This window comes from Grammomys surdaster, unplaced genomic scaffold (genome assembly GCF_004785775.1).
Source record: "Grammomys surdaster isolate TR1022 unplaced genomic scaffold, NIH_TR_1.0 363, whole genome shotgun sequence".
Lineage (NCBI taxonomy): Eukaryota > Metazoa > Chordata > Mammalia > Rodentia > Muridae > Grammomys > Grammomys surdaster.
The window spans coordinates 9585433-9647105 of NW_021604782.1; the positions used below are offsets into that span (position 1 = coordinate 9585433).

Here is a 61673-nt window from a genome sequence, read left to right on the forward strand (position 1 = left end):
CAGCTGAAAAGATATTGGGACAAATGTCTTCATTATTGAAAGGAAAATAATTTCAGAATCCACAGTGAGGATACCTTTCAGAAGATGCATTAATGACTTTTGAGACATTCAGAGATGAGGAAATTCAGCAGCAGCAGACCCACACATGGAGAGACATTTGGCCTCCATCCAAAAGGGAGAGGCCATCTGGGAATGTGGTCCATCACAAAGGGGAGGGAAGTACTGGGGAGAAGGCTACTAGGGAAATACGAGGTGCTTTAAATCTTCCTATGGAATCTCATTGACTTTCTAAACAAAGCAGTAACAAGATAAAACGGAACAATAAGTAGTGAATTGATCCAGAAAAGAAGAAACTGGGCAAAACCAGCTCTGCATTAGCAAGTCTGCAAGACAGAAAAGAGATAAAATTCATAACTAGCTGAAAGAAACCTCCCACCTAAAATATTACACTGCCTCTCCTCTCTGCTCTCCTCCTGTCTTGTTCTTCCTCCCTACCCTCCTCCCTTCCTCCCCACTCTCCTCATTCTACCTTTCTCCCTGCCTCCTCTTCTTTCTCTCTGGGGGAAAAAACTAGCCAGGCAGAGATATCACACACCTTTAATCCCAGCACTCGGGAGGCAGAGGCAGTTGGATCTCCAGTCTGGTCTACAGAGTGAGTTCCAGAACAGCCAGGGTTGTTACACAGAGAAACTTTGTCTCAAAAACCAACCAACCGAGAAGTGGGGAGTGCACTGTATATAATAACTGCAAAGACATCAACAGCCATGGCAGTAGAGGAAGTCTCCTCATCCAAGAAAGAAGTTCTCGGTGACAGACTCTTGATTAGTATGTTGACATTTTAGTGTGTCCCTATCTGTAACAGAATTAAAGCACGTTAGTTCCAGATCACTAACTAAAAAGACCCTGATTCTGGGGAGTTATAAAATGACTTGCAGATCAAGAAAAAAACCACAAAGGAAATTATAATATATCATGAACCAAATGAAAATTACATCACAGTTTAGAATTTGTAGAATGTGACTCCTGCTGGGGAAGCTACCTGCAGATCTTCACCTCTCTCCCTGCTCCTCCCTAGTGCAAGTCCCTAGTCTCAGCCCCAGGTCTGCAGGAGACCACCTGTTGTAGCCTTCCTTCCGCCCTCCCCTCATCTCTAGTGGTTCACACAGATCTTCCCCCACCCCAGCCTCCCTCACCCCCCCATTGCTTTATCCCAACCCCCAACTTCAGCAGACACTCCTGGGGAACCCACAGCCACTCTGAGCAGGGGAGCTGTAGATCTTCACCTCTCCCTCCCCTCCTCCAGGTCCATTCTCTTAAGTATCAGCCCCAGCTCTGAAGCAGTGGCTTAGCCTCACTCCCTGATCCCATTCCCCGGGGACTAAGCAGATCCTGATTGAACCCCATTTTCCTACCTCCTGTGGACCCCCTCATCCTTTCCCCCAGCCATCTCCATTCCTAAGTGTCAGCTCCCAATATCCAGAAACAGATTTTACCTGGAAACCCAGTGGCCACACCTATCGGGATCCCTGAAGGATTTTCTACCAGACAACACACAGCCACCACACTCTCTTGAGAACCATGTTAGGGCAACAGAAACTAAGGAACAAAACAACCACCCCACAAAAACAAGACCAGACACCAGCACCTAGAATTATAATCTTCTTAATCCCAGATGCCTAGACACCAGCGTAAAAACACATAGCAGCCAGGACAGCATGTCTCTACTATAGCCCATCAGTCCTATCACAGCGTGCCCTGAGTACTGCAACATAGCTGAAGCACAAAAAAGACTGTAAAATAGTCTTTAAAAATATGGTAGAGCTCCTTAAAGAGGAAATTAATAATTCCCTTAAAGAAATCAATGAAAGCACAAACAGTGGAGGGAAATGAATCAAACAGTTCAAGACCTGAAAGTGGAAATAGAATCAATAAAGAAAACCCAAACCAAGGGAAATCTACAAGTGAAAAACTCAGAGACTAGAACAATAACATCAGAGGCAAGCCTCGTCAGCAGAATACAAGAGATGGAAGAGAGTCTCAGGCATTGAAGGCAAAATAGAAGAAATGGACACCCCATGCTGCAAAAAAAAAAAAAAAAAAAAAAAGTTACTTCTAAAAAACTTTCACAAAGCATCCAGGAAATCTGGGACACTTTGAAAAGACCAAATATAAGAATAATAGGAATAAAGGAAGGAGAAGATTCCCAGGTTAAAGGCACAGAAAGTATTTTCAACAAAATCCAAAAAGAAAGTTTGCCTAGCCTAAAGAAGGAGATGCTTATCATGGTACAAGGAGCATAGAGAACACCAGATAGATTGGACCAGAGAAGAGGATCCTATCAGCACATTAACAATCAAATCACTAAAGGTACAGGACAGAGAGTAGTAGGAGCTCCAAGGGAGACACAAGAAGGAATATATAAAGGCAGATTCTTAGAGTTACACCTGACTTCTCCAGGCCTGGGCAGATGTTCTACAGAGTCTAAGAGACCACATACCCAGCAAACTTTTCAATCACAATAGATGGATAAAACAGCAGTCTATGATAAAAAACAAACTTTAGCAATATCTGTCTAAGGATCCAGCCCTACAGAAGGTGCTAGAAGGAAGACTCTAACCTATAAAGGTAACTACACCCAAGAAAAAACAAGGAATAAATAATCCCACACCTGTAAATAAAAAGAGGGGAAGTGTACACACATATACACACACATACACACACACACACACCACCACCACCACCACCACCACCACTAACAATAACAACAATAACAACAACAACAAAGTAACAGGAAACAACAGTCATTGGTTATTGATATCTCTCAACATTGATGGTTTTAACCCCCCAGTAAAAAGACACAGACTAACTGAAATGATGTGAAACCAGGGCCTATTCTTCTGTTGCATCCAAGAAACACACCTTAATATGAAGGATAGACATCACTTCAAGATAAAAGGATGGAAAAAGATATTCTAAGCAAATGGGCCTAAGAAGCAATAGGATGTAGCCATTTTAACATCTGACAGAATAGACTTCAAACCAATACTAATCAACAGAGATAGGGAAGGACTCTACATACTCATCAAATAAAAATATCCAGCAAGAGACACCAAGACATTACAATGGGGCATAACATCTATGCCCCAAACAGAAGGGCAATCAAGTTTGTACAAGAAATACTACTATAGCTTAAATCACATACTGACCCTCATACATTAGATACTTCATCCAGACAAACACAAAGAAATGCTGGAGCTAACTGTTGTTATAAAGCAAATGGACTAACAGGTATTTACAGAACATTTCACCCAAACACAAAAGAATATGCCTTCTTTTCAGTTCCACACATAACTTTCTCCAAAACTGACCACATACTCAGACACAAAGCAATTCTCAACAAATACAAGGCAATGGAAACAATACCCTGCATCCTATCTGGCCACCACTTACAAAAGCTGGGTATCACCCACAGCAGAGACAGCAGATAGCTTACAAACGCATAGGAACCAAACAACTCGCTACTGAATGAAAACCGGGCCAAGACAGAAATCAAGAAGGAAATTAGTTTCTAGAATTGAATGAAAGCGAATACACACCACACCCAAACTTAGGGGACACAGTGGAAGTGGTTCCAAGAGGCAAGTTCAGGCACGAGGTGCCAACAGTAAGGAGAGATCTCATACTACTAACCTGACAGCACAACTGAAAGCTCTAGAACAAAATGAAGAAATCACACCCAAAAATAGTAGATGGCAAGCCAGGTGGTGGTGGCGCACACCTATAATCCCAGCACTTGGGAGGCAGAGGCAGGTGGATTTCTGAGTTCGAGGCCAGCCTGGTCTACAGAGTGAGTTCCAGGACAGCCAGGGCTACCCAGAGAAACCCTGTCTCGAAAAAAAAAAAAAAGTAGAAGGCAAGAAATAATGAAACTCAGGGCTGAAATCAATAAACGAAAAACAAATAAAAAGAATCAACGAGGCAAAGAATTGATCATTTGAGAAAACAAGATTGGCAAACTTTTATCCAAATTAACTAAAAGATGGAGAGAGAATATCCTAATAAAATTAGAAATGAAAAGAGGGGTATAACAGCTGATACCAAGGAAATCCAGAGAATCCATAAGTACGTATATTAAAAACCTGTATGCTGCTAAGTCGGGAAATTTGAGAGAAATGGATGAGGGAGGGAGTACAGGAAGAGACAGCTAAAATTAAGGACCATTTGAGGGGTAGTATGGAAACCTAATACAGTAGGCGCCCCCTAAAATACTTCTACATATATGAAGGCAATCTAAATGAAGTCACCAAATGAGGGAGACAGGGCCCCTGCTGGACATCTCTTGTCACCAAATGAAGCCTCTAGTACTGAAATGGTTTACATCTAATTGAATTTTTGTCCTGAAACAACCCAAGCTGTAGCCAAGACTATAGGTTGTTCTCCACTGTCAGCAAAGCCTCATTACTGAAGACAACACCTACACAACTCATTGAACATGAACATGGAGAAGTTGACCTAGTACATACACACACACACATACACACACACACCAAACTAGTCACAAACCCCTTAATCCATAATGGTGTCCTGCCTGCATGCTAGTGCAACGATGGTTCAAAGTTTGTGAAAGTGACCATCCACTATCTGATTTGACATAAGGCCCACTCCACAAGATGGAACCCTTACTGACACTGCTGAGATGACCAAGAATCAGAGACTAGATAGCCCAGGGACCTAGGGTAAGGCCAAATACTCCTGTTCTGAAAAAAAAAAAAAAACAACAACAAAGGTATCAATAAAATGATCCCTAATGATATTCTGCTATACACAGAGATAACTGCCTTGCTCAACCATCTGCCAAGAGGCTTTCTCCTACAGCAGATGGGAATAAATACAGAGACCTACACCCAGGCATTATGCAGAGAGTAAGAGACCTTGGAACACTCAGCCCTAGGGACGTCTCCATCAAATCTCTCCTCTCAGAGATCAGAGAACCCTGCAGAAGATGCTGAAAGAGTGTAAGAGCCAAAGGGGGTGGAGAACATCAAGAAAGCAAGGCCTCTAAATCAACATGAGCAAAGCTCACACAAAGACTGTGGCAGCACGCACAGGTCTGAACCAGGTGCCCTGCATATATGTTATGACTTCCAGTTTTGTGTTTGATGGGATTCCTGAGTGTGCAAGTGAGTGGGTCTCTGATTCTTGTGCCTTCTCCTGGGCTCTTTTCCTTCTGTTTGTCTTGTCCAACTCCAATGTGCTACTTTTTGTTTTATTATATTATATTTTATTATTAGCCCTTGGAAACCTGTTTGTTTTCTAAGGAGACAGAAAGCAGGTGGGTCTGGATGGGAGGGGAGGTGGGGAAGAATTGAGAGGAGTAGAGAGGGGAAATCATGATCAGATATATTATGTGAGGGAAAACTCTGTTCTAAATAAAAGGAATCAGCTCACGGTATGTAAGCAGTTTAATTGCATCTCTCGAACGTATGGCTAATGTTCAGTCAGGGTGAGCCTGTGGCTGGAGACTATGAAGAGAGCTGAGTATGGTCACTTGGACTCGCAGTGTTTTCTGAGTCTGTCGCCCACAGGCTCACTGAGAAGGAATATAAATCAGTTAAGCATCTACTTGAATTTTCAGCAAACTCTGAGCTTTGAGGTTACTCCTGATTTACATGTGAAAAATTACAAGTCTTGAGAAGACTTAATTTTGAGAAGAGTTCATAGCTGGGCGGTGGTGGCGCACGCCTTTAATCCCAGCACTTGGGAGGCAGAGGCAGGTGGATTTCTGAGTTTGAGGCCAGCCTGGTCTACAGAGTGAGTTCCAGGACAGCCAGGGCTATACAGAGAAACCCTGTCTCAAAAAACAAAAACAAACAAACAAAAACAACAACAAAAAAAGAAATACCTAACTCTCCAGGTACATTTTTGCTGGGTGGTGGTGTCACAAGCCTTTAATCCCAGCACTTGGGAGGCAGAGGCAGGCGGATTTCTGAGTTCGAGGCCAGCCTGGTCTACAGAGTAAGTTCCAGGACAGCCAGGGCTATACAGAGAAACTCTGTCTTGAAAAACAAAAACAAAACAAAAATAGCTTTTATTATTTGAGGATTTTATACATAACACCACTGATGTCTTTTCTCCCCCCGTAGGCTGTATAGAACCTTCTGACACTATGAAAACTAGGCAGCAGGGAAGAGGTTTTCTGGTCAGTCTTAAACTTCCTTCTTTGTATCTGGCAACTAAGGTATGTGGTGTCTTCAGCTGTATGTCCTTATCACATTATAACAGGCACCAAAGGACGCTGCCCATGGCCGTGTTGCCTCTGGACCTGGGACTGTGCTGACCAGTGACTCACAGTGCTCATTCTGACATTTAAATGTTCATGGAATGATGCATTAATCCTGAGCCTGCTCCCAAAAATTCTTATAATAAGTTAAATAATAAGCCAGGTAGTGGTGGCACATACCTTTGATTACAGCACTCAGGAGGAAGACGCAGATGGATCTCTGAGTTTGAGGCCAGTCTGGTCTACCAAGGAATTCCAAGAGGGCCAGGACAACACACAGAAACCCTGTCTCAACCCTACCCCCTTGTCCCCCCTCTTCCCCCTTCCCCCTTTTCCCTTCCCCCCTCACACATGAAGGTATACATATTAAAAATCAAATACCGAGGTGTAAAAAATGCAGCAAAAGCAGTATTTATAGGAAAAATATAGGTTAACTTTAAATTCATATGTTATGAAATAAAATACAAATATAAAAGCTATAAATCAGTCAACAGATACGATGTTGAAATAGCTTAAAAAGCAGGCCTGGGCTGAGCCTGGTGGCACACGTGTATTTCAGCACTTGGGAGATAGAGGCAGAAGGTCAGGGTCAGCCTCAGCCACGTAGTATGTTCCAGACTTCCCAGGCCTGCTTCAAACACTCTATCCCAGAGAAACTAAACAAATTTTTTAAAAACAACAAACAGTTTTAGACTCAGATAGCAAGATAATAAATTGTAAGCAAGACCGGAAGACTTCCTGGAATGTAGCATACAGTAAGATTATGTCTGAAAAGTGGGGAAAGCTGGGTGTGGTGGCCTGTGCCTTGCTGCTGCCATACTGTGGAGGCAGAGGTGGGATGATTTCAAGTTCAAGGACAGCCTGGAGTTTATAGTGACACACTATCTCATGTTCTTTTTTTAAGGGAAGAAAAGAAAAGGGATTAAGATTAGAGAATATAAAAGAGCATAAAATGCCAAAAGCAGTAACAAGGGGCATATTATTACTAACCTTACCAAAAACCAAAAAGGATTCTGTGAACGACCACATGATGGGGGAACATAGATAAGATGAACCAATTTCTAGAATTATTCAAAAGAAACAACAGCAAGAAAAACCACCTTCAGGCTGGTAAGATGTCTCAGCGGTTGAGAGCACTGACTACTCTTCCGAAGGTCATGAGTTCGGATCCCAGCAACCACATGGTGGCTCACAACCACCCATAATGAGATCTGATGCCCTCTTACGGTGTCTGAAGACAACAACAGTGTACTTACATATAATAAATAAGTAAAAAACCTTTGGGCCGGAGCGAGTGGGGCCGGGGGGTGGGGGTGGGGAGGAACCACCTTCTAGAGCTTCCTTTGCCCTTGATATCAATTCCAACTATAGACCTGTGGGTTGACTCCCGGTGCTGTACTGCTCGGGTTCAGGGACACAGCTGCAGCCCTTTCCTGTGTCATGTCTCACAGGCAAACTTGCTTCTCTTCTACCTAAAATGCCTTTTCTTCAGTGAGTGTATTTGGAAACATTGTATGTGGTCTCACAGAATGAGCCCAAGTTCTGTCTCTACCATTCCTAAACTCCATGCCCCCATCGCCTGGCTCCCGTGACCTTTGCATTTGCATTACGGTTCTGTGTTAGTCATGTTTCTCATCGCCATGACCAAATCCTACACAAGATGCCACTTGATGTAGGAAACAGTAAGAAATGGCATCAGGGTGAGAAGTTTCTCATTTACAAGGAGGGATTCAGGGCAGAGGAGTCCCCTCCCCCTCTTTTTTTTTCCCTATTTCTGAGCCCCTGCCTTCACTTCCTGAGTGCTGGCATCACAGACATGTGCCACTACTTCTGGTATATGCGGTGCTGGGGTCAGAACCCAGAGCTTCTGCATGCTGGGTAAGCAGTTGACCTATTGAACTCCATCCTCCACCCGCCTGTCCCCTTTTTGATTCAGTCCTGGACCCCATGATTGGTGCTACCTACAAAGTCCTAGAAACACCTACCCGGAGTCTCTTAGTCCAGCTGAGGAGGAATGTTAGCCACTGTGCTTTCCAGTGGAGTGGTCTTTGAGGATTGCCTGCTGCTGCCTCAGATGTCCAAAAGCTCCTTTAAGGGGAGAGCTGCACGTGTTCATGACTGGGTCCCCAATACCAAGAAGCCTGCGTAGCTGATGTAGCCTGTATGCTGATGAATGTGTCACGACAATGACTTAATCTAAGTATCGAGAGCACCCCACACACAGAGATACAGAAGATTCTTTCTTGGTTCCCACAAAATACTACACACTTCAAAATACAATCACAATAAGGCAGTTCCAGAAGCATCTACCCACACAGAGTGTATTACTTGCAATAGAAGAACTGGTTCATTCTGGCCTGTGCCCAGACTGGTTTGCTTGTCAAATATTTCCCATTACCAAGGTGTCCAGTCTCTTAAAAAGACATTGCAAGAAGTAATTCTGTTTCAACTATTGAGAGTCAACTTATTGTGTCATATAGGAAAAGGCTGGCAGCAGCTTATAAACTTGGCTTCTGCCATGTAAGGATGACTGTGACTAACAGCTGCTACCTGTGTTTGTGGTGTGTGTGGTGATACATGTAATCTCAGTGTTCTTAACCGCAGCACCGCCTGGAGAAAGTTTTTGCTGTTTTCTTTGTTTTTTCTTTTCTTTTTTTGACAAGGTCTTACTGTGTAGCCCTGACTGGCCTGTGCTACCTGCTATGTACACCAGGCTGACCTTGAGTTCAGAAGGAGCTGCCTCCTTAGTGTTGGGATAAAAGACATGTGCCACCACATCCAGTAACTTATTTGAGTTTTTAAAATTGTGGTAAAGTATACATAATATGAAAGTAAATACTTGAACTTTTTTTTTTTTTTTTTTTTGGTTTGGTTTGGTGTTTTGAGACAGGTTTTCTCTGTGTAGCCCTGGCTGTCCTGGACTCACTCTGTAGACCAGGCTGGCCTCGAACTCAGAAATCCGCCTGCCTCTGCCTCCCAAGTGCTGGGATTAAAGCCGTGAGCCACCACCACCCGGCCACTTGAACTATTTTTAATGTAAATTTTTTCTACTTTTTTTGAGATTTCACAAATAAGTATTATGCTTTTGTCATTTCCACCTCCCCCTCTCACTGTGATTCCTCTAATCCCCTGCAACTCCATCTCAAATGCATGACTCTTCTCTAATTGTTGTTTTGTGGGGTGTGTGCATTCTGTGTGTCTATATTAGGAAATTCTATTTGGCCTCATAAAATGGAATCAAACTCTGTACCTTTCTTTAACACACACACACACACACACACACACACACACACACACACACACACGATCTGCTGAGTTCATTTAGTGTTGCTTCTATGTGGATGTGTTTAGGACTGACCTACCTAGGAGCTCATCCCTGGAGCAGACTGACTGTCCCTCTTTCTGCCGCCATTAGTTGCCTCTAGCTCTTCTTCTGTGGGTGGGGCCTTGTAGGATTCCTCCATCCACGAGGTCTCCTTCAGATGACCATTTCTTTGAGATTTCATGGGTACAGCTTCAGTGTCCTATATAGAAGATACTGTTTATCTCACAGCACACATCCGGGCCCTCTGGCTCTAAGAATCTTCCCTTGCCCTCTTCCATGATATTACCAGAGCCTAAAGGGCAGAGATTGTATTGTAGATGTGTTGCTTGGGGCTGGTGACCCCACAGGTAGGTCTTCCATTTTATTTGTGGATTTCTGTGACGGTCTTCGTCTGCAGCAAAGAGAAGTTGTTTTGATAAGGGATGAGAGATACGTTTACCTGTGGCTATAAAGATAAGTGTGTAGACCGTGGTTAGACATTACACTGGTTTAGTAAAGTCACAGTAGTGGCTTCTCTCTGGGGTCTAGCACCTCACCGGCCATGGGTTGACAGCTGGGTTTACAGCAGTAGGCATAATTCTCTCCCATTGAACTGGCATCAACTCCTGTAAGATGTTCTTGATTATTCACAGATAGAAGTGCCACTGCTGCACCCTTCAGATACTTTGCCATGATGGTCAGTGTTTAAGTGTGCAGCTTCGAAGCATTCATTGTGCCCACAGTGTTCATCACAATTATTCATTCCTGGGATTTGTTCATCCTTCCAAATGGAAACTCTGTACTCACCAGATAATATAAAATAATACATCTCTCATTTCCTCTTTGCTCCAGCCCTGGCAACTACTGTCCTGCCGTCTGCCTCTATGAGTCTGCTTTCTCTGGGTTCTGCAGATTAGTAGAATTGTCACTGTTCTTTAAGACTTACTTGTTCTCTGTGTCTGAAGGGGAAAAAGTGAGCTTTGTTTAGCCTAATGTCTCAAGATTTCTTTTTATTGCTGAAGAAAATACCATGCAGATGTATGTGCTTCATTTTGTTTATATACTTATCTACTGGTGGACATTTAGGTTTTTTTCCACACTTTGGTCATTATGAAAAACGCTACAGTAAAACTTCATACATGGTTTTTGTTGTTTGGGCGTACGCTGTCAGGCCTTTTGGGTATATGGCTTAGACTGAGGGAGCAGGTGGTTTCAAAAGCAACTGCATCATTTTCCGTTCCCGTCAAGGCGTGCGAGTGTCCAGCATCCTTACGTCCCAGCTCGCAGTGTTATCATCTCGTCTTTTTCCTCATCCTACCGGGGTGGAGCACAGTTCCATTTGGTTTTAGTTTCCCTGTGCCAGAGAAAAAGAGATTGGGGCTGGGGAGAGAACATCTTGTGGCTGTGGAGTCCCCTAATTCTGTAGCATTCTTTGAGGCCCAGGTTTGTCAGGTTTGACTATTTTCCTACAACCAAAGGAATCCCAATTAACAAAGTCTTGTTAATAAGGAAGCTGGTCTTGGGGCTGCAGAGATGGTAGTCAGGGGCACTGGCTGCTCTCCCCAAGCACACAGGTTCTATTCCCAGCACCCACAGCTGTCTGTAAATCCAAGATCTGACACCCTCACACAGACATGCATGCAGGCAAAACACCAGTGCACATAAAACAAAAATAAATAAGTAAAAAGAAAGTTAATCTTATGCTTTGTACACAACTACTCTAATCTGTTGTACTAACCAACAGATCTACCCAGTTGTCAGAAAACAACCTTTTATGTCCTCCCTCCCTCCCTCCCTCCCTCCCTCCCTCCCTCCCTCCCTTCCTTCCTTCCTTCCTTCCTTCCTTCCTTCCTTCCTTCCTTTTTAGTTCAGCATGCCATCATGCCTCTAATTTTATAAGGAGAAGTCCAGTTTTCATTGTGGACCTATTTTTATAGTTCTTGCCTGCAAAATACTTTTATTTTTATTAAATGGATTTCTTGCAACATCAGTTTAAATTCAGTCCTAAAAAGTTTAAAGTAGACACCACATCTTTAAAGTAATTGTCCAGTATTTCTCAGAGACCTGTTTTTTTCCGTCCCGTGTCAGTGTCTGTGCATGTACGGGTCATCCATACACTGTGATAATGGCTCTTGTGATGCAGTGTGACTCTACTGTCATCTTGACTGTGATGTAATAGTCAGGCACTTGGCATCTTACACTGTACTGTACTGCCCAGAACTCGCTTGCACACACTCTTTAGTATTTGTTTATTGTGCTGTCTGTGTGAGTGTGCACATGTACGTACCATGGTGTACATGTGATGGTCAAAGGGCAGCTTGTGGAAGTCAGTTCTTACCTTCTGCCTTTTTTCTGAGGCAGGGTCTCTTATCTCTGCTGGCTCAGTCCTCTGGGCTGGCCGGCCTGGGCACTGCAGCCACTTCTCCTGTCTCTGCCTCCCATCTTACTGGAGGGATGCTTCATCCCAACCTATGCTACCACATGCATGAGTCTGGGACTTAGCAGGCCATCAGGCCTGTGTGAGGACCACTTTGCCCTGCTGAGCCATCTCCCCAGCCCAGGCGTTGCTTTTTTGGTGATCTGTTAATCTGAAGATACCTTTTCCAACATAGTTACATGCAGCATGAAAGGTGCCTGTGTGTAGGGTTACATTCATACGTCTTAACTTTTTATGTTCTATATGTGAGTCAGATAAAAATGGAGAGCCTTTGTGATTTTTTTCCATATGATTAAACTGTTTAAATCCAAAAGGATTGGTAGCTGAGCAGTCAAATGCTTGCCCAGCATATAGGAGGCATTTGGTTTAACTGCTAGCCCTACAGTAAGACTGAGTAAGATTACACAATGGTAGCAGCTTGTATGCCCACATACATGCAGGCATAACACACACACGCGCGTGCGCGCGCGCCCATGAACACTAAACAAAACTTTGAAACTAAAATCATTCAGATGATACAGATAGTCAAGCTAATGCACACGAAGCATGCAGTGCTCTTTTTTTTTTAATTTTTTTTTAACATAAAATGCTTTTTTATAGCATGTTTTACAAGGGGAGGGAGTAAGAGGGGCCAGGTGGTGGAAAAGTACAGAATCTTCTTGGCCTGTGCCTTGAAACATGTCATGGTCTATACGGTACACTGCCTTGAATTATGATCTACCTGCTATTCTTCAGAAGATATGGTACACTGCTTGAGTTATGGTCTCCCTGCTATTCTTCAGATGATATGGTACACTGCTTTGAGTCTATCTGCAGTTGCCAAGCAGGATCTTGCAGTTGCCAAGCTTCAGGGGACATTGTGCAGGTGGGGAAAGGTAGGGGGTGAGGGTAAGGGCGAGGGTCTTTTGTGTTCTTTCCTCTCATCATATGTTGCCCTTCTGGTTCCTCATATTCTGAAGTCCACCTCTCTGCTTCTTCTCTTCTTCTCAGTTAACTTGATAGGTCTTTTCAAAGGTGGATGTTTTCCCCTTCGTCCTTTATTAAGTTAGACTTTTGTTTTTATTGGCTCATTTTACTATTTATGAATTTGATTTACTTTTCTAGCTTTTGGGGTATATAATCAATTTGCTTATTGAGAATAAAGTTTTCTAACAAATTATTCTAGTTTATGTTATCAGAGTATATTTAATAAAATAATATTAATTATTAATAAAAGAGTATATTTATATCTAATTGTAGTTTAGTCAATTTTTTTTTTTTTTTGGTTTTTTGAGACAGGGTTTCTCTGTGTAGCCCTGGCTGTCCTGGAACTCACTTTGTAGACCAGGCTGGCCTTGAACTCAGAAATCTGCCTGCCTCTGCCTCCCAAGTGCTGGGATTAAAGGTGTGCACCACCACTGCCCGGCCAATTTTTGTTTTTAAATTGAATTTTTTATGGATATTACTTTTTCAAAAATTTATTTTTGCCAGGTGGTGGTGGCACACACCTTTAATCCCAGCACTGGGAAGGCAGAGCAGGCAGATCTCTGAGTTCAAGGACTACCTGATCTACAGAACGAGTTCTAGGACAGCCAGCGCTACACAGAGAAACCTCACCTCACAAAGTGTGTGTGTGTGTGTAAGTCACAAATGTTGATACACAAAAAACACAAAGTAAGACTTGCTTTCTGTGTGAACAAGCTCCAAAGCAGCTTTTCCATCTTGAACACAAAGATTTCTTATGAGTCAAACTCAGAAGCCTGATATTGAAAACGTATTGACTAGTAAGCTAGAGGTATGTTAGGATGTAGTCAGATAAATCCAAGGAGAAGATCATGGAGCAGGACGTTTCTGTATAAGTTTCTCTTCCCGTGAAGCCCATGCTTAGTAGTGCGTACCAAACAGCATGGGCAGGTATCAAGGACATCAGTGCTGGCATGATTCAGAGGTCAAGTTACAGATTCCTTTATAGAGGATGCCTGAGCTTTACTACAGGAGAGGAGTGCAAATGGTTTGCAAGCAGAAAGAAAGGACCTTCCTGAGAGGAAGGTCAGTGTTACAAAAGGCCAGTCACAGTCGTAATCTGTATGCATGTATGTACTCGAGACAGGTTTGAAAGGGGTGTGTATTCATTGTTCCTTGAAACCCCTGGGAACTCGAGGGCCATGTCCACCATGAGCATTTCTTGTGCACTTTGAGACTGTGGCTACCTGTATGTTGTATGTTACTGATGAGGCCTAGATCATCCAGTTTGAAAGTCACTGCTTGACTATATTGCATGAAGGGTTCGATCCTCTAGAGGTCAAGAGACTATCCTCTCCATAGTGTAGCCCCTGGTGAGGATTGGGGTAAAGAGGGCCGGCTGTTCGGGTGTCCTCAGATGTATGACCTCAGTGTCTGTCTCCTTTAAGATCCCTGCGGTGAAGCTGAATGAGCTGCTTGAGAACTTCTATGTCACTGTCAAGAAGAGCGACGGCTCAGACTTCCTGGCTACCTCACTTCATGCCATCCGCCGCGGCCTGGACCGCATCCTGAAGAATGCGGGCGTGGGCTTCTCTATCACCAGCAGCACCTTCAGCTCTTCCACCAAGAAACTCAAGGAGAAGCTGTGGGTCCTGAACAAGGCAGGGATGTCAGGCGCCCGTTCTCGCAATATCGTCTACTTCTCCCTTTCTGATGAGGAGGAGATGTGGCAGGCAGGGTGTCTAGGGGATGACAGCCCAATTACTCTCCTGTCCACGGTGGTCAAGTACAACAGCCAGTATCTGAATATGAGGACACTGCAGGAGCATGCAGATCTGATGTACGGGGACATCGAGTTGCTCAAAGATCCACAAAACCAGCCCTACTTTGCACGGACAGACAGTGTCAAACGGGAGAGCCGGAGTGGTTCGACGAGGGTGTGCCATGGGAAAATCTACCATGAGCACTCCAGGGGACACAAGCAGTGTCCCTACTGCCTCCTCTACAAGTACATGTATATCCACCGGCCACCCACCCAAATGGAGGCCAAGTCTCCCTTCTACCTTACAGCCCGGAAGGAGGCCACAGATATGGGCAGCGTGTGGTACGAAGAACAGAGAATGGGGTTACGGTCTCTCCGGGGAATTGTCCCAAATTTAGCCAGGAAAGTCAAGCTGGAAAACTGTGAGAACTTCACCTTCGTCTCCTTCACTCAGGTCTCCAGGCGACTGGGCTCCCATAGCTGCTGCCAGTGAGCCTTCAGGGCCAGGCCACAGTCCTGCTTACTCAGTGGCCAAGGCCAGGCGTCAACAAGCAGGTTCTGAAGCCACAGAGGCTGATGTCTTCACTCCATGATCCAGCTGGCCTCCACTACGACAGCCAGCCATTCCTCAGACTTGGGATTCACTTTTACATGACAGGAGAGGACTGAATAATTTGGATGTTTTATCTAAATGTGTGACACCTTGTTAAATCATAGAATATAACACAATATAAAATTACTATATACAAGAGTGAAGAAATTCATTTTATCTAGTGCCTTTTTAGCACAGGTTTTCTTGAAAAACAAAAAAAGAAAAGGAAAAAAAATGCTTTTGAGTAGTTACTTAAAAATATCCCAGTGGCCCAGTAGCTTTAGAATGGTATAGAATTATTTACACTGTGTTGGGTTTTTTGGTCTTTTGTTTGTTTATTTGTTTGTTTTTCTCACATAGGGACCTAGAGCAGGAGAGGCAGACATAGTAGAGAAAGCTTGCACTCAGCACCCTTTGTTGGTAGATGCTCTGCCAGGGCAGCAGGATGCTCACCAAGATAAAGCCGTGCTGTCCTTAGAGGCAGTTTGGTGAAAGAAAGATGAGTTCTCTGAAAGGGTGTGTCGGAGACACCATGTGCAGTGGACCCGGTGGTAAGCACCGTGAGGAGTTCTAGTTAGCGGAGGGTGGACTTGGAAAGCCCTCTGTGACCCAGATGTAAAAACCTCCTGAAGCAGAAGTGCCTGCGTCTGTCCAGTTCTCCTTTGAGAACACTTGCTGTTCAAACTTCCTTTTGTTTGTTTTGTTGTTTAATCTGCTTTTTACATCAGTTGTGTTGGCAGGAGTCCCGGGATCTGTGAGGCTAGCAGCAATGCTTGACTAGAGAATCAACAGAGTAAGCCGCAAGGAAAACACTCCCCAGGGCGTTTTAAGGACCCTGGGAATCCTGTAGGCTGGCACTATGCTAGCGACACTGAGTTAGGCAGCCTGCCAGGAAAGCAAGCCCAACACAGGGACATAGTTACTGGATCAGAGCATCATTGTACGTTATTAATGCATTTAAAATCATTTCACATCAATAAAAGTCAACCTGACCATGTGTTACTTAAAAAGCAGACTTTTCTAGCAATTACTGTGAATACATGTTTTTAAAAAGGAGCCCAAAGAGTGCTAATTAATAGTAGTAATTTCTACTCTATTTTCTATTCCAGGAAAGACTGCTTTAATTGTACCATTATGTTCTTATGTATGCTTGCTAGTCCCAAATTTAAATCCCAATGCACATTCATATTGCACAATCCTTAAATTAGTTATTTTTTTCAAAGCATTGTTTTATTTAGTATTTACTTAAAACCATTGTTTTAAAGTCTCTCACTAGTCACTGAAGTATGTGACTCTTTACCAGAGAAGACTCAGCCAATGCTGCCTTAAGGTCTCATGTTGTTCCCTTTCTAGTGACTAAGTCCATGTGTAGTTCTGTGTACAAGGTAACTTTCCCTGGGTAGTGATGAGTTTCAGTGTCTCCCTCTGTGTAAATAACAGGTAATTGATAACCAGTGTTCTGACTTGATCCCATGTCTTGGTCTGTAGTGGCTTCCACTTGTGATTTTAGGTTTTGGTTTAGAAGAGATAGAGAAGCCAGGTGAGGTGCCACATACCTTTAATCCCAGTCCTTGGGAGGCTGAGGCAGGTGGATCTCTATTAAGGCCAGCCTAGTCTACAGAGCTAGTGTCCAGACAGCCAGAGCTACACAAAGAAACCCTGACTTGGGGGGGGGGGGTTAGGGTGGGGAGTTGGGGAGAAGACGAGAAAGACACAAAACTTTAGGTCAGTCTTCTTTAGTTTGCTAAACACCCAAAGGGTATTTTGTTTGTGGACAACAAAGAGTCGTTCATCAGCTCTGCATGGAAGATGGAGATGTGACTTGTATGGCCAAGTTGCAGAGCTTCCAGCTCAAGTACTAACCCTCAATTTTATTTTAAATAGCTTCAAAATGTTGCCATTAGGTATGCTGGGATCTTTTCAACATTTCCAGAAGTAGCAATAACTGACCAGAGGCTGTTAATCGTCCTGTTAATTGTAACTTAGCACATCATAACCAGTTCTGCCTCAGTTTGCTGCCCATCACCTATTTGATACATTGTAAATACTCAGAATTCAGAAGTGAACAATTATACTAAAAACTCAGGGGTCAGATCTTCACATACACCTGATGGGATGAGAAGTCTTTTCTGAGTTAGGCCTCCTCAGGTCATGGGAGTAACACACGTGCTTCAAGGACTGTCATATGCCGTGTACAACTTTGTTACCTGTGCAGATGTGTGCATGTGAAACACACTTTAAATTAACGTGTGGTATAGCTGGGTGAGCCCACTGGCACGGCAAAGTAACTCTGCATGGATGGCTGTGCTGTGGAGGCCAGAGAGCTTGTGGCTGAGGTTCAGATAAAGCAGTTACTCTGTCTTTTCAGTCAGTTGTGTACCATCTCCACAGGAGAAGGGATGCAGCAAGCTACAGCTGTTCTCTACTCACCTTTGGGTTCCTGTGCTTCATAGCTGGCATAGTTATCAAGATCTTTAAGTTTGAGCTGGGGCAGCAGCTCAGAGGCAGAATGCTTACCTTGCATGTATAAGGCCTTGGGTTCCATTCCCAGCCCTAAAAAAAGAAATTCTTTCACTAGTTAACCTAAATGCAAGTCGCTTCTGAGCCCTGCATCTGTGTTCTGAGAGGACCTCTAGATCTTGGGTGAGATCATTCCACAATACCTTTTAGATTGCTCTAACAGTTAGGCCTGGTGGCTTACACCTGTAATCTCCGCATTAAGAAAACTGAGGCAGGAGGTTTGCTATGAGTTCAAGCCAACCTAGGCTACCCAGTGAGTTTTAAGCTATCTTGGGCTACAGAGTGAAACTCTGTCCCAAAAAACTTACATTAATTAATTAGAGGGCTAGAGATGGCTCAGCCATTAAGAGCGCTGCCTGTTCTTCAGAGGACTTGGATTCCATTATAAACGTCCACAGGGCAGTCCACCCTGCATCTGACTCCCGCTCTGGCCCCTGTGAGCACCAGACATGAATATAGAGCACAGACATATATGCAGGTAAAACACCCACACACATAAACAATAAATAAAAGCAGTTGTAGGTGCTACCTCCCTAGAGCCCACAGGCCTCTCTCCAGGAGATGGTTTCCCAGGTGATAGGTTATCAGCCTGGTGCAGGAGATCCCACTGGACACGAAGAGGTTAGCATACAGCTGTATCTTAGGCATGCAGAGTTTTTTTTTTTCTTCCTTTCTTTTTAATTACAAATGTTAGTAACATGCTTCACTCATGTCCTCTATTGCTGAGGATTCTGTTTCTTACATTTTTAAACTTGAAGAAACATCCAAACTTGACACTGTGGTCCAGTGAATTCTACCTCCAGCACAACCAAGCCTGATACCTCTCACACAAGCAAAACCGAGAAAGAAGACCAGAGGAGTCTTCAGAGGCTAAAGTTTTCCCATTGTTTTTTGTGTTTTAAAACAAACACTGTATCTAACCAAAGCTCTGAAAGAACTGTTCTCTTTGGTCAGGTGGCATAGTCCCCTTTCCTTGGATTCTATCCTACTGTGTCAGCTCAGGCCCATAAATGGTGTTTGAAAAAAATGTGAAATTCTATTACTTTTTATATTAATTCATCTTATTAGAAGCATAAAGCATTTCAGCATGTTCATAGACATGTTCATTAAGATCTGAAGAAGATGCTGTTTCTGTGGCAACTGAAATGTCCTGACATTCTGGGCACTCCCTTACTCGGCAGCTTCTGTTGGCAGCATCCTGGCCTTTGCTATCGTATCACTGGCCTGGCTCATCTCCAGGGCTCACAAGTCACACTGCTAGGCTAGAAGTTCTCAGAATACTAGCATGCCTTCTTGAGAATTTTTTTTTCTAATTTTCAAATTTCAGAGTTTCTAAAGTTAATTTGTTATCTCTAGACAACAATGCTATTTTTGTGGGTTGAAGCCAACAGTGGCCATATTGTTACCACTCAAAAGAACACAGTGGTTACATCTCATCCTTTCAAGTCGCCATCACTTCATTGCTTTTATGAGACATTGATTGCTCTTTTAAAAAAGAGGGGGCGAGCTTACTTTATGCATAGATAAATGCAAACGAGCAAGACCTCAAGGAAGTTGGCCGATTTGCCCTAGACGAGCTCTGCTGGAGTCTGAGCTAAGGCTGAGCCTTGTTGTGGAGCTGCTCACAGGAAGCTGTGAACAGAACATAGTGAAAATTTCAAATTTGTGTCCAGTTTAAGTAATTCCACTTCTAAACAAAAATTTAATTCTTTGTCAAAAGAAAAACATTGTGTTGCTTTAAGCCTTGTTCCTAAGATGTTTCTTGTGTTTGTCTATGTAAGTGAGTCCGTTTAAGCCAACTGTTGTTGTGCACACCTGGAACCTGGGCACTTGGAGACTGAGTTGGAGGATTGCAAGTTCGAGGCTAGCCTGAGCTGCACAGCAAGTACTTGTCTCAAATAAATAAAACATAAAGTGAAGCCGAACGGTGGTGACTAGCTACCCCTCCTCTCTGAGAGGCCAGGAGGAGGATAATGAGGACTATCCTGGAAATCCCTGTGCATGATCTAAGCCACGTTTGACTGTTACCCACAGTAGTTTGAGCACGGCTGGCTCTGTGCCTGCCATCCGGGAGATTTTCCTCACGTTGGTTCATTATAATCACGTTGTTACATTTAACCCAAGTTCCTCATTGCTCATCTAGTGCAGCTTATATGGAAATACTTAAGACCACCTCACCCACAAAGAGCGAGTGTCTGCTGTCGTTGGTAAGTACATAGTAACCCCATCAATATTCTACTGACCAAATAGCTTCCTCCTCCCCCACTGAAAGGGAAAATAGCTCCTAAGCCTCATGGCCGATAGAGCTTACGACTGCATCCACTCAGTTTTCAAATGAGGACCCCAGTCTGACCAGCACTGGGAAGGACACCCCTGAGCTGCCTCGTTCTCTTCTCCTTCACGACGGCTCTGCAGAGTGCGTCTGATTATTCCTATGTAGTTGTTAAGCAACCAAGACCCAGATAAGTTACTTTAACGTCCCAAATTTTTACAGAGCTAGTACTTTGAAGAAAATAAACCAACATCACAACTTGATTCCAAATCCAACCCTCATTAGGAAAACAAAACCCGCCTCCTTCAGGCCTACTGAAGTCCATTTAATTTTGAAAAAGTTCTTTTTAGAAGTTCTAGACAGGCATGGTGGCACACACTTGTGATCCTAGCAGTTGGGAGCGGGAGGGAGGCAGGAGGATCAGGTGTTTGTCATCCTTGGCTACATAAGTTAGCTTGGGTTACTTGAGATCCTGTCTGAAGAAATAATTTAAGAACTAACCAGCCAGAAGCAGGTTGCAGAAAACCTAGGCCTAGGAAACGAGTCGACTTGTTCCTCCAGAGGATAGCTGGGAAGACTGGGACTTAAACATTAATAGCACACTATCTGACTGAAAAAAATAAATGTGAACACTACTTGATGCCTGTCCCCGCCCCCAAATGTCTTCTCACGCAGAATAAGCTCCCAAGAAGAAGTGCTGAGTAGTCCTCTGATGCTGCACCGTGAAGAGAGGATTCTAGATACTACCTTCTCTTTGCTGATACACATCCTCATCTAATCCCAGACCACCAACGGATTAGGAAGCAGCGGAGACATACGGCCACTCCTAGGGTGAATGGTCCACGGCTGGACGGCAGGGAGGCAAAGTTTATGACTTCTCATATGATGTTGCTTTAGAGATCCTGAACACAGTATGGGATGCCGCAGTAAAGCGACCCAGGATTTCATTTAGTCATTGGCTTGAACTTACACAGCCCTTCTGCCTCAGATTCCATGTCTGACCAAGAGCATTCTGGTCATAATTGTAAGAGTGTAATCACCTTGTATGTAATGCTACATTATCTTAAAGGGTTAGGAGAGAAAGGCAGCAGAATGGGGTGGGAACAAGGGGATCAGAAAGGAGGGCTCTAAGGAAAATTAAAACAGTCGTAGATTGAAACCTTTATGGGGAGAAAAGGACAATACTGAGCAGCTTAAAAGCAGCAATTATGTGACAGACAAATAAAGTTTAAAAAGTTTTTAATGAAGATAGTTGGATATGAAAAGCAACAGTAGCTTGAGTTTGCTTTTCATGGAAAGGCTATATAGAGAAACAAGAACTTTCCTGAACAAGTGAGTGTCTGTGTTTATAATGTTTGAAAAGTCTTGTTGTATTCCAGTTTCACACACAGACACACACACAAAAAATAAAATAAAGATAAAATGTGATTGAAACGAATATCTAACACTTCTGGCAAAGATGTTAAACATCTCAGAGAATGAAAGGTCCCTGGGATCCCTCAGATATCCAATGATGGCAGCACACTATAAGGAAACAGGAGTGTCTGGCTTCGCTCCTCTGCAGCACCAAGTGCTGAGAAACAGTAGAATTTTAAAGAGAAAGATTTACCCTGGTAGTTTTATATTTTAATATCTAAAATATATGTTATGATAAAGTCCAGCTACCCTGCAGTTTACAAAACCTCATCTAAAATAAATAAGTCTAATTTCAGTGTCTGTAGAGTGATAACATTAGGTCATTATCCATTAGAGAGAGAGGACAGAAGCCATGCATCTGAAAATGCCCAGAGTCCTCTCCTGAATGTGCTTGTGTACGGTGTGTCTAAAAGTAAATATGGTGCTACACTTCTGAAATTTTATTACTGAAATAACCCATGGCAATTAGAAATAGAAAACTCAGATACAACTTTTAAATAAAATCTAAATTATTTTAGACTTTTCCTGCCAACAATTAAAGCACCCTGTGGAAGAGACCATTGTTTTCAAGTGGCCAAAGACCCCCAGCTCTGTTCTGGAGTCACCGAGCCTGAGCTGGGCCTGCTCACTGTATAACCTGTGCTGCTCCCCCACTCTCCCCCAAATCAGCAACAGGTACAACATTTGACAGTTACAGAATGGGTATATGTCCCTTTTAACTAAATATATGGGGAGCTAGAGAGATGGCCCAGGGGTGAAGAGCACTGACTGCTCTTGCAGGGGATCCGGGTTCAATTCCCAGCACCCACATAGGAGATCACAACTGTCTGTAACTCAGTTCCAGGGCATCTAACACCCTTTCCTGGCATCTACAGGCACTGCATGTACATGGTGCCTAGATATTCATGCACACAAAGCATCTGTAAATTAAAAAAAAACTAGATCAGGAAAAAATGGTATGTTTTGGAGTGGAAACATAAGTGGGATTTTAATTGCAGGAAGCTGGTCAAGGTGGTGCTTTCCTAAATAACACTAGATGAAATTCTAGACATCTGTCCAAGTTCAAATATTGTGAGTGTGTGGGTGTAGCTCTGCAGACGAGAACTGGCCCTAGTTTTGTTTCTGTTGTTTGATACAGGGTTTCACTATGTAGTCTTGGATTACCCAGAACTCATGTAGACTGGGCTGGTGTCAAACTCATAGACTGACATTCACCTGTCTGCCTCCTCCAGGTTCTGGGACTAAGTGCATGTGCCACCATGCCCAGCCAGGCCTTAGTTTTGATGCCCAGCTTGGAGTGGCAGAGGGAAGTACAGTAAGAACAGAAACACAGAAGGCACATTCCTTCTGGAACCTAAGCACTAGTGTTGGCACTAAAACTGGGTTCTCTAGTTTTCATTTGCTTGCCCTGGATACGCTTGAGAACCAGAGGGCTGGCCCTCAGCGTCCTCACTCAGCTCCTGAAGCAGAACGTGCTCCTAGCTGTCTGGCCAGTGTAAGCTCGCTCTCAACTAGATTTTCAGTGACCCCAGATGCTTACTTTAAATTAGCAATACAGGAGTTTGCAGATCACATTGTGTTTGCTTAGTTTTTCATTCTGGACTACTTCAAACCCTCTCCTCAGAGACCCACAGTCTCTTCTGGGTGGAGACCAGGTATAAGCTTCCCAGAGTTATCTTGCTTAGCTGTGATTGACTAAGTCTGACTTTACCATTTACATAACTAATCTGTTGTCTTAAAATTTTAGTGTTTTCTATGTGACAGTTCCTTCTTTTATTTCCTTTTTTGTAACAAAAATATGTTTGTAATGTTTTTATTCTCCTGGGTGTTTTTAAACACACTAGAAAGGTCTTTACTGCTAGTGTTCATTCACTAAAGACTGATTCTATTGTACCCTTTCCAACTTTCCCCCCTGGTGGCCACACCCGGGAACACACGGAGGTGCACAGGGAGCCTGTGAGCCGCAGGCTGTGCAGCTGTCTGTCCCTGTCTGCCTTGGAAGGTTTTCTTGCCCTCTGGTTGACAGTCTAGTAGAATCTGTTAATAATTTGGACTGTTTGGGCTTTGTTTGTTTGTGTTTTAAGTTGTTGGTTGGTTTTATTCATGGATATGCAGCTTTACTCTTTAACCCAGATTTTAAAAAAATAATAATAAATAATAATAATGTACATCTTATGTCTGTTTTCTTAAAGTTAACCTAGTTATTCAAACACAATATGCAGCACTCAGCTTGAGGACATCCCGTCACATCCCTGTATGTGGTGTTTCGCAGTGTTGGCACCTTAGGAGTGGTTCCTTGCCCACATCTGATGCTCCGGGAGTCATGTTGTTTCAGCTGCCTCCTCCTCTGGTCTTCTGAAAAATTTGCTGACCTTAGAACGTCTCCCAATCACGTACCAGCCACTGTCCATGCCTTTACTTTATGTTTAATTAATATTTGTAAAGCTCTTTGAGTTTTGTTGCTTTGGAGACATTTAGTCCTCAGAACTTCCAAGTAGAAATCTATTGCTGTCTGTATAACAACAGCTAAATTCATTTCTAAGAAACAAAGTTTCATAAGTATTTCCAGTAGACTAGAATTTGGTGTCTTATTTAGGTTTCTGTTGCTATGGTAAATGTCATGACCAAAAGCAGTTTGGGGAGTATTAGAGCTGTAGTACATCACGAAGAGAGTTCAGGACAGCAACCCAGAGGCAGGAGCTGGAACAGAGGCCGTGGAGGAACACTACTTAATGGCTTGCTCATCATGGCTTGCTCAGCCTGCTTCTTCATAGTACAGAGAACCATCGGCCCATGGATGGCATCACCCAGAGTGTGCAGGGCCCTCTCACATCAATCAAGAAAATGGACCACAAGCTTGCCCAAAGGATGATCTGGTGGGAGCATATTCTCAATTAGGTTTCCTCTTCTCAAATGACTCTAGCTTGTTACGTTGGCAGAAAGCCAGCCGACACATGTAACGGTGAAAAGATAAAGATCTTCTGTTAAGAATTATTGATCGTCTAACAAATTAACTGTCTTCTTGGTGCTGCTGTGATGGTTTGAATGAGCTGCTCCTCACTTTCTCAGGCATCTGAATATTTGGTCCCCAGTCAGTGATACCATACCTGGCTTAGGAGATAATGGCCTTCTGCAGAAAGTGTGTCACCTGGAGCAGGCTGTGCAGTTTCAAAAGCCACACACCATTCACGGCGCACCATTTTGGCTTCCTGTTTGCAGCTGAGATGTGATGAGCATGGTTTTGAGCTGGTTGGCTGGGACTCGCTTGTCAGATGGTCGCTCTTTCTTTGGGAAGAATCAGGGAAGACTACCTAAACGGTCTGTGCTGGTTGCCTTTTGACAACTTGACACAAACATAGACACATTTGGGACGAGGAACCTCAGTTAAGAAAATGTTCTACAAACATGCCTGCAGGCAATATGGTGGGAACATTGCCTCAATTAATGACTGATGTGGGCAGGTCCAGCCCGTGGAGGGTGGTGCTACCCAGGCCAATGAGATGTGTTAAGAAAGCAGGAGAGCCAAGCAGTAAGCAGTGTCTTCCATAGCTTCTGCTTCAGTTCTGGTCTCATTTCCTGCACTAACTTCCCTCAGTGAGGGAGTGTGAGCCAGGAACTATAAAATGAAATAAAGCCTTTCATACCCAAGTTGCCTTGAGTCATGATGTTTTATCACAGCAACAGAAACCCTAAGACTGTTTCTTTCTGTCTCTAAGAAAATAAGGAAGAAAGAAAGACCAGCAAATAGCTGGGACTGGAGAGGAATCCATGGTGAGAGGCCTTGTTGCTTGTCCCTATGGCTGCCAACAGTCCACCACCCCAGCTCCAGGGAACCTGACTGCCAGTCTTTGAGGAGCGCCCAGATACACATGTACGTAACCACACCAGACATGTACATCACTTTTTAGGATTAAAAATACCTGGTGGAAAGAGGACGTAGCTCAGTGTTAGAACATTTGCCTTGTGTGCACCGGGCCCTGGGTTCAATCCTCACTACCACAAAGCAAAACAAAATTAAAAACACTTTTGTTTTGGTGTAAGCTTTGGACATTTATTTTTTAAAGAAAATGCATATATCCATATTTTACACACACAGATCTGTCTTTTACAAATCTCTCCCTCAGGGCTGGGGTGAGGGATGGAGCAGTTGATTGGGTGCTTCCATAGCATGGCCAAAGACCTGGGTCTGATCCATAGTACCGTGTATCCCAAGTACATTTGGTGCATACCTGTAATCCCAGCACTCAGAATGTAGACTTAGAATTTCAAGGTTATCCTTAGGTACATAAGTAACTTTGAAGCCAGCCTAGGAAAGATTCGAGAATATGAGACCATGACTCAAAAAAGGGAAGGAAGAAAGAGAGGGAGGGAGGGGGGAGGGAGGGAGGGAAGAAGGAAGGAAAGACTCTTGCACTAGATCTATTTTCAAAGAGAATTGCTTTATGGAACATCATCTAAAATACTTAATGAAGGATAATGAAGGTAATTAAAGGCACAGGTGATACACAAACTGAGTAGGTAATTGTCAAAGCAAAGTGGTGTAGGTATGTGAGCCTCATTACATGTCTCTGTTCTGTGTGTGTCTAACATTTTTCACAAGAACAATTATAAGCGAACAAGCACAGAAGACCAAAAGGCTGTACTAGAGAAGGCCCAGCCTCCAAGGTGAGTAACTTCAGCTGAGGCCTAGAGACATGGGAACACTGCTGCTAACATCATGGATGAAAGCTGAAGCAGTCTCAGCTGGATTGGGATGGAAACACCCAGTAGAAAGTCACTGCTGTGGACAGCCCTGTTTGTGCCCTCAAACATGGTTCCCTTATCGTAGATCTGTGGGTCATTCAGTAGCCCTAAGACAGATGTGCTGACACACAGATGTGTGTTACATTTGTGCCAATGTTCCCTACATATTGGCAAGCTATGCAAGAGGGCTAAGGAGAGAGCACATCACTGAGGTTTGCTGTAGATAAGGTGCCCTCTCTGAGAGCACAAGCCAGATGTGGGGCCTAGGATGCAGGCATGAGGGCCGGGGTTGTTTGCTGTCCACCATGCCCCTGACTATTCCTCCCAGTGCCCACAACCTCTCCTGACCAGAATGTTTGGGCTTCTCTCAGGTATGTGGCCCCACTTCCCTTCCTGTTTCCTCCTCTTCCTGCGGATTCTGATTCCTTCTTCTCCTTAGTGGCATTCTTACTATCTTTTTTTTTTTTTTTTTTTCTGGTAAGACACCAGGGACAGATGTGAGCGACATTAAACAAGCATCTCAACAACAGACAAGATTCTTATATTTCTCAGGGGATCCCAACGAAATAAAGATGAGAAACAAAATTTCCTGCTGGAGTATTTACAGTGTACTCAGCATGCAATCAAGGAAGCAATTTAACATGTTTCTAACACACTTAGCTGTTGTAATCATCGTTAAGAGTTTGGCCAAATTTAAAGGACCCAGTCAATTTTTATGAGCGCATTAGAGACTCTAATGTAGCAGTAACAAATGTCCTTTTGACAGTTAATAGAAATGCTGTGTTTGTGCTTTGTAACTGCTGTCTGTTCCTTGGCTAATAGCCCAGAATTGAAAGGATGCAATCTGACCTCGCTCAGGCAGGGAAGCGTGATCTTGCCTTTCCCTCTGTGCCGGCTGCGCTGTCCGTCTGCGCAGTCCCAGGCAGCCCGCGGATAATGCAGCTCCACATCACTTGGTTGCTCTCTCGTTTTTCTCAGTGCAGCTGCCAGCCAGCATGCAGTCCCCAGGACTCAGACTACAGGCCACTTTCCCAGGTCACTTACTGTGCTATTTATCTGATGCTTTATATTTACATTGATCACGTTTTAAAACTTGAATTTAGTGCCAAGTCTGGTGGTGTCTGCCTTTAATCTCAGTACTTGGGAGGTGGAAGTAGGCAGATCTCTGTGAGTTCAAGGCCACAAATTCTAAGCCAGCCAGAGCTATAAAGCTGTCTCAGATAGATAGATAGATAGATAGATAGATAGATAGATAGATAGATAGATAGATAGATAGATAGGTCTGTCTGTCTGTCTGTCTGTCTGTCTGTCTGTCTGTTTTAAATTTATAAAGTCAAAAGCAGCCAGTGGTGGTGGCGCACACCTTTAATCCCAGCACTTGGGAGGCAGAGGCAGGCGGATTTCTGAGTTCGAGGCCAGCCTGGTCTAGAGTGAGTTCCAGGACAGCCAGGGCTATACAGAGAAACCCTGTCTCGAAAAACAAACAAAAAAGAAAAGAAAAGAAAAAAAAGAAAAGAAAAGAAAAAAGTCAAAAGTAAATGCCTTAAACAGAAAGAAAAGTGTTCTCTATGATATTTAGTTTAAATTTGCCACTCAGGCCCAAATTCCAATTCTGCTTCTTCCTAGCTCTGAGATCCTGAGCAAGGTGTTTGACCTTTCTGTGCTTCAAATTTTTTTTTGAAAATTTAAAGATTTATTAATATTTCTGACTGTTTTGCCTGTGTGTGTATGTGTGTGTGTGTGTTACAAGTTTCTAGTGCTGTTGACAGTAAGAAGAGAGCATTGGGTCCCTTAGAACTGGAGTTACAGACAGTTGGGATCTGCCCTGTGGGTGTTGGGAAATGAACCTGGGTCCTCTATAAGAGCAGCGAGTGCTTTTAACCACTGAGCCATCTCTCTAGCTCCAAAATTCTTTTCTTTATCTTTGAAATGAGGGTAATATCACACACATCTTACCTTACATGGTTGTGAGGATTAAGATACATATTACACATATTGTATATAGATGATCTAGCTATTATCACATAGGACAATGCCTCATATGCAATAACTATCTAGCTCTATATTAAAAACATGTAAAGTTCCCTGCCATATGTGTGTTTGTGTGTGTACACATTACTTGAAAGGAGATATGAGATATCTCCTTTCAAGTAATACAATAGCCACACTTTGGGCAGCAGCTTTAAATGCCACCTTTACTTCCCCTCCCGAAATTCTTGTGGTGGCTGAATGAGAATGGTCCCCATAAACTCAGGATACCTGAATACTTGGTTCACCATGGAGTGGCACTATTTGCAAGGATTAGGAGGTGTAGCCATGTTGGAGGAAGTGTGTCACTTGGGGGTGGGCTTTGAGATTTCAAAAAATCCATTCCAGGCCCAGCATCTCTCTCTTCCTGCTGCCTGTGGATCCAGATGTAGTGCTCCTCCAGCAGCACATCTGCCTGTGTGCCGCCATGCTTCCCACCATAACAATGATGGACTAAACCTCTGAACCTAAGCCAGCTCCAATGAAATGGTTTCCTTGATAAGAGCTGCCAGGGTCATGGTGTCTCTTCACAGCAATAGAACACTAAGGCAACACTAACATTGGGTTTTCTGCAGCATCTCTAGATTCTCTGTCAGGCATTTTATCTTCTGAAATTCATTTACACAGGTCAACCTTACATAATTTGTTAGGGTGGTCTTACCCATTCCCACAGTGTTAGCACATAGAGACCTAAATTATTTAACCACTTCTCAATTGCAATCTTTATGTGAAGCCTAGAAAATTACTCAAAGCCTGTTTTCTTAGTTCCTCAAGGTTGGCTGAGGTGTATAATGCTAACACAGAAGTCGACACATTCAGATAGGAAAGACTTGTGGCTGTAGGGCTTGCTTCTCTAGCAGAATGTGTAAGGCTTCTGTCTTCCTGCATCCTTCCCTCTTTCCCTTGTTAATTTCTCTCTCCCTCTCCCCCTCCCTCACTCGTGCAAACAGGCATTAACTGAGGAGTAGAACTTGCAGCAGAGTGTGCTGGGAAGAAGACACGTGCCATCAGATTTGGAGATGTTAAGTTTGAGGACAGAAAGACACCCCACCTTTTCATAAGAACAGAGGCATATGAATTTAGATAAATTTAGATTTATCTAGAAATGAGCTCAAATTGGACTATAGGAGGATGTGGGGCAGTTAGATAAAAGCCAGCATTCCTTGGGGACTTGTGAAACCATTTTCTGTCCCCAGGAGTCCCTCTTGCTACTTCTAAGGCACATGGTTTGTTCACCCCATGCATGCATGCATACAGACTGAGATTCACTTTACAGACTGACCACCACAAGGGGAGATGTAACAGTGGTGTGAATTGAGAAGTAATCAAATGGTATCACTCAAAGCCATGCTTCTGGATAGATTGGCACAGGGGATGACTATAAGCAAGAGGGATTTTTAAGGTGCATCTTCAAGGGCTTTCCAATCTTCTATACTTGGAAAGAAAAGTTGGCCAGTAGGACAAGAAGGCGTGGCTAAGAGAGGAGAACCTGGAGAGCAGAACTGTGGTTCCAGATGATCAGTAATGTAAAAGATGCTACAGGGAACACAAGTAAAGCACAGACTCATGCTGGGCTTAAGGGAGTGGAACTTACAAAAATAATTTCGGTGGATTTGTGTTATTTTAAGTTTGACCTGGGTGGGCTCAAGGAGAGAACTGGGGTCAGCCAGCACAGAGCACTCTTGGAATTTGTTAGGTGAGGAGGGAGAGGAACAGGGTAGAGAGCCTTTAAAGTCCATTACAGTAGGAAAGCCAGGGAGTGGGAGGGACCAGGAGAGGGGAGCTGGACGGAAAGTAAATAAATAACTTAATAATTAAAAATGGCTCCATGGTTAGGAGCACCAACTGCACTTCCAGAGGTCCTGAGTTCAATTCCCAGCAACCACATGGTGGCTCACGACCATCTGTAATGGGCTCTGATGCCCTCTTCTGGTGTGTCTGAAGACAGTTAAGTGTACTCACATACATAAATAAATCTTTTTAAAAAATTTTTTAAAAAAAAAAATACAAATACTTAACAGAAAAGCAAAACAAAGCAAAAAGAAAGCAAGTCGGGGAGTAGGGAGAAAAGAGAAGAAAATCAAAATAGTAAGAAAACCAGAGAATGTAGCCACCCAGGACAAGTGAGCAGGCAGGCTTTGTGGGAAGCTGCTGTAGAAATTGTCAAAACAGTCTTCTGGAGAAGGGACAGCTAACCCAGGCTTGAAAAGGACTGGTCAGATTGGAAGGTCTTTAACAATGTACACACAAGCATGCTAAAAGCATGGTTCTGTAAGGACAAAGGCAGGAAGGGAAGGTGGTCATTACAATCTAAGGGTAGGTGGCCTCAGAACACGATGCAGGTGACAGGTATGAGGACAGGGACATGCATTTCCAGTTGTTTCTTCTTCCAGGGCAGCCTTGGAAACAAAAGATGTCAAGGATCTGGAGACTAGGGTATTTACTGGGTCCAACTGAAGTGGCTATGGACTTCTGGTGGCTTACAATAGCAGCAGTAGTCACAGGCTTAGGAAGAGGCAGGCAAAGTCCTCCCAAGATGTAAAGGACCACACAGCACCTAACACACATGGGCCCTTTTAAAAATACAGTTATGGTGGTCAGAGTGAGTGTTCTGGGCATTCTACATCAGCATAGTGGCAACAGTGGTGAGAGTCTAACTGAATTTACAGCCAGGGTACAGACTCATGATCTATGTTCTCTTGAGAAGTCTGAAAGAAGTGGCTCCTCCAAAGAAAGGAACACACATGAGAACGGGGGTGTATGGCACTGGGGGAAAGCTGTGTTGCATGTGTGTATTGTTGTGACTGAACCAAAAGTTCCACACGTCACAGTGGGGAAGCAGCCAGGAAAGGTGCCATGGAAGGGTGGCAGGTGCAGTGGAGGCTGAGCTGCAAGGGTGACAGAAATAAGCCAACAATTTCTATGGCTATGAAAAACAGCAGACTAACGTAGGCTGAAGCAGCATTGTGTGGTAAAAACAAAAACAAAAACAAAAAATCAAAAACTAGAGTTCTGAGTTCCCATACCCCATCTAGCAAGTAAATACTCTGAATTAAGATCTTTGTAAGACAAGTGACAACAAAAACCAGACCCCAATCTAAATCCAACTTAATGAGGATTCATCACGTCTCAAATTGGACATTGTAGAAGGGAGGCCAGAATCTTGGGGTATTTAACTAAGTCATGGCAGTGACGGGCCCATGAATGTCACTGATGAAGTTGTTCTCCCTGCTCTGCCATTTAGGGCGGTGCCTTCATTCCTAAGTTTGGTTCCACACCATGGCCACCTGGCGGTCAACAGCAACACTTCCTTTTATCCATCTGAAGAGCATTCCTCTTGGAAATTTTCTCAGATGAGAAAATCTAATTTTTCTAAAACCCCAGCAGACTCTCCTGAGTGTCATCTGAACCAGTTCTGTGTGCTGGGAACATGAGAACTGGCTCAGGCAGACTGACCCAACTGGTACTTGGCAATGGGGAGTTAACACTGGTTTGTGTAGCATGTAAGGCCCACGTCTGCAGATGTGGCTGAGTCAGCTCCCATACAAGGAAACCAATAAAAATATGACTGTTAGGAAGAACGAACGTAACAGGAAGAAGAGCTAGGTGAACACTAAATCAACACCCTTTGATGGTATCTGGCCTTTTCTTTTAGAAGTTCTTGGAGACAGACCTAAAGAAGAAACCTGAAGAAAATACAGGTAGATAAGGGAGGAGAGCTAAAAGCAATTTGGGAAGAGTCCAAAGCAAGGTCAGCGATAGGAGCAGAGCCGAATATTCATGTTCCGCTGGTGTTTCCCAAGCTTACTTTTTCTAAGAGCGGATGAGGGCCAAATCTATTCATCTCTTTACCTGACTATGCCCCTAAATGTTCAGGCTCCCAGCTTATACCAAGGGGCTCACCCCAGAATTCAAGTATGAATCCCTCCTAGACTCAGGTTTATTTTCTAAGTATCAGTGCTGGGGATGGAATTTTAGACTTCCTGTATAATATGCTCTCCAGATGAACTATAACCCCAGTCCACCTAAGAGTCATTTCTAAAATATTAGAATCCACTTTCCAGGTAAATTGTACTTTGGTTGATCCATGATGACCCCTATAGCTGACATCCTCCTGCCTCCATGGAGACATTTGCTTTGTTTTGAATACCGTTTTTTTTCTGTTTGAGAATGTTCCATCTTATAAGTGAAGTTCAAATGCTGTTCTCTGATACAGCCTTCTTCTGTCCCGACACGCGCATGTCCTCAGTTCTCTCACTAGAATCACTAGCACTAGAGTATACGTTTCCGCCCGACATGGTTAGATAGAACAGTACAATGACTGTGTTCCCCGCCTCACGGTCCATGTTCATTCTTTATTTGTTCTTACCAGAGGAGGGGTGGAAACAGAGGGAGGGAGGGTGAGAGGGAGGGAGGGAGGAAGGGAGAACCACCAAGGGTATGCACTGTGTGGCACTACAATGCTGATGAATAGGTAAGGCATTCGTAACTAGTTGACACTAACACTGTTGCAATAGGACTTTGTGTTCCCCGCTGAGAATCTGTTGGTGGGGCTGAATCAAGTTATCAATTCCCATTCTGTTCATCTTCTGTTCTCAGAACCATATCTTGGCAAAGCCCTTGCCTAACTAGGCTTTGAACTCATGAGGCTGACTCTCTCCTGCCAAAGCAAAGAATGAGATGACTTAATAAAATCCCTCACTGATTCAGTGGTAGGATGAATAAAAAAACCATGCGTGGGGCTGGAGAGATGGCTCAGTGGTTAAGAGCACTGACTGTTCTTCCAGAGGTCCTGAGTTCAATTCCCAGCAACCACATGGTGGCTCACAACCATCTGTAATGGGATCTGATGCCCTCTTCTGTTGGATCTGAGGACAGCTACAGTGTACTTATATACCTAAAATAAATAATTCTTGAAAAAAACAAAACAAAACCCCATGCCTGCCTTTAAAACTACTGAGCCATTCTGGTTTCATTCTGGCATCATAAAAATACTATCATTTCAATTATTTGGTGCCTATAATCCCAGTACTGAAGAGGGGTAGGTCCCTGGGACCTCCTGGCCAGCCAGTCTAGCAAAGTCAGTGAGCTTCAGATTCAGTGGGAGACCCTATGTAAGATGAGTCAGAGGAAAATTCTTATGTGGCAACCAAGGTTGGGTGTGCTCTTAGATTCACTCATTCAACAGTAGGTATAATTACCACACATACCTGGTATTATTCTAGATGGGGCACACTGATGAACTAAGGACCAGAGGGAGGAAAACCAAACTCTGCTCTTGACGATGTGTAAACTAGAGTAGACTGTAGACTAAATACATACACAGCCACAGAACATTTGAAATTAACATACCTATTAACATATGCAGTACACTGTTTGCTTTTTCTATTTTTTTATTTAATGCTGATACAATGTATTAAACCATTAAGCTGCCTTCTCAGCTCATAAACAGGCTGACATTTGTACTTTAAAAAATACTTGCCTAAATTAGTATGACAATAGTCAGTTGTGTTGCTGTTCCTATTTTTTGTTTGTTTTTGAGACAGAGTTTCTCTGTGTAGTCCTGGCTGTCCTTGAACTCACTCTGTATACCAGGCTGGCCTCCTGCGCTCTGGGATTAAGTGTGTGCCACCACTGCTTGGTGCAGTCCCCATGTCATAGAGGGCATGGCATGCATCACCCACCAGGATCCCAACACTGGAGCTCCACTCAGGGCCTCAACTGAGTTTGGTGCTAACTTAACACTACAGTTTCATTCCTGAAACTCATTCTTTTTCATACTTCTTTGGGAGGGGGCTGGGGTCTCTCTGTAGTCCGGGCTGGCCTTGAACTCACAGTGATTCTCCTGCCTTACCTGAGTGCTAGGTTTACAGGCATGAACCACCACACTGGTTAACTGGAAATGTGACCATTGTCTGGGTGTCCCTTCATCATCTACAGATTTCTAACCCTACTCAGACTGCAGTGTACTCCAAGATTCCTGTCTTGTGCCATAACTGCTTAGTTCATAACAACTTGAACGGCAGAGTGGGATCCTCAACAATGTCACCTCCCCATATGCAGGTCTCTGTCACCTTTTTACTGTGTCCCTCGAACACAGTACACACCAGAACAGGTATTTATAGATACTCACGGAAACGAGTGCTACCCACAGCAGACCACTGCAAAGTCCTAGTTAGTGGGATGGTACTGTCAGCAGGACAACATCTAGAACCACTGAGATGAACCTCTGGGAATGTGTTGGGGAATGACTCTGACAGTATTAACTGAGGTAGAAGCTCCACCCATTGTTGAGAGGCACCACTTCCCAGCTAGAACACTGGTCTATGTAGAGCGCAGTAGCATCCATTCTCTGTTCTCTAACTCTTGACTGGAATGGGATGTGACCAACTGCTCCTCTGCCTCGACCTTCCAGACCATGATGGACTGTGTCTCAGTGTGAGTCTAGATAAGCCCTTTCTCCCTTAAGTTGTTTCCATCAGGGCGTTTTATCTGACACAGGAAAGGAAAACAAGCACCTAGATTACAGAGTCCCGTAGCAGGCAAAGGCTTCGACAATGGAAAACCTATACACAAGTTTTATCTTCCTAACATCAGTAGATAGACTTAGAACCATGTCAGTATGTCAAGGGTCACACTCAACAGAAACTTATCGAATTCAAGAAAATGAAGACTACTCAGAGAGAAGCTGGATGGGCTTCTGGAAGGACAGGAGCGAGAGGGTCCCTGGGTCAGCAGCAGACACAAGGGAGCAGTGTGGTAACTGGGATGGTTCCATCTTATTCAATGGAGAATCAGGTCAAGCTCCTAAGGCTGTTTACAACTGCTTCGTTCACACTGAGCCGGACGGTGCTATGTGGTTGGTGAAAACACCCACAGGAAACCATCAGAAGGGAGGACAACTATGGCTGAAGACTGACCCAACTGAAAATGTTTAAACTCCCCAGCAGCAGAGAAGATGTAGATGCAGGCAGTTACACAGGGTGATGAGGCTCGATCTGTAATCTTTAAAGTTCTAAGTTCAATCCACGGGAACAGAAAATGACAAGATCCTTACAAAATAACTCCCTTATAAAATATAATTTTAATCATGACATTTTTGTGTAAGGTATTATACTTTTCACACTTTAATCAAATTCTAATTCTACAGGGCAAAGGGGGGGGTAGTGGGAGGTACATATGTAAGTAAGCACCTCAGTTCTTGTCAAAGTTTGGCTCTGTTGAGCAACTTGCTTAACCTTATTTAAAATGATTTAAAAGGCCTTAATTTGCCTAATTTTAAGTTCTCAATTAGATAAAAAAGAAAAAAAAGAAAAAAAAAGCCCACTCAGGCACACACTTCTGTAGCAACATGAAGTGAAGACCCATGCGTTCACAGCTGCCGTATTACCTGAGCTGCGTCATAACAGTATTTAGTCACGTCATCTGTTTGCTATCATAGTAGCATGTACTTGAAAAAGATTTAAGACTGGTTGGTCATTTAGTCTGACTTGGAGTTTTCTTTTAAAATTCAGAGTAGGAGAACTAGTTATTAGCTTAGGCCTATTTCTAGATAGTTTGTTTCTTAACACAAGAAACCACAAAGAAGTATGTAAGCCTATTCTTCACATTTTTAAAAAGCATCCCCATTTCTTTAAAGTTAGGACTATTAATGGCTCTTTTGTTTGTTTTTGGTTGTTTTTTGAGGCGCAGTCTCATATACCTCAGACTGGTCTCAAAATCACTACCTAGGCAAGGATGGCCTTGAACTCCTGATCTTCTGCTCTGATCCTGTGTGCTGAGACCACAGGCGTGTGCCGTCAGAGCTTGTCTGCGGTGATGGGGTCAAGCCCAGGGCTTCCCGAGTGATTGTTTAGCCCAACTTGTTGAAGGTGATGCAGAGTTCAGGAGACTACGCGATTCCGAGTCTGAGGGAGGGAAGTCAGTCCAATGGCAATGCAAAGTCGTCAGTCTCGGCCAGCACAGCCAGGTCCTCCGCTGCCACCACGTCCCGGAGTCTCGGCGCCCAGCTCCTTTTTCTTTCCCCTCACTTACTTATTCCTTTCTTTAAAGAAACAAAAGCTAAGTTCTCCAAAGTTCTCAAAGTCAGAGTTTGTATAGAGCTGAGTGAGAACTTTGACATTTGATATTACAAAGTCCCTTTATCACAGACACTTTCTTCATTCGGGGTCAAGGCGAGGTAAAACGGGGAGAATAAGATTCCCAAATGCAGAGTCTTGAGTTATGAAGTATCCAGATGAGTGTGCATGAGCATGCTGAGAAAGATAAAAACAAAATACAGGGAAAAAAAAAACCAACAAAAAAACCCAATTAAGTTATTAAGTCACATTTTTTTTTTAAAACCAAGGCATTAAAATTCCTTCTGCATTCTGCATTCCTAAGATCTGGTTTACTCATAAACCAGCATTCATGCTAACTTTGTTTACACAGACAGACAGTAACACCATTCAGATTACACACCAGGCAGGCCTTTAGCAGCCTCTTTATCTGTCTCTATGGGGCTCTCTCCCAACAGCAGTCATGACGGCTTTGTTCTTTGGTGTCAGGAGAAATAGCAGCAAAGGTCATGAGACAAAAAGCCTGGGAGAGAGGAGCAGCCTGGGAAGGGACGAGAACAGTGACACCGATGACTGAAACCCACCAACGCTGAGGCAGCGCTGGAAAGGAACTTCCTATCAGTAAATAAAGAAATTACTATCAGTAGTTTACCTCTCAATTTTAAAAAAAGGCTCTTTTTAGTCATTTGAAGTGAGAGAGAATCTTTATAATGTCCTTTCCAATAATGGGATTCTCCCTAAAAGCAAAGGCAATTTCACTAGACCTTTCAAATTTTTATTTTTTAAGTTTTATGATATAGGGTTTTGCTACATAGCCTAAGCTGGCCTAGAACTCAAGAAAGAACCTCCTAGGTCCACCCTTGAAGTGCTGATATTACAAGAGTTACACAGATAATCTACCCAAAAAAAAAAGGTGTTTCATCCAAGATCTCTGAGAATCCCAGTTGTATAAGATGAATGTAATACTAAAATGATTACTTTGTTTCCAAGCTGGGACATCACTTACAGCATGACAGTAAGAGCTTATCCCATACAAACATTGCAGATCATTAAAAAATACCCAAATAGTAACCCAGGAAGACAATCACATAAAGTAATACCGTGACAAATCTGAAAATACTTATGGTGCTATTTATTAAACTAGCCAGTTCAATTTTCAAGATCATTCTGTCCAAATATTTTGTGAACAAGAAATCCCTTGGCAATCTCAGAGCAGAGGATCCATCATGACTGCATTAACACCATAAAAGATACTTTCATCATTACTGTACCAGTCCTTCAATCCCCATGGGCGTGAGTGAACATTGGCAAACCACCACAATTATATGTGGAACAAGTTTATGGATATTGCTCCACTGAGATACACAGTCACTGCTCTGCTGGCTTCCTGACCCTCGAAGTGGCCAAGGCGAGCAGACCGTCGGATCCCTGTGCTCACCTGCAGAGCGGCTTTCTGCTGGGCTGCGATGTGCTGTTGCTCAGCGTGGTCCCGGAAGTCCTTACTAAGAGAGGGTCTGGAGAGGGAGAGGCTAAAATGGAAATCTTGGTTACTTGGCTACCAACACAGAGATACTTTCTTTCTTTTTTTTAAATAGTTATATAAGGGGATTTATTAGATTGGCACATTTTTATTATAGTAAATTACTTTTAAAAATTGAGGTTCAACTTACATATAAAATTGTACATATTTTGATACCTATATACACTAAAATTATAAAATCAAACTGAATAACCTATCCATCACGTCATATGCCACTATTTTTATTATGAGATAGATACAGGATCTCTGTAATTTTCAGCTACACATAATTATTAACTGATCACCATGCTATATAATAAATCTGAAGAGATATCATGTTTTGTTCTTTAATCTGTGGTACTAGAAATCACACCCTAGGCCTCAGCACACTCAGCAGACTGAACCACTGAGCTAAACCCTAAGCCTCTATGGATTTACACTGAATCTTAGAGTTTTCATTATGTACTCTTTTAAAAAGGTTTTATTTTATTTTATTCCCATGATGTAATGGGAATGAGCAGAAGATGAGCACAGTTAGGAGTGTTTAAGTAAGGGGAAGCTTAGAGTGTAGACCTAATTCTGACATAACAGGACCTCCAAAGAGCTTGAGGCAGCACTTTTCCCTGTAAGGATGTTTAAGAATGGTATTTCCAAAGAACAGTCAATACCTAGCTCCAGGGTGACTTGCTGAAGATTGGTTCTGCATAAGTAATTTTCTTTTCTCTTTGTCCAGTTCAGCCAAAATTGCAACTCTATTTTTATTTTGAAAACCTAAAGAAGAAAAGAGGGAGAATTAGAAGCATTTTAGAGCTGGGCCATGTAGAAACCAGAAAGCAAAATTCCTATTCTCTAACATGGTCATACAATCGCCAGTAAGTTCTTTCTTCCTACTGGCCATTTCCAGCAACTTTAAGAGCATAAAACACTACCAGACTTGGTGGCACACACCTATAATCCCACCTCTTGAGAGGTGGAGTTCAAGGCCAGCCTGGGCTACATTAGACCCTATCTCTTAAAACAAAAAACCCAATAGGTCAGTTGGTAGTGTTTGCTAAACATGCACAAAAGCCTGGGTTCAGCCTCCAATATAGTATGAAGCAGCTGTGGTGGTGCACGGCTATGTCTGAAGTTCACAGTCATCACCTTTTACTATGCAGCCCATTCCAGGCCAGTCTGGAGTACATGACACCCTGACTTAGAAACAACAAAAACCCAAAAGCCCAGTAATGGCAGCATACACCTTTAATTCCAATGTCCTCAGGAGACCGAGACAGGTGGACAGCTGTGAGTACGGGTGCGCTGAGATGGCTCACAGGAGTACTGGCTGCTCTCAAGAGGACCTGGGTTCCTCAGCACCCACGTGGAAGCTCACAACACACTTACTCCAGTCCCAGAGCATTGGGTGCCATCTTCTAACTTCTGTAGGCACCAGACATGCTTATGGTGCACAGACATACTGTAAGCAAAACACCCAAACATGCTTTAAAAAAAAACACCCCTCCCACACACAAAATAAAAACAAAACAAACAAAACCAAGAACATAGTAGATGGGTACATAGCAAAATAAAAATGAATGAGGACTTTTAAGAGTCATTCATCTTATCTATCTATCATCTATCTATCTATCTATCTATCTATCTATCATCTATCATCTATCTAGTGGTTGTAGGACTTAGGCCTTGGATATACCAGGCAAACATTCTACCACTAACTACAATCTCAGCACCAAGATTCTGATCTAAATAATTTTGCTCACCAAGGTATGGGTTACAGCATTTATTTTGGACAAAATTTGGGGACCCAATGAATATATTGCACAGAACTCATTCATAAAAAAAATTATTATGTACAGTCAGATCAAATTCTCAGCTACTTTCATTCAGAAATGATACTATTTTTTTTTTAAGAAACAGCCAAAGAATTGCAAGTGGCCAGAAAGCAATCCAAAGAAGTAGAGTACAAATTATGGGATATAGACACCTCCTTTTATCAAATATTTAGTATTTAACTTGATTCTAAGCTTCAAACTTAGATAAGATCTCAGCACTTTTACAAAGTGTCCTGAAGCAGGCAGCAGGCAGCTAAACTTTTAAGAATCCAAATTAAAGCTGGGCTGTGGTGGCACATGCCTTTGATCCCAGCACTCAGGAGGCAGAAGCAGGTGGATCTGTGTTCAAGGCCAGCCTGCTCTACAGAGTGAGTTTAAGGACATCCAAGGCTACACAGAGAAACCTTGTTTCAAAAACAAAACAAATCCAAATTAAATGCCAGCATGTCAACAGTGAAGGACTCTGCTCTAAATTCTCAGATCTCTAGCCTCTCGCTGCAAGCCTATCTCGTGATCTGCTAACAAGGGATGTGTGCCCCCACAGCAGCAAAGACCAGAACCAAAAGGAATATTCTCCCTCTAGCAGGCCATTCTCAAGCTCTATAATGCTGAGCAGACTTGTTTGTATGTCCTTAGGTATCTGCAGCTGATGATCCCTAGCTAGAAAAACAAAGCACAACAAACCCACCAAGGCTACCGAGGAGACAATTAGAGCTCCAGAGACTGGACTATAGAATGAGAGCGTTTTCAAGCAGAGTAGACCTAAGCACACTGAAATACCCATCTGAGGGAGCGTGAGACTTTTACACTAATTTAGAGAGAACTAGCTGGTGGAAACATCCCAGAGAGGAGAGACTGGTTAGGATGGCATATAGATGCTGGCCTAAGCAGACATGGCTCTAACTAGCAGTTCTAAATTTAACCAGGCACCAGCAACCTGGCTATGGCCAGAAGGTTGAGAAAATATGTCTATGCTATATCCACTTTAGCAATTTATCCTCTCCCAGTTTCTGTCTCTGCTCCTGTTATACCACCAAATTCTAGTGACAGCAGAGTCCTTCTGAACAGCTGACCAGGGCAGTACATTCTGACATTTCTAAAAAGATGGTTTTATGAGCCTTCCAGACAATTCTTCATCCTAACTCTAAACTCCTTTCCTCCTGACATGCTCCCTTAGGAAAACAGGACATCAACATCAACTGTCATGTCACTGAAATGCCCCTTTCTCTTTCCCAGGTAAGGTGAGCTTATCCCAAGTATAGTGGGATCAGAATCGACTAGTTCTGTATGTAGCTGGAATCTGTGCTGTTCTACTCCAGTGTCAGTCATTGCTTGGTCATACAAGAGCAAAGCAGCTAATGATGTCATTGAGTATGGAGTAACTTCCACAGTGAAGACACACTACAGAGCTGGGTATGGTCACCCAACCCACACTTTGAGGGCACTCTAATTTTGGATGCAGAAGCAGCAGGATCAGGAGTTCAAGGCTATCTTCAGCTGCATAGTAAGGTTTTTGAGGCCAGCCTGAGCTACATCAGACCCTGTTACAAGGGAAAAAAAAAAAGCACAAAGTTGACTTTAAAAGACAAAACAAAAACAGTTTAGGCTAATCTGACTATCGATTCAAATATTAAGAAGAGAACAGTCAACCAGGTATGATGACACACACCAATAACCCCAGCCCAAGAGCTCCAACAGGAAAACTGCTAGGAATTCGAGGCCAACCTGGACTACTAGTAATGAATGAGTTCTAAGCCCGCATAAGCTAAAAATAAACAGAGACTGGAAGAGGGAGAAAGACAGGGAGAGGGAGAGAGACAACAGGAGATTCCCCGAATTACAGCTTAAGTAACTGTTAGGTTACTCAACTATTAGGCTTTTGAAATTCCCAGGCGCTTTTATTTGTGGAGGGTCTACACTATATGACAACTAATATTTTAAAAATAAGCTCATTTCTAGCACTGAATGTTTCTTCTTAGAAAAATTTTGAAATGATTTTTGCTTTGCCTTTTAAATTATTGCTTCATAATCATATATAATGCTACAGAATGCTTTCTTTCTTTCTTTTTTCTTTTCTTTCTTTTTTTTTTTTCTCTGTATAGCTCTGGCTGTCCTGGAACTCACTCTGTAGACCAGGCTGGCCTGGAACTCAGAAATCCGCCTGCCTCTGCCTCCCAAGTGCTGGGATTAAAGGTGTGCACCACCACTGCCCGGCTTCCAGAATGCTTTCAAATAAAAGAAATACCAAGTTTATACATTGTTCAAATGTAATGAAAACTTAAAGACTGTAACAGTTGACACTTTTGAGCTAGGCATAGTAATAATACTGAAACCCCAGCACTTGAAGGCAGGGCCACGTTGCCACAACCTGGAAGTTAGCCTGGTCTATACTTTCAGTTTAAAGCCACCCAGCAAGGCATCGCAAAACAAACAAGAAAAAACTAAGTTTGTTTATGTAATAATTTCTTTTTTCTAGTAGCTGAAGATGGTCTTGCAATTTTGATCTTCCTGACTCCACCTCCCAAGTGCTGAGAATACAAATAAAAGCCACCACATGTGAAAACCAAAATTATGTTTTAGGTTTTAATTTACTGATCCATCAAACTTTGCCTCTAACCTGTAAGCCCCTGCCCAAGGACAGATGGTTCCTGAGGTGCTGGAGGCTATTGTACATATAATAAGCCACATGTTTTCATTTCCCTAAGCAAGTCCAGTTAACTCAACTGCACCAGATATGCTTGATCACACCTAGGTGGGAGGTACATAGTCAGGATGCATGCTTGCATCTCACTGGACAAAGGCAGGAAGTATGTGCTCTTATTGGTTTGCTCTTGTAAGCACCTGGCCAACATAGCTTGTGGCCATTTTCTGGAAAACCCAGAATGGACCTGGCCAGAGTCCATCATTCTAGCCAGCATTTAATTAAAGCTTGCTTCAAATTTGGCTCAAATTTGTAGTAGTGTTCTTATTCTTGCCTGATTAACACATGCCTGTTTTCATTAGGTGCTGTGCATGGAATTCAGCCCTGAGTATATGGGTCTCATCAAATTTCAGTTTTATTCTCACATTTAAAAGAGTTTGGAAGAGCAGTAAGTGCTCTTAACTGCTGACTCACTTCTCCAGCCCCAATAACCCACTTCTCAATTACAGTTATTGTACTGCTTTTACACAACTGTTAGGGGCTCAGTGGTTAGAACACGGGCCAAAAAACCTGGATTCAATTCCCACCACCCACAGGGAAGCTCACAACCGTCTATAATTCTACTTCAGTAGATCCAACACCCTCACACCGACATATGTTCAGGCAAAAACACTATTACATACGAAACAAAACCAGGACTTTAAAAAAAATAATGTGAATGCTAATGGCTCTCCTCCAGCTGCATACTCTCACAACGATACAGTACAGCAAAGTGCTGGAATTAAAGGCATGTGCCACCAGGGCCCAGCTCTGGATCTAAAGGTACAAATGCAAAAACTTTTAAGAGAAATTTCCTTTCAATTCCTAGTAACCACATGGTGGCTCACAACCATCTGTAATGGGATCTGATGCCTTCTTCTGGTGTGTGTCTCAAGACAGCTACAGTGTACTCATATAAATAAAAATAAATAAATCTTTTAAAAAGAGAAAATGTCCTGACTTACTGGAATACATCAATGATACTTGAGAGGTGGCACATCTTAAAATACAAGCCTGAAGGATCCCTTTGCTCCCTTTGCTAAACCTCAGAATTAAGTAAAGGCCAAACAGGATGGTTCCTAGGAGCCATGCCAAGAGAGCACCTAGAGTGACCCCAAGTCAACAATGGCCACCTGCTCTCCAGGTCTTCCCATTACCACTATTCCAAGAAACTATGAAATGAGTTTCCATTCCTTTCCTATGTATTACACAGGCTCTCTGACATCAAGGTGGACTGATCTGGCTGCCACCTTTACCAATACGGGAGAACTGAGACACCATTCAAGGTATAGAAATCGGGAGGCAGGCTCGATTCTTCAATAGGAAAAGGTGCTTGCTTGCCACACAGCCCTGGCAACCTGGGTTCAACACTGAGGCCCACAAAAAAGGGAGAAAGAGAGATGAGATAAAGTTGCCTTCTGACCTCCACATGACCTCCAGGGCCTACATGCTTACACATATATACATTGCATGTATATAATCTAAAAACAAAGGATACAGAAATGGTACCTTAGCCAAATCCTAGTTTGATGGTCTGTCTCTGCATATCAAATTTCTCCAAAAAAAGGATAAACTTCTCAAGATGTTACAACTTATCAGCTTATGAATCAGAATTATTGAGAACCACCAGCAAATGGTCCACACTACACTGGATTATGAAAAGTAGGACTCTAGTGACTGTCAAAAGCTCATCAAATTTAGAAATCCTGATTACTAGTATACTATGAAGACTACTAGTCTAAAGATGGGTATTTTTTCTTTTCTTTTTCACTATCCTAAACCATTTGAGGAACTCCAGCTGGTCTAAGGTGCTTGCTGACAAGCCTGAGAACCCCAGTTTGCTCTCTTCCACACGGTGGAAAGAGAACCAACCCCAGCAAATTGTCTCCTGACTTACACACACACTTACACACACACACACAGGCATACACAGATCAACTATAATAAAAAGGTATTATGTGTGTAAGCATTCTGCCTGCATGTCTGTCTGTGTGCCACATGTGTGCCTGGTGCCTGAGGAAGCCGTGAGGGTATCCAATCCCATGAAACTGGAATTACAGACAATTATGAGCTGCCACATGGGTGCTGGGAATTGAGCCCAGGACTTCTGAAAGAGCAGCCACTACTCTTAGCCACTGACATCTCTCTAGTCCCTAAATTTTAAAACATTTAAAAAAGTATTAATATCTGAGAAAACAAAAATATAAGTGATTTAATTTGGCACTGTTTCAGAGGCTTTGGTGCATGGCTGGCTGACTCCATTATTTTGGGCTTGAGGTGAGGCATAATTTCCTGATGGCAAGAGTATATGGCAGAGGCTGTTTACATCACAGCAGCTGGAAAGCAGACAGAACAGGGCCGAGATGTTCAAAGCCCTCCCGACCCCAAACTCAATTCCTCCAGTCACATCCCATCCTTACACAGATGCACTACCTCCTAACAGTCTTTTGAATTCTGAATCCATCAACAGATCAAACTGATTAGCTGGATCCCTTATGATTTAACTGCTTCTTACCTATTCTCACAAATCTCCCCAATGTGCTTAACTACCTTCTAAGCTCTCCTAATGCAATGAAGCTAATAATTACTTAAGTAAACACAATGGATATTTGGCCCCTGCACCAGAGACATTAATGAATTATAAGGCATATACTAACACTTTTTAAAAAAATCATGTTTCTTTTTGTTACTGTTCAAGAGTAACCGAGCTGGGCAGTGGTGGCGCACACCTTTGATCCCAGCACTTGGGAGGCAGAGGCAGAGGCAGAGGCAGAGGCAGAGGCAGGCGGATTTCTGAGCTTGAGGCCAGCCTGGTCTACAGAGTGAGTTCCAGGACAGCCAGGGCTGCACAGAGAAACCATGTCTCAAAAAAAAAAAAAAAAAGAGTAACTGAGGCACCCATCAACCTCCATCTAATTTCTATACAAATAAACAATTGAGAAATACAGATGGTATACTAAAGGTGGAAAAATACATTAAGGATTTAAAATTTGTATTGAGGAGCTGCAGAGATGGCTCAGCAATCAGGAGCAGTGGTTGCTGTTTCAGAAGACCCAGGTTTGATTTCCAGCACCCACATGGTGGTCACAGCTGTAACTTCAGTCCCAGGGGACTTGCGATCTTCTAGCCCCCAAGGATACTGCATGCACGTAGTATATAGACAATACAGGCAAAACATTCAAACACGTAAAATAAGAGTTCCAGGCTAGCCGGAGGGTGGTGGTCCCAGCACTCAGGATACACAGACAGGCAAATCCTCATGAATTTGAGGCCACCCTCGTCTACAGAGTGAATTCCAGGACAGCCAGAGCAACATGGAGAAACCCTGTCTTGAAAAACAAAAATGAAGAAACCAAAAAAACCAAACCAAACAAAACAAAACAAAAACCCTGGGCCAGCCAGGTCTATACAATAAGATCCTATCTCAAAATAAATAAATGAACATCAACAAATATTATTTTTTTAACTTTTCACTGAGGATCTGCAAGTCTATAGAACACAACACAGACTCCCTCTGCTGGTGTCCAACAGCAGCAGCTCCGTAATACCAACAGAATTCCTAACAGAGTAATGAAAGTCAAATGTCTTCTCCAACTAACTACTCTTTAGATTTTGGATGCTTCATAGTAGATCTGACTATGAGCAAACCAAAAGTAGCACTAACAATAGTTACTCCTACTACAACTGAAAAAAAAAAAAAGTTACCAGCAAATTTTATATTTATAGATTATAAAGTATTTATTTTGTGTAAATTGTTTGGGTTTTTTTTTTTTTATTTTTTTTTTTTTAGCATTTTTTTTCCTTTCCTAAATGAACTTCTCTTAGCTTTCATTTTGGCTCGTTTTGGCAGAGGTTGGGGAATACCGAGGATCTGATACAAATTACTTTAATCTGAACCGTTCTAATTCAATTTTTAAAAGAAATTAAAAGACCATAAATACAACATTTACCTGATCAAACATACCTAAAAGTTAAACAGTTCAGGCCTGCTATGGAAAGAGACCTGTTTCAAGTATTAGCATAAAAATACTTACAAAATGATAGCTAATACTTTCTTTCTTTTTTTTTTTTTTTTTCTTTTGGTTTTTTTGAGACAGGGTCTCTCTGTGTAGCCCTGGCTGTCCTGGAACTCACTCTGTAGACCAGGCTGGCCTCGAACTCAGAAATCCACCTGCCTCTGCCTCTGCCTCCCAAGTGCTGGGATTAAAGGCGTGCACCACCACTGCCCGGCTTGGCTAATACTTTCTAAAGACTACATTTCATAAGCCAGGTGTGGTGGCACATGCTTTTAATTCCAGCACAAGGGAGGCAGGCAGAGCTCTATGTCGGAGGCCAGCCTGGTCTACATAGTATGTTCCAGGCAGCCAAGAGTACATACATATCTTGTCTCCAAAGAGAGAGAGAAAGAGAGAGACTATCTGGCACATACTTGTAATCCTAGCAATTAAGAGGCTGAAGCAGGAATACCACAAGTTCAAGACATAGATAGCCCTCAAAAAGCTAAAAACATTGAATAAATTTTCATTTCGGTAAAACATTTTTTTTTGAAAATTTCTTAACAACAACTTGCATCTAACTTAATTAAAGAAGGTAACAGGTGAAATGATTGAAGGTTTTACAGCAATGAAGATAAAGGCCTGGTTATTATTGGATAACAGTTTTAAAAGCAAGCAAACAGATGCCAGATGACATAGTTTATGATGCGGGCTGGGGAGGTGGTTCAGTGGTTAAGCAAGCACTTGTTCCCTAAATCATGAGGACCAGGCTTTAGATCCCTAGAGCCCACACATATGCTATGTAATTTCAGCCTTGGAAGGCAGAGAGGGAGCCCTAGAAAAAGCTGGCTAGCAAGAGTAGCCAATGGATTTGACTGAGAGACCCTGCCTCAATGAGTTAGGTGCAAAGTGCTGGACGATGATTCTCCATGTTAACCTCCAGTCTCCACATGCACGCATGCCCGCCCCTCCACACATGCACCCACACACATGCAAGCATGCATATAACACAGATGCACACTATACAAAGGCAAATGGAAGAAGAAAAGTTTACCATGTGAATCACTAATCTTAACAGGTTAAAATAAAGAATTAGTAATATTAAAAATATGCTGCTGATACAGTGTTAAGCTGATTTTAAATGGGGGGGGGAGATTCCACTTGGCTATTCATAATTGTGGATGCAGTAACTGCTCTATACTGAATTTTCTCTACTTCAAATACATTTACTGTATGGGAGAACGTTCCTACTAATAACAGAAATCCCAGCATGCATTACCTTGTCCTGAAGGATTTGCTGCCATCTTCCTATTCTGTTTCAATTATATTCAGTGGCCACTGATCAGGACTTTACAATCATCTGTAAAAAAATTTATGTGCACACATAAAATGCACTGGCCTTAAATTCCAGTCTCAAAATTGTGAAGAACAGCTGGGCTGAGTTCGGTTTCTTAGTCTCTTTAGAAAGATACACATAAAAAGCACAGACTTAAATCAGAAATTTAGCGCTGCAAATTCCTCATGCACTTCATTAAATGAACATTTTTTTTTTGTCTTGAAGTTCTTAATACCAACATTTAGCATTACTCTTAATTTACATCATCAAGATGTATTTACCAAATCTATCAACCTTTTGAAAGTATCCACATAATCAGTGCTAGGAAGAAAAATAAAATTCTATAAAAATCATTCTCTGTTCATTTAAAAACAAATTCCAGCATTTGCTGTGCTGGTGAAAGAAAGAAGAAAAGAAAGAACCAACCAACCTAACAAGTATCTACACTGCGCCATACATTGTGTAAGACGTTTCCCAAAACAATGTTTTTAATGAGCATTTTTATATATGTGAAGGCCAACTGTCACAAAACTAGTAAGCGAACTTGGACTCCTGGTTTCTTTGTGTGTGTGGTGTATGCCCAGTGGGGAGCGTGCGTGAGAAGGCCAGAAAAAGGCATTGGATGCCTTGTGCTGTCACTCTCCACCCTGTTCCCTTGAAAACAGGGTCTCTCACTGAGCCGGGAGCTAGGCTGGCAGCCAGCCATCCTCACCGATCCTCCGTCTCTGCCTTCCCTCAGCTCTGGGGTGCAGGCGCTACAGCCACACCTTGGGCATCGGACATGGATGCCGCAGATTCCAACACAGACCCTAATGCTTGGGCAGCAAGTGCTCTTACCAGTTGAGCCACCTCTCCAACCTCAAGTCTGCTCATCTCTACGTTTAGAAATTAAGTTTTGTATTTGGCCACGCCGAAATCACAAGACAAACTCCTCGATCCTTGAGTTTCATTCAAGTAATCATTCGGGGTAGGGGAGGAAAACCAATTTAACAAAAGCGCTCTTTAAAAACGTGACCACACATAGCGGTAATTCGAGCACTCGGGAAGATAAGGCAGAAGAACCGCGAGTATCTGGTCAACAAGGGCTACACAGCCAGACCCTGACTCAAAGCAAAACAAACCAAGGCGCGAACAGCGTTGCGGAAGTAGAGAACTATTGTTGAGCGAAGACACGAGCTCTAAGCAAACGCCGGGTGTAAAGGACTCGCGTCTCCTGCGGCTGGAGCATAGCGTGAGCGAAGCCGAGCTAATACTGAAGGCGATCAAGGCCACCCTGAGAAAGGGTCAGGGTGTCCCAAGAGTCCCTGCTCGTGGGTGAGGTGGGTGAAACCCAACGGGAAGTGAGAAACCCTCGCACGCTATTCCGTGCGAGGCCGCTGCCCCGTGGCCGGCGTTCGGGCAACACTTTTCCTGGTGCCACCAGTCCTATTTACTTACGCGGAATGCGAGGAGCCTCGAGAAACCTCGCTGTCCGGTCGCCGCTGTGCAGGGGGGCGCGCCCACGCAGAACCCGGCGAGAGTGCAGCAATGCGCCGCGCTACAACATTCCCGCCGGCACCAACTTCCGCCTCCTGACTGACGGGTCCCCTGGAAGCGGAAGTCCCGCCTATCGACTGAACGTAATGGACGCTACCCCAGGTGATTCGTCGTTTAATCGTTTCTTCGGCGGGAAAGGGTTTCCCTTTAGAAGAATGACAGCCGAAGAGGCTCACGGGAGATGCAGGCCATAGGGCTGGGGGGCGGGGCCAAGCTCTGATTGGCAGAAATGGAGTCGGGTCCCTAGCACCTAAATTGATTTTTTTTTTTTTTTTTTTGGTCCTTCAGGTTTGTTTGCCAGAGACTGATTAGCTGTCAAGATTCAATCCTAGTGTCAATCCACTTCAGTAGCGCTCCAGAGGGAGATGAGCACACTTTCAGGTTTTAACAACCATCCCAGGAATATTTTTGTTGTTTACCGTCTGAATAAATAATTATACACAAGGATAGCACTAAGTAGGTACAAGTTTTCACTACTGTGCATAATCTGAATTTTAAAGATGAAAGTGTCGGCTGGGAGTAGTGGGACATGCCTTTGATCCCAGCACTCTTGGAGGCAGAGACGGATCTAAGTTTGAGGCTACCTTGGTCTGCATAGCGAGCTCCAGGACAGTCAGGACTACACAGAGAGACCCTATCTCAAAAGCAAACAAACAAAAAGGTGAATGTCACAGCAAGACGCTACTGGAAATTACTTGATGCTGCATAACCGCACGCTAAATCTAGACGGTTACCTTAAGAAGTAAACGTGTTTGCCAGGCGGTGGTGGCATTAGGGAAGCAGAGGCAGGCATATATCTATGAATTCAAGGCCAGCCCTCTCTACAAAGTGAATTCCAGGACAGGCAGGGCTTCACAGAGAAACCCTATTGAGAAAAAAAACAAAACAAAAAGAAGTAAACATGTTTTGATGTGTATTACTTATCCTGTGGTTATTAACCACTTTCCACAACTTGCACCGGTGCTCCTAATACTATTTGGGATGCTGGAGATGTAGCTACGTTGGTAGAGTACTTATCTAGAATACAGGAGGTCCTGCATTTGATACTTCTCACCATGTAAGATTGGGCATGGTAGTGTATACTTCTTAATCCAGCCTTGGGAATTTAGTGGGAAGTGGATCTTTTGTCCAAGGTACATAGCTTGAACAAGGTACATAGTTACGTAGCAAGTTTAAGGCCAGTATTAACTACATAAGCCTTATTTCTAAAATAATAATTGACATTTGCTAATGTTAATGTCAGGATTGAATCTTGACAGCTAATCAGTCTCCGGCAAACAAACCTGAAGGACCAAAAAAAAAAAATGTTTGCACAATTTTGTTGTACAGAGTCCACGACTGAAGCAGTAAGTTCCAAAGATTTACTTAGTTCACAGCAAAACTTAGTGTTCCATATGCTAGCTGCTTGCTCTAGCATGCTTCTGCCTGTGATTAGTATATGGGAAGCAGAGATGTTACTACATTGTATCCAGCAATGAGCTAAGCTAAAACTCTACCAGATTCTTAACTTCCAAATACTGTCTTTGTTCTAGAACAGCAGTTTTCAACCTGTGTACAGGGATTGCATATAACGTAGCCTTCATGTCAGATATTTACATTATGATTCATAACAGCAAAATTACAGTTATGAAGCTGCAGAGAAAATAATCTTATGTTTGGGGGTCAAAGCATTAGGGATTCCCCTGGAACCAGCTCTTTGTGATTTTATTTTTCCTCCCTTGAGATGGGTCTTTGGTACTTAGAGGCTGTCCTTGAACTCACTTTGTAGCTCAGGCTGCAGACTGGAAAACTCCTGTCTCAGCTTCCTGAGTGCTGGCACTTACTGGCCTGAACCTTCACACTCAGTTCTTATTAACTACTTTAATTAAAATATGAAGCATGTTGGTAATAAGAATGTTTGAGTCTCTTCTGTGATATGCTGGGAAAACACGGCTTTATTCAAGCTTAAAAAAAAACAAAAACAAACAAACAAACAAAAAAACCCTAACACATTCTTTCAGTTAAAAGGTCGTTGTGAGGCTGGGTGTGACTTAGAAGATAAATGAGATCTGTCTTCTTAGGAGAATTTTTTTTTTTTTGTCCTGTTGCCTAAGCAGTCAGTACAGGAACTAGGCACAGGAAGGTCTTTAATTTCCCAAACAGGAAAAAAAAAAGTTTAACTAGTTGAAAATGGGTACTACCCTGATCATGACCTGGTGAAGATATACATCTTGCTATTACACCGTGTTGCCTACATATGTACAATTAAAATAATAACACATTAAAATAATGGACATTCTAAAAGAACATTGTTTAAGGAGTGGAAGAACATTCCTCCAAAACATTGCATAGTTTCCTGGCCAGTTCAGTATCTCAGGATTAGGGGAACGTGATCAGCGGAAAGATACATTTTACTCATGACCAAATGTTTTGCGTTTGATTTTGCGACTAGTAATCCTTGAAACCATTTTGTTTTCTCCTTGAGAGTTCTTGGAACTTCTATAGGCCAGCCAGGGCTGCATGAGGAGACCCTGTCTCAAAAACAAGGGGAGAGAGGTATTGTGAAATTTTTGTATAACCAAAAGGAGCCTGAACCATAGGACCACCCAGGAAACTATCGGTACTTTCTCTTTTCTTTTTCTCTTATTATGTTGCCCAGGCTGTTCTCAAACTTGTGAGCTCAAGTACTGCTACTGTCTCAGCTCCCAGAGTAGCTGGGCCTAGGATGCGTGAGCCATTGATTACATTTATTTATTTATTTTGTTTGCTTTAGTTTTATGTAGATGAGTGTTTCGCCTGCATGTGTGTATGTGCGTGCCTGGTACCTGTGGAGGCCAGGTGCTTATGGAATCCAGAAAACAGTGTTGGGTTTCATGGACCTGGATGTACAGAAACAGGACCTAGGGTCTCTGGAAGAGCAGCAAGTGTTTTGTTGTTGCTTTTGTTTGGTTGTCTGGTTGATTGGTTTTTGAGACATTGTTAGCCTTGGGAGAGAATTATCTAGTTAAGGGGAAATGGGCTGATTCCTTTACAATGAATTATCTTTGATGTTCTCTAAGAGAGCCAGATTGATGGGAAAGAGAGATTTTCATTGACTTGTCCAGTAGATGGCAGCAAAGAGCAGAGCATGGGGCAGTATGAGAGCCAAAGAACTGCCCCTCCCCTTTTTTTAACCTTTTTTTTTTTGTCTTTTTTAAAATTTTTAAAGGTTTATTTATTATATATACACCATTCTGTCTGCATGTACATCTTCGTGCTAGAAGAGAGCACCATATCTCATCATGTACAGTTGTGAGCCACCATGTGGTTGCTAGGAATTGAACTCAGGACCTCTGGAAAAACAGTCAGTGCCTCTGAGCCCTCTCTCCGGCCCCAAAAACTGGCACTTTTACCAGACAATGAAAGATGAATAGTTTGGAATTGACTGTGAAGGTTTTGGATGTTGGTTGCCTAAGGATTACACCAGTAAGTGGGTACTTGTATCCAAACTTTTTACTCTCTCCCTCCATCCCCATGCCTTGCTGTGTGACAATATGTGGTTGGACTTGAACATTTCCTACTTTGCACGAATATAAGAAAAGTAGATACATGGCTATATGCTACTAGCTGCCATGTATGCTCCATTCTTTAATGTGTGATAATTTGTAATCAGACTGAAGCCTGTCTCATTATTGGCTACATTGAACCCTGGAGTTTTCTATGGGTTGCTTAGAGGACTCACTGAACTGCACTAGGATTCCTGTGGAACGGCTGCATGATTGCCGATGTACTATTTCTTAACTCCTGTTTATAATCTGAGTGCCTCTAGAGAACCAAGTCTCCAGTACTGTAGTATTATGCAAGTACCTAGAAGGATGCCAGGCAGGTACAGTGCTGACTCAGTTCAGTTAAAGTTGACATGTGGAACTGGAGATGGCCGTTAGCAGCAGGGTGCTTGCCTAATGCTTGAGGCCCTAAGTTCAATGCTCCAGAAGAAAAATGCTGAAACTCGCTCATTCGTTCAACAAACATCTAATGACTCACATGCTGCGTGAGACACTGGAAAAACACAAGCTAAATGATGTGTTCTTGTCTCCATAAGATACTTTTGCCAGGCGTGGTGGTAGCACACACCCTTCATGCCAGCAAAGGCAGGAGAATCTCTTTGAGTATGAAGCCAGCCTGGAAAGCTTGTTGGTTCTCTCCTAAAGCAAACATGAGGGGGTTATACATGAGGGCCCAACTATTTGGCAATAGAAGATGCCAGAATAAAACCTACCTTGTGGTGCCTTGAGCTTTAACTGTCTAACGCCTAGAACTGTGAGGCACAAGTGCCTGCTATTTAAACAATGATATTTTACTATGGCATTCCTAGTAAATGCTTTATTATAATATGCAACACATATGTCATATTAAACATCAGTGTAGCTCCTTTCCTTCCTTCCTTTTCTTTTTCCCTTCCTTCCTTTTTTCCTTCCTTTCTTCCTTCATTCCTTCCTTCTTCCCTTCCCTCCTTCCTTCCTTCTTAATGAAGACTGGCCTCGAATTCCCTATGTAGCTGAGAAAGATCTTGAACTTACGATCCTCCTGCTTTTCTCTCCCAGGTCTAGGGATCAGGTGGGACCACCATACTAGATTTATGTGATACTGGGGCTCAGACTCAGTGTGTCATGCTTGTGTAGGCAATCATTTTACCAACTGAGCTACATCCTAACCTACCCTTTCTGGTTTTTCAAAGGATTAACTTCACGTGTATGGGTGTTTTGCCTGCATGTATGCCTGGGCATCACTGGTATGCAGTGCCTGTAGAGGCCAGAAGAGAACATCAGATCCCCTGGAACTGGAATTACAGACAATTGTTAGCTGACATATAGGTGCTGGAACCCTAACCGGGGTCCTCTGGAGGAACAGACAGTACTCTTAGCCATTGGGCCATCTCTCCAGCCCCAAAGCCTATCACTTCTGAAACTACATATGGCTTAAAGTTATTTAATTACAAGTTTCAATTGTTTCCATACTGGAGCAAATATGTTCTCCAAACTGAAAGGACTTCAAAACTACTTAAGAAGATCTGTCCAACCTTCATTATCAATGTAATTGATTGTAAAAAAAATCATTTTATTATTATAATACAAATAGTCATGTTGTTAATAAAAAGACAAACCTTTTATAATATCCACCTAAAATAATGTATAAATGATTTATGTATATTTATTTTGTTATGAATTAAATATCAAGAATATCCAGCTATGACTAGTAACAGCTGTCTTTCATATTACATGAACTTCAGTCATTTCCAAGGCTTTATATGAGCTTGATTTCTAACCTTTCAGTATTTAGACAGGTGCTGGAGTCATGGCTGAGCGGCAGAGCACTTACCTAGCAGGCACACGGCCCTGAGCTTAATCCCTGGTACTGCCAAAAAGGAAGCAAAGTAAATACCTAGAAATCCAGAATCTAAGCCTGCGTCTGTATTCTTGTCCTCAGCCCCCAAATATCCATATGAACTTAAAAAACAAACAAACACATTCTACCTTCTGTTAAGCTGACCTATTTTAATCATCCTCTCTCCCTCCCTCCCTCCCTCTCTCTCTCTCTCTCTCTCTCTCTCTCTGTCCTCTCTCCTCCTTCCCTCCTCCCTCCCTCCTTTTCTTTTGACAGTTCTTGGCAGTGATGCTTTATAGATGTAAGGCAAATCTTCTACTACAGAACTATAGTTCCAGCCAACTAAATGACCTACCTCCTTTGTTTTTTTTTCAGCAAACCATATTATTTTTTTAAATCCTTGCAAATTAAAAAAATTCGGCCGGGCAGTGGTGGTGCACGCCTTTAATCCCAGCACTCGGGAGGCAGAGGCAGGCGGATTTCTGAGTTCGAGGCCAGCCTGGTCTACAGAGTGAGTTCCAAGACAGCCAAGGCTACACAGAGAAACCCTGTCTCGAAAAAAAAAATCACACACCAAAATTAATCAGACCTAAATCCTAAATTCTGGGCAACTTAATGGAGTTTTGTACAGTTAGAATCCGCACTAGAAACGGAAGCTGCGAGGTTTCACTTTAAACTTCCCACTTTCGGTATTGAGTGTGTTTTATGCACTTACCCACCACCAAAATCAAAAAGCCACTGAACTTCCTAGTTCTAATTCTGTCTTGATTTCCTTTATGTTTTTATTACATGTTTATTTATTTATTGTACGTGTGTGAGTACACACGTGCCACAGTGAAACATGTAGACTCAGAGGGCGTTGTATGTGAGACTTAAAATGGACCATATATCTGCTCACCCCAGACGGGAACCTGTTACACAAGGTGACAACTGTATCGCAGTTAAACTTGGTGAACCAATGAATCTTTGTTGGTATTACTGACAGGACTAGGGATGGCTCAAGCGAGGGGTTTCACCAAAAGTCCATCCCAACGCAGGTGACCACGCAGGGAAGCCACAGTCAGGGAAGCCCTTTGCACACCTGGCACGCAGCTGATTGGTCCAAGAGTCTCCTCTTGGCAGCTTGGCTGGCCAGTGACTCCTCTCCCAGCAGTTGTTTGCTGTGTCTGTAGCTCAACAATTTCTTAATCTTATGTAAATAAAGGACTCATAACCCATTTCATTAGTTACTAAAACCATGGTCATCTAAACAATTCAGAATATCCTGCTACTTCATATTCAGATTTCCAAAAAGTCATTATCTAAAACAATGGTTCTCAACCTGTCAGTCAAAACCCCTCACAGAGGTTGCATATCAAATATTCTGCATATCTGATATCTACATTATGATTCCTAACAGCAGCAAAATTACAGCTATGAAGTAGTAACAAGATAATTTTATGGTGGGGGTCGCCACAACATATTAAAGGATTGCAGCCTTAGGAAGGTTGGGAAGCACTGATCTAAGTGAAGACATTGAAGACACACAGCGGCTCCAGTTATGAATACACGTCACTCATCCAGGTAACAACACAATGACAAACAATCCTGAAGTTGAAACAAAGCAAACACTTTCTGGTTGGAAATAACAGTTTTCCTAAAACTGTAAATCTCAGTGGGCTTCGCATCCTGTGACATAACTGCCTGCTAACAGAGTATAGTTTTCAGTTTCAGAGTATAGTGTTCAGAGTGAGGCTGCAGAAAGTTGTGTGCAGTGAGAAGGTGGAGTTCCAGGTTTCTTCATACCAACAGTCCTTGGGAACACACAGTAGCATGGAATCCAAGTTTCTCAAAAGGGCCATGGACACTTCTTTAGGAATTCTCTCACTTTCATAGTGCAGAAACATAGGCATAGAGTTGTAGTCACACATGCATTCTTCTTTGTACTCAAAAGGGTGAGGCAGGAGAATGTTGCAAGTTCAAGGCCAGCCTGGGCTACAGGTTCCAGGTTAGCCTAGGAAACATAGTGAAAAGCTGAAAGCTCCAAACAAGTGAAAAAAATAGCTTTTGAAAAGAAGGCAGAGGGAAGGAAGGAAGGAAGGAGCTGGAGAGATGGCTCCGCAGTTAGAGTGTTCTGCTCTTAACTCTAAGTTTGGTTCCCAACATCCCCACCAGGCAGCTGAATATCACCTATAATTCCAACTCCAGAGGATTTGACACCCTTTCCTGGCTTCCAAGGGCAACTGTACTCACTTATACATACCCCTACACAACACACATGCATACGCATAATTTGAAATAAAAATAATTATTTTTTTAAAGTGGAAAACCTCAAATATTAATATATTGCTTAGTCTTGGGAAAGGAGGCACTATAGATATCTTTAATTCATAGGTTTCTTACATTTTAATGTTTTAGCTTTCATTCATATTTATGAACTAAAAAGGAAGTAAACGATCATTGCAATGGCTAGACGTAAGTAACATGAAATTGTAGAAAGGAGACGATCTACCGTGCCCTACACCTTAACAGTTTGGTGCGTTTATGTCTAAATGTCCACACGTGTATGTGGAGCTGGGGACTGTGGGAGCTGTGGGGAGCCGGCCTGGAGCAAAAGTGGGGTTGAGGTGTCTGCAAACCCTGGGAATCGTGTCCTGAGATTGGCAGCAGTGGGATCATCCTCCCTCCCCCTATACCCCGACCTACACAGTCTTGGGTCCCCATCTTTTCCCCTCAGAGAAGATCACATAGATTGGTAACAAGGTTGGACTCCCTCTTCTTACAAGTCCAGCAATATCTGAACTTCTTCACTATGCATGCGAGGCATCCTCAGCACCCTGGCCGTTGGGCCCCTCGTCTCTTCCCATCCATGGTGCATGGAAGGCAGGGGCGCAGCTGCTGGAATGAGCGCCGGCCCGCACGCACTTTGCCTGCCCAGGATCCTCGCCCTCCCGGAAGACGATGTGATGGTGCTGCCGCTGGGGGACGGGGAGGAGACGCGGGACTGGGTTCCAGGGATGGAAGGCAAAGGGGGCAGCGGAGGCCAGGCGCCCTGGACAGTCACCAGGGCGTGCCTTGGCCAGCATGGAGCGGCCTGGGACAGCAAGGGACGCTGGTGAGATGTGCTAGGTGCGCAACTGCCCTCCAGTCGCTCAGGCGCGGTTGCTAGGCCAGGGTGGCAGTTTGAGTACTGGGCGCTGATCTGGGCGCCCGGTGTAGAAGGGCAGTCACCTGAGGCCTCTGCTTTTGTGATTAGTCTCTTCTTGTCCCATGAGGCTCCTTGTTGGGCCCTGGTTTGGCCCTGGTTTGGGCCTTGTGGACAAATCTCAGCGCCTGGCTCGAGTTTTGAGACCTGTCTTAGTCACTTCTGTCCTGGAGTGACTCAACTTTGCCATTGGCCCTGTCAGTCACCCCCCCCCCCCGTACCCTCCATCACCCTTCCCCACCCCCTCACCCCACCAAAACCCCACCTCCCTATGCTCCCAGTTTACATAAACAAGAGGTTGTTACATTAAAGTTGAGTTCCTGCTTGACAAGAGCTGGATGTGTTTCTTTGGGCAGTCGACACTCACCATCCAGCTCAGCCCCGGAGAGAAACAGACCCTGACCTCTCTTTCCCCTCGCCTGGACCAGCTGGCTGCAAGAAGCCTACACCTGGCCCTGGCCAATGATTTACATTCTCCCCAAAGACCCCTACCCACTCCCCAAAGGTTTAAATAGCCATTGTTCTCCCAATTAAAGGAGCTGTTTCACTGAAGCCTGCCTCCCAAAAGGCTGTTTTCAGTATGCTCACTTGCTACCAGAGGTCTCCACCCCCCTGGCCATTCTTGCCATCCCCACCCACCCCAATTTTCCTCTACTCAGTTTTGATCATGGGCGATTATGTCACTATGGGTGGGGAAGTGGAGCCTGACCAACACATATGCATTTATATATATGTGTGCATGTATCATACATATGTGTGGATATCGGACGCATTTCTCTTCTTTTCCAAGTCTGTGCACACATGCATGTGAATGCTCACAGAGACCAGAAGATAGCATCAGGTCCCTCTGTGATGGAGTTACACACAAACATCTGTGATCTGCCTAGCATGTGTACTAGGAACTAAATGTGGGTCCTCTGGAAGGGCAGCAAGCTCTGTGCTGGTTAATTGTGTGTCAACTTGGCACAAGTGAGGGCCATCTGGGAAGAGATCCTCATTTGAGAAAATACTTCCATAAGATTAACCTGTATGCAAGTCTGTGGGGACAGTTTCTTTCTTTTTCCCATTTCTTTCTTTCTTTAATCTAATTACATCATTTCCCTTTTACCTTTCTTCCCTTCAACCTCTCCCATGCCCCTCCTTCCAGCCTTCTCATGCCCCACCCCAACTCACCTTCAAATTGACAGCCTCTTTTCTCTTTTCCTTTGTTTTTGCCACACACACACACAGACAGACAAACAGACAGACAGACAGACACACACACACACACACGCACACATAATTATAGAAATACAACTTAGTGAGTCCATTTGTTGTTACCTGTGTCCCAGCACCAGAAGGCAGAGACAAGCTCCCTGGGGCTTGAGGACTGGCCACTTTAGCCACTTGGTAAGCTGCTACATTCAGTGAGAGATCTGGTGGTGAGCAGAAGAGACAGCTCAGTGGTAAAGAGCACTGACAGCTCTTCCAGAGGTCCTGAGTTCGATTCCCAGCAACTACATGGTGGCTCATAACCATCTGTAATAGGATCTGATGCCCTCTTCTGATGTGTCTAAAGACAGCGACAATGTATTCACATACATGAATTAAATAAATAAATAATAAATAAATAAATCTTAAAAAGGAAAAGCAGGAGTTCTGGCTGCGTCAGATGGTGGTGACCTTGGGAGGCAGAGGAAGAGGAGGGTCTCTGTGAGTTCAAGAGGTCAGACTGGTCTACAGAGTGAGTTCCAGGTCAACCATGGCTACACAGAGAAACTCTGTCTCGAAAAACATACAAAACAAAACAAACAAACAAAAAATGAGTGCTGGCTCCTCTTCCTGAGCCCTGGCACATAGCTGTCCACAGTCATCTGTAACTCTAGGTTTAGGTATACAATGACCTCTACTCAGCCCACATTGTATACAGACATGACTTCAGGCAAGACACCCATAAACAAAAAATAAAGATAAATAAATAAGTCTTTAAAAAAAAACCAAGCAAGGTGAAGAGCAATAGGGGAGGATGTATCAATGTCAACCTCCAGCCTTCCAATGTGTGAGCATGGGCACACACATGCATACGACATGCATCACACACACATACACTCACACACACACATACACATACATATACACACATTCATACATAACACACATACATATACACATACACACATACAAATACACACATATACATATACATACATATACACACACATGCACACACATACGTACACATACACAAACACATATACACATACATATACATACATATACACACATTCATACATAACACACATACATATACATACATATACACGCACACATACACACATATGCACACATATACAAACACATACACACATACATATACATACATAAACACACATTTACACATAACACACATACATACATACATACACACACACACACACACACACACAATGTAATGGGGTATCCTAGATGGGATACTGAACCGGGAAAAGAACATTAAGGAAACACTAGTGAAATCTGAATGGAGAATCCGGTCCAGTTAACGGCAGAGTTAGCTCCTTAGCTGTGACGAATGTGCCATAATGATACCAGAAGATGGCGACCATGGGAGACACTGAGTGAGGCACATGCAAAACCTCTCTGCACTACTTTTGCATCTTTTCTAGACACCTAAAAAGCATTCTAAAATAAAAAGTTTAAATAAGAAGGAAGAGAGGCTCAATTCCTACTGCCAGCCACATCCTTCCTGAGGGGACCTAGCTTAGCCAAAAGCCTGGCCTTCAGAAATAGTCAATGTGCCTACAATCTAGCGCTTAATTTGAACAAATTATATGGATGGTCAGGAAGGAATTTTGAGGAGTCGTTTCTTAACACCTACTGCCACCACCACAGCTAGCTCAGAGATGTTCTCTGTGACTGTGGATTCTAATTGTCCTGACCTCACCATGTACCACTCCCAGCACTCAGTGGTCCCAAGCCACACCATGCACCAGTCCCAGCGTTCAGCGGCCCCAGTGACTCCCTCGGTGCTGCTGCTCCTGGCTCTTGAACCCTGACTCCTGGTTTTCATTTCTAGTATCTTTGCCACTGTCTCCACTCTTCTTGTTTTGTCTCCCTTAAGTTCTGGTTCATCGTTTTATTCAGCTTTCCACAGCCTTGATTTCAGTACCACTTGGAGCTGCAGGTGGATGACATTCCTTCCTGCTTTGTTTCTCCTCCTAGCCCAAGCCCTGCTGGAATTTAATTGGAAAAGGTAGACACGTGTAGCTTGTCCATAGACTCTCAACTATCATCAAAGATCAACAGCTGTATTGTCAAAGTTAAAGACATCCTCTCTACACCTGGGAACGTACTGGGTTGTATAGATATGAGTAGCCGGGCTTTGGGCTGGAGAATACCTCAGTAGGTGTAATGGCTACTCTTGTATGTCAACTTGACTACATCTGGAGTGGATTTCAATCCAGAAATGGAGGGCACACCTTACGACCCAGATCTTGAGGGTGAAAGACACAAGCTTTTGATCCAGATCTTGTGGTGGCATGACACACACTCTTAATTTGGATTGACACAGGCCTTTAATCCAGATCTTGACACACACTTGTAATCTGGGCCACACCTTCTGCTGGAGACCTATATAAGGTCAATGGAAAGAGAAATGTAATCATTCCTTTCCTGCTCGCACTTACTCTGCCAGCACTTCCATTGGAGCCTACCTCTTCAAGATTCCAGCTTATACAGAAGCCCAGCTGAATCATCCAGCCTGGCAGCACTGAGCAACCACTAGATTCTTAGACTTTCTACTCACAGCTGGCTACTGTTCAGTTAGTTGGACTGCAGGTTGTAAGTCATTCCAATAAATTCTCTTCATAGATAGGAGATAGATAGATAGATAGATAGATAGATAGATAGATAGATAGATAGA

At 43.1% G+C, this 61673-nt stretch overlaps 2 protein-coding genes across 4 annotated transcripts in view; one reads left to right on the forward strand and one right to left on the reverse strand.

Moving 5' to 3' along the window:
• Kiaa1958 (KIAA1958 ortholog) overlaps positions 1 to 15469 on the forward strand; it is a 139643-nt gene extending 124174 nt beyond the window's left edge. For both annotated transcript variants that reach the window (XM_028779949.1, XM_028779948.1), the window contains one exon: positions 14412 to 15469. In XM_028779949.1, coding sequence (XP_028635782.1) covers positions 14412 to 15218 — 807 coding nt within the window. In that variant the 3' untranslated portion in view covers positions 15219 to 15469. The remainder of the gene's footprint in view (positions 1 to 14411) is intronic.
• An 18202-nt stretch (positions 15470 to 33671) lies between these two features.
• Positions 33672 to 49262, reverse strand: Inip (INTS3 and NABP interacting protein). Of its 2 annotated transcripts, XM_028779952.1 has the most exons (5): positions 49150 to 49206; positions 47656 to 47736; positions 38541 to 38643; positions 37792 to 37882; positions 33672 to 36551 (listed from the first exon to the last, which is right to left on the reverse strand). In XM_028779952.1, the coding sequence occupies exons 2-5, from the start codon at positions 47678 to 47680 to the stop codon at positions 36456 to 36458; spliced, it is 315 nt and encodes a 104-aa protein (XP_028635785.1). In that variant the 5' UTR covers positions 47681 to 47736; positions 49150 to 49206; the 3' UTR covers positions 33672 to 36455. The 2 variants fall into 2 exon arrangements, with proteins under 2 accessions (XP_028635785.1, XP_028635786.1); XM_028779953.1 differs by lacking the exon at positions 47656 to 47736 and having other exon boundaries at positions 49150 to 49262.
• Positions 49263 to 61673: the final 12411 nt, after the last annotated feature.

What these genes read in the sequence shown, in the direction of transcription:
- Inip (XM_028779952.1), bottom strand. Translation starts at nt 47,680, where the DNA reads ATGGCAGCAAATCCTTCAGGACAAG. An exon ending in GCAAGTCACCCTGGAGCTAG is followed by an intron (nt 37,883 to 38,540) that starts GTATTGACTGTT and finishes TTTCCATTTTAG; the next exon opens with CCTCTCCCTCTCCAGACCCT. An exon ending in AGCAGAAAGCCGCTCTGCAG is followed by an intron (nt 36,552 to 37,791) that starts GTGAGCACAGGG and finishes TATCTTTCTCAG; the next exon opens with CATGCTCATGCACACTCATC.